The sequence below is a fragment of the Crinia signifera genome, chromosome 11 (assembly GCF_055691185.1).
Source record: "Crinia signifera chromosome 11, ASM5569118v1, whole genome shotgun sequence".
NCBI classification, from domain to species: domain Eukaryota; kingdom Metazoa; phylum Chordata; class Amphibia; order Anura; family Myobatrachidae; genus Crinia; species Crinia signifera.
In genome coordinates this window covers 16,445,371-16,517,459 of record NC_139227.1, presented here as the reverse complement: position 1 = coordinate 16,517,459, position 72,089 = coordinate 16,445,371, and the positions used below count along the sequence as shown (strand labels likewise).

At 46.7% G+C, this 72,089-nt stretch overlaps 2 protein-coding genes across 5 annotated transcripts; one reads left to right on the top strand and one right to left on the bottom strand.

Moving 5' to 3' along the window:
* Positions 1-6,165: 6,165 nt before the first annotated feature.
* LOC146045024 (inactive hydroxysteroid dehydrogenase-like protein 1) lies at positions 6,166-12,324 on the bottom strand. The gene is made up of 4 exons (XM_083163724.1): positions 12,168-12,324; positions 9,366-9,811; positions 6,279-6,506; positions 6,166-6,171 (listed from the first exon to the last, which is right to left on the bottom strand). The coding sequence occupies exons 1-4, from the start codon at positions 12,322-12,324 to the stop codon at positions 6,166-6,168; spliced, it is 837 nt and encodes a 278-aa protein (XP_083019850.1).
* A 30,266-nt stretch (positions 12,325-42,590) lies between these two features.
* Positions 42,591-68,873, top strand: LOC146045198 (carboxymethylenebutenolidase homolog). Of its 4 annotated transcripts, XM_083163904.1 has the most exons (7): positions 42,594-42,614; positions 44,115-44,175; positions 51,863-52,084; positions 57,532-57,639; positions 60,600-60,742; positions 61,667-61,758; positions 68,590-68,873. In XM_083163904.1, the coding sequence occupies exons 3-7, from the start codon at positions 51,870-51,872 to the stop codon at positions 68,770-68,772; spliced, it is 741 nt and encodes a 246-aa protein (XP_083020030.1). In that variant the 5' UTR covers positions 42,594-42,614; positions 44,115-44,175; positions 51,863-51,869; the 3' UTR covers positions 68,773-68,873. The 4 variants fall into 4 exon arrangements, with proteins under 4 accessions (XP_083020031.1, XP_083020030.1, XP_083020029.1 ...); XM_083163905.1 differs by lacking the exon at positions 44,115-44,175 and having other exon boundaries at positions 42,591-42,614; XM_083163903.1 differs by lacking the exons at positions 42,594-42,614; positions 44,115-44,175 and adding an exon at positions 46,658-46,679.
* Positions 68,874-72,089: the final 3,216 nt, after the last annotated feature.

Genomic DNA, 72,089 nt, shown 5'->3' with positions numbered 1-72,089 from the left:
TGGGAGCTTGTAAGGGGGCTGAAAGCTGACATCCGGCGACGTCAGCTTTCCGCCCCCATGTCATGGTAATGAGGGCGTCATGCCCTCATTACCATGCATACGCCCCGCGTTTTCATGGGAACGCCCATGAAACGCGGGGCGTACACATAGGGAAATGAGGGGCTGAAGCCCCTCACGCCCCTATACGCCCCCTTTGCGGCGGACGAAATCCGTCTGCGGCGAAGGGGGCTGCACATGCGCAGAATGACCTCTGCGCATGTGCAGACCACAAACATCGGCGGTACGGCCGCACGCGGGCCGTACCGTGCCGATCTGAATAAGGGCCAATGTTATCAATAAATTGATGACAAATTTTAACAATATATATAGTTTTATTGTATTTATTAGCTTTTCGCTAGTTGTAATGATGGTTACTAAAGATGCTGTCAATAAGAGGCACAAGCCAGCTTCTGCCATAATTGGTAAGTCATACCTCCCAACTTACCAAAAAGGGGGTGAAGCCATTTGGCAGGATGGGTGTGGCCCCTCTGAGCAGCTGGGCAGCCCATAGCTTCTCATCCTGATCACCAGCTCCCTCAACCAGGGCTGGATTTGCAATAGAAGCCTTAGGCCGGTTTCACACACTCCGGCTCCTGCCGGACGGTGAAATCCCGCACGGCCAGGGAGCCGTGCCGCACACATTAGTTGTGAATGGACACTATTGTGTCCATTCACACGGGACGGCCACGGCCCGGTCGCACGGCTGCAGCCGGATCCCGCCACTGGAAGGGACGGCTGCCGGGCTGTGGCCATCCCCTCCATGATAAAGTACTGTGTGCGGCACGGCTCCCTGGCCGTGCGGGATTTCACCGTCCGGCAGGAGCCGGAGTGTGTGAAACCGGCCTAAGGGAAGATTCCCATTGGGCCAGCACATGTGACAAGAAGATAAAGGGTGACAGACTGGTGGTGTAGGTTTGTTAGGGGGTACAGGGTGGTATGTTGGTGTGGGTGTATTAGGGGGTAGAGGGTGGTAGGCTGGTGATATATGGTGTGTAAGGGAGCAACTTTTTGGAAAATTTTCAAGGGCAACTTTAAATTCCCAACCCGCCCATGACACCAGGAATGGCTCAACAGACCCCGCCTTCACGATGGTTGCTTACAGATATTTCCCAGGCTAGTTTTCCATCCCAATCCACCCCTGCCCCCTACTGCCCCCAGGTGGGACAGCAGGCAGGGTTTAATTAGCGGGACTGTCTCATTGTAATCAGGGCAGTTGGGAGGTATGGTTTAGCTGCCATCCGATATATATATATATATATATATATATATATTGTAAGACAGTGGCAGGGAAAGTCATAGACGGCAGGTACTTTTCCCCTAGAATCCTGTCTTATGGCATATAGACTGCAGGCTATTTCAATCTGTGTGGTAAGCTCCGGCTTACAAAGGGTGTTCTGTCCTGGGCTGGTAATCAGGAGAACACCTGATTCTTTAAAAAGGAGTCAGCCCTCTCCTTAGAGCTCTCTCTCTCTCTCCCTGGGTGTTGGAGGCAGTAAGCTGCTGCTAGAGAGAGACAAGGCTGTAAGTACTGCATTACTTGATCTATATCTGCTGTATGCGTCCAGTGTCACATAGTGTGGCCCTGGTATAGAGAGGGACGTTTATTCTGTTTAGTTAGAGCTCAGACGAGCAGGTTTTTGTTTTCTGTTTTGCCTGAAGTGTAAAGGCTGTTGTTAGTTTCTTGCTCTGAGTGCTGCAATAAAACTCAGGCAAGCCCTGTTTTGGACCCAAGCCGTGATGTCACTGTCTAAGTCTGTGCCAAATCCTCACCTGTGCCTACCCGTTTGATGCTAAAACCCCACATATGGTGGAGAATGCGAGCAAGCATCTCACTTAAAGAGACATACATCGAACTATAGGACTTTTGCTACAGCAAGCTGGAAGTTGTTGCTAAAGGCAACCAGCCACAAGTGAATGTCTGGAGTGTGCTGATACTTGCATGTCCTGGCTAAAGGCTGCTGTAACACTGCAACAGGAGACTGTTAAAATGGAGGACCTTTTAAAACACTTGGTGCAGGCAAACGCATGTCAGCAAAAGGTACATGAGGAGGCCATGCGTGCCCAGGCTGAAACCAATGTTTTGCTGCTTGAATCCAACAGACTAGCCTTAAAGGAACAGCAGCAAATTAATCTGCAATTACAAGAGCAAATACAGAATGTGGCTAAGAGTGTGGCGCAGAGTGTGCAAACACCCCAACCCTTGCTTCCAACCACACGGGCTGCAGTACAGAAATCTCTGCAAAAGATGACTCTCACGGATGATGTAGAGGCCTTTCTTGCGGTGTTTGAACGTGTAGCAGAGCGTGAACAGTTACCCGTGGATCAATGGGCAGGTGTGGTAGCACCTTTTCTAACTGGAGAACCACAAAAGGCGTATTTTGATCTGAGTGAGCAGGATGCTAACGACTACGCGAAACTCAAGGGAGAGATCCTTGCTCGCTTAGGCGTAAACATGAGTGTGCGTGCCCGGAAGGTGCATAACTGGACTTTTTCTGAACAGTTACCTGCGCGGTCCCAAATGTATGACCTGGTCCACCTGGTAAGGAAATGGCTACAGCCAGAGGAGTCTACACCAGCGCAGATCGTGGAGAGAGTCGTGCTGGACAAGTATCGTTGTTCCTTACCTCCAAAGGTTCAGCGCTGGGTCGGTCAGGGCGACCCTAATGATGCCGAGGGGCTTGTCAACTTGGTTGAGAGGTACAGAGCTACTGAAAATCTACTCCAAGAAGTGCCTCCTGGACATTCCACCCTCAAGAACAGCAAAGCGGCCGGATCATCTGGTAAGACTGTTCCGTTTACTAGAGGGGTGAATAATGTTGTAAAGGGAGGTGGCCTAGATGGGGAACAAACAGTGGAGAGGCGTTCCCAAGGGAAAGTAGGGTCCAAACCTGGCTCGCAAAAAGACTGGGGCCGCATACAGTGTTGGCGTTGTCATGGACCTGGGCATATTGCTGCCAATTGCCCCCTTACTTCTGAGCCAATGGAGTGTGATACAGCCAGGCGAAGCTCTTTATATGCACGTTCTGTTTTCTCTGCTGAGACTGTGTCAGAAACTGGACAGCAAATATGTCATGTAAAGGTGGATGGTTATCCTGGGAGGGCTCTTCTGGACTCTGGGAGTTTAGTTACTCTCATCCATGCCAGCTTGGTAGACCCTGGGACACTCACAGGACGTTACATAGGGGTCTTGTGCATACATGGGGACACCAAGGAGTATCCCACAGCTTTAGTCCAGCTAAAGAGTACTTGTGGAACTGTGTCCCATGAAGTGGGCGTGGTAAAGACCCTGATGCATAGTGTGATCCTGGGAAGAGACTTCCCATTGTTCTGGGACTTGTGGAAACAGAGTGTACACTGCACTAGAAATGCTGTTAATAATGAGAATGTGTGCCCTGTGATTAGTCCTGAGCCTTTTGATCAGGATACTGAGGTTCAAACGGTAGGGGTGACCACTATTGAATCTGACCGTTTTCCCCTAGCTGTTCTTGCAGGTGAAGCTGAGGAGCAGGAAGAAGCATGTGATATGCCTGAGCTAGAGATGTCACGTGATAATTTTGGGCCTGCTCAACTTAGAGATCCCACCTTATTAAGAGCTAGGGAAAATCCTAAAGTCATAAATGGTGAGCCCCAATACCCCAATGCTGACAAAGAGTTCCCATATATGGCCATTAACCAGGATCTACTGTATCGGGTAGATAAAAAAGTGGGAAGTGTAAATTATAAAGTGTATCAACCAGGTAAACGGAAGCCAGAACAGTTGTACCATGTGAACTTAATTAAACCCTGGAAAGACAGAGAGACTCTGACAGCTGTAAGTGCCCCCTCTAGTGATAGCCCAGAGGTGCGGGTGTCAGAGACCCTGTCCAAATCCCAGAAGCAGGAAACTAAAGAGTTAGTACAAAGGAATTATGTGTTCTCAGAACTTCCAGGGCGCACCACAGCCATAAAACATGACATTGTCACCGAACCTGGAGTTCGGGTACGCTTAAAACCCTATAGAGTACCAGAAGCGCGTAGACAGGCCATATCTGGGGAGGTCCAAAAACGTTACCTGGGGTATGTTATCGGGAGAGGTATAATAAAGCCACAAATAAATAAAGTGGAGGCTATCCAAGACTGGCCTCGTCCTTCGACAAAAAAACAAGTCAGGGCTTTTTTGGGAATTCTGGGGTATTACCGTAGGTTCATTCCCCAGTTTGCAACCATGGCAGCGCCCCTAACCGATCTTACCAAAGGAGGTAGGGCAGTTATGGTCAGCTGGAACCCAGAGGCTGAAAGGGCATTCCAAGAATTAAAAGTGGCCCTTTGTAATCAACCAGTCCTGATCACTCCAGATTTTAAAAAAGAGTTTGTCGTACAGACTGATGCTTCTGATGTGGGACTAGGTGCTGTCCTCTCCCAAGAAGTTGGTGGAGAGGAACACCCGGTAACATATTTGAGCAGGAAGCTCACACCTACGGAGAGAAACTACAGTATAGTCGAGCGGGAGTGCTTAGCAATCAAGTGGGCCCTTGAATCCCTAAAGTACTATCTCTTAGGACGCTCCTTTAGATTAATCACTGACCACTCCCCACTTACATGGATGTACCAAACCAAAGAGAGAAATGCAAGGGTCATGAGATGGTTTCTCAATTTGCAAAATTTCAAATTTACAGTGGAACACAGAGCAGGAAGGCTTCAGGGTAATGCCGATGCCCTATCCCGAACATACTGCCAGTTGGCAGACAGTGTCCGACCCCACAGGTTCGAACAGAGGGGGAGGGTATGTAAGACAGTGGCAGGGAAAGTCATAGACGGCAGGTACTTTTCCCCTAGAATCCTGTCTTATGGCATATAGACTGCAGGCTATTTCAATCTGTGTGGTAAGCTCCGGCTTACAAAGGGTGTTCTGTCCTGGGCTGGTAATCAGGAGAGCACCTGATTCTTTAAAAAGGAGTCAGCCCTCTCCATAGTGCTCTCTCTCTCTCCCTGGGTGTTGGAGGCAGTAAGCTGCTGCTAGAGAGAGACAAGGCTGTAAGTACTGCATTACTTGATCTATATCTGCTGTATGCGTCCAGTGTCACATAGTGTGGCCCTGGTATAGAGAGGGACGTTTATTCTGTTTAGTTAGAGCTCAGACGAGCAGGTTTTTGTTTTCTGTTTTGCCTGAAGTGTAAAGGCTGTTGTTAGTTTCTTGCTCTGAGTGCTGTAATAAAACTCAGGCAAGCCCTGTTTTGGACCCAAGCCGTGATGTCACTGTCTAAGTCTGTGCCAAATCCTCACCTGTGCCTACCCGTTTGATGCTAAAACCCCACAATATATATATATATATATATATATATATATATATATACAGCGAGGACCGCGGCACTGGGGTCTGAAATAATGAAAAGACTAACGCTTGCCTTTGCAGGTTAACGTTTCAGCCTTTATTCAGGCTTTTGTCAAAACAGCATACATGTATGCTGTTTTGACAAAAGCCTGAATAAAGGCTGAAACGTTAACCTGCAAAGGCAAGCGTTAGTCTTCATTATTTCAGACCCCAGTGCCGCGGTCCTCGCTGTGTTTGTTCATTGACCCAGCTGCTGCAGGGTTTCTACTGAAGGCACGGGGCACAAAGATCTTGCTGGAGCTGAGTGCCGGCTATCCCGTCTACCTGAATATATATATATATATATATATATATATATATATATATATATATATTTTTTTTCATATAAACCTTTGCAGATAAGAAGATTCTTATTTGATTTTTAAAAGGTGAAAACAAGATGTTTGTATTTCAAGCAATAGAACTGGATGTCGTATGTTTTTTTTTTTTAACTTATATGTAATTTATTGTATAAATAATGTGCGGCCTTTGCTTTAAGCCAGGCATGTCCAACGTTGGCCCTCCAGATGTTGTGAAACTACACATCCCAGCATGCTTTGCAATAGTTTTAGCATTTTCTAATAGCAAAACTGTGGCAAAGCATGCTGGGATGTGTAGTTTCACAACATCTGTAGGGCCAACGTTGGATATGCCTGCTTTAAGCAGTCAGTACAACAGTCTCTCATGTATATAATATGTCATTATTATATTGTTTTAATGTAATGCATCCTTAGTGATTTATACTACTATATTATGCTAATGTGTTGTGTAATTATTCAAACCTATGCAAATGTCACTGTTTATGATGATATCATCTTGGAATATGACCGACTTAATAATTGCATGTACATTTGCATGTTCTTGTCCCTTTCCCATGTGCGGGGCTTACCTGGATGGCGTGAGACCAGTGTCCGGTTGTCCTCAGCGACCTCCCTATGGTTCGCACGGCACTGTGTGCGTACTCTTTAGCAAGTGGAGCCAACAAGGACTTTTTTGTAAAGAAATCAGCACAATCTACCATTTTTGTAACCACAAAAAATGGTGTCAGGCTCTGTATAAATATCCCTTTGGGCAAATATTCATACTGTAAAGCTCTAGTGAAATGATCCAGAAAAGACTGTGAAAAAAGAAAGGGGTATAATTACATTACTGAGTCCAGCGGCGTAACTATAGCACCGCAGCCCCCGCCACCGCGCGGGGGGGGGGGGGGGGCAGTGCATGTGGGGGCGCCGGTGGCTGCGGTGCTATAGTTACACCCCCCATTCCCCGCAGACTTACCTATCTCGCTGGTCCCGACGGCTCCGTTCTTCTGCTGAGGACCACCACAAAATGGCCGCCCCCATATAGCACACTGTTCTCTGAAACTGTCTGCTGTATGGGGGCGGCCATTTTGTGGTGGTCCTCAGCAGAAGAAGAACGGATCCGCCGGGACCAGCGCAATAGGTAAGGCTGCAGGCAGGGGCGTAGCTAAGGGTTCATGGGCCCTGGTGCGAAAGGTCAGCTTGGGGCCCCCCTACATACAACAAAATTAAAATCTCTGTTTATATTTTAATACTCTATTTGTAATCTCCCATATGTATTTCGCTTCAAAATATGGCTGATTCCTCATACCTGTAAATCAATTCTATTGATTTTATTTATTTTTCCCTTTTTTCCCCCAGATAGCTAAACACCCAGCAGAAATACAGGAAAAAAGTATTTATGAATTTAATAGTCTCAAGTGTTTTCTGGATGGAGCAAAAAGGAAGTTTAATGGACACAGAGGATGCTCATAAGCTGCAGGATAGATTTTCTTTCTTCCTTTACTCTGGCACACACCATTCATAAAGTAAAAGTATTCAAATTTATGGAAAAAATCAAATATTAAAGATGTGGCTAGGAAGCAGTAACTACTGTGTCGCCAAGCTGCGGACATCGCAACTTACCGAGGCAGCTCCTGAGATGCCGTCCTTAGCCCCACCGAACGTCCTACGCCCCCCCCCCCCCCCGGGAGGGTACGTGCCAGAGCCGCGTGACGTCAGCGCTACGCACGCTGGCCGGGCCCGCAAAGCACCACTGGGAACGGGTGCTGTTCACTACCCTCATCCAGGACGGCCGGACAGTGGCGGGGGTTGGGCCCCCCTGGCTCAGGGGCCCGGTCGCAGGTGCGACCGCTGCGACCCCTGTAGCTATGCCACTGGCTGCAGGGGATTGGGGGGGGGGGGGTTTGCATGGGCGGCGGGGGATTGGGTGTGCGCCACTGACTGAGTCTGTTGGATGCTCTCATTGTAGGTTTTTTTTGTTCTGTTTTGTTGGTTAATTTTATTATATTCAGACGGAAACACAGTTTGGGGAGATTCTGTAAGGCTCGGTAAGCAGCGGTTGTTCGGAAAAGCCGCCCGCTACCAGGCTGAATGTCCGCCCCCGCCGCCAAATCCCCGTATATGCGAGGGGATGTACACGAACACATCGCCTCGCATGCAGCCAAACGGGAGCGAAATCATTTGACGGCCACCAACAAGCAAATGATTTTACTCTCCCCTTCGAAAATAAATGTCAGCCTAGAAACCAAATAAGTGCAGCCCGTCCGACCTCTAACTTTGATCCGATGTGCACGGACCGCGCATAAGATCGGATGTGAGACACATCCGATTTTTGCCCTATCTCAGCCCGATCCATCAGAATCGAATTAAATTGGTCCGAATCGGACAAGTGTATGGGCACCTTAAATTTTTTTAAAGTTTTAGCCCTTACATGACTAGTACTGATTCTAAGAAAAAGAGATTCTGCACAGACCTGATTCAATAAGATCTATGTCTTGGAATAGTTTAGTTCAACATTAATTCTATATATATCAGACATTAAGTCAATCGAATAACTCAGTTGGTGGTGCACCTAAGAGTCCTATGTTATGACATTATTCAGGGTCGCCGACAGGGGGGGTGCCAGGGATACAGCTGTCCCGGGCCCCCCCCCCCCCCCCTGCACAATGCATCCCCCACCCGGCACCGGTGGCCAGGCACGCACAATACACAGTGCAGCCTGCAGAGCACCAAGCCTAGGATACAAAGGGGCTCGGCGCTCTGCAGGCTGCACTGTGCAGTGAGTGCTCCGAGCCCCAACTCCCGATATGAAGGACGGAGAAGATGCTGCGCTGCCGCTGCTTGAGCCTGGGAGATGTTGCACCGCCGCCACCGCTGGTAAGTAATCGGGGGCGTAGGGGTACGCGGTGCCGGCGAGCGAGGGGGGGGTGCCGCTGGGGGCCCGGGCTGAAGGTCAGTCCCAGGCCCCAACATTACTAGTGGCAGCCCTGACATTATTAGGCATAGTTGCCGACTTTTTGGCTGCCCTCTCCAGGAGAGGGCAGCCAGCTCAGTAAAGCAGGGGGGCAGGGCCATCTGCGGGAAGGGAAAGGGGGGCGGTTCAGGGGCGGAGCCACAGGGCTGGCTGTCCTATTAGGGGCATGTTTATAGTGATCTCATCATTTTAGCCCCGCCCCCACCGTGCTATGCCTGTATTTCAGGCATTGCACGGCAGGGGGCGGGGCGAAAAAGCCACGATCGCGTCATTTAACCCGGGGACCCGGCGGACACCCCACACCCGGGTGGGGGTGTCCGCCGGTGATGAAGGGCAATGTGGGAGGGTTTCCGGGACCCTCCCGGCCATTCAGGGAGGGTAGGCAACCCTGTTATTAGGTGAAGAAAAACCGGTAGCCTTTTTAGCCAAAATTGTACTGAGTTTTTAGGGGGAAAGTGGCAGAGAAAGGAGTCACCCCAAGAGTGACTAGGTGAGTCCTCCCTGATACCCTGTACTAGCTGAGGAAGGGATTCCCTTATGTAGGGTGACAGGGGAGTGCGAGGAAGGATGAAGAACTCTGCCAGAGACTGCTGCTAGACCGATCTTATCATAGGACAATCTCATTATGGAAGAAAAGATGAATAACAAAAATATATGGGAAAGACTTTGAGATTAAGGTTTGCTTTAGAAGTGTTTTTACCTTGGAAGCAGCATACACAGTCCCTAGAGGAACGGGCTTGCAACAGGTTGCAGAAGCCACATTGATAATGGCACCTCTCTTGCGCTGTACCATGCCCGGAAGCACTACATATACCATCAGAACTGCTGCAGAAATGTTGACATTGATGATCTCCAGACTTTTATCCTCCGGTACCTCAGTAAGGTATGTAGGGTAGTCATAAAATACTCCGGCATTGTTAACCAAAATGCCGACATCCACGTCTCTAAGAGCCTCCTTAATGGCAGGAAACACTTCACGGCCCTTGCTGAAATCAGCCACTATGAAACGAGTTTTCACGCCATAGGTCGCTGTTATTGCCTCAGACACATTTTGGAGCTTCTCAGTGTTACGGCCTAGAAGGACGATGTTCACACCGTAACTCGCCAGCTCCTCCGCGTATGCTTTACCGATACCATCTGTGGCTCCTGGGGTAGAAATATAATATACTATTAAAACTTGTAATGAAGGCAGTGGCGTCACTAGGGTTGGTGTCACCCGGTGTAGTAATTCCAACTCTCTGGAAGACGGAGAAGGGATGCTTGTGCACGCTGGAGGCGCCTATCAGGGGTGTGGCCTATAAGAAGGAGGTGTGGCCTGTACCATGATTGCACCTATCAGGGGTGTGGCCTATCAGAAGGCGGGATGGCCTGTACCATGATTGCATATTTTAGCGAACTTTGTAATAACCATTACACATAAAGCCACATGCTGTAATGCCAATTACACATTACGCCCCATACCAAGATGCCCATTATACCGCACAATGTGATGTCCATTAGACATATGCCCCCACAGTGCCAGATATGCCCCCACAGTGCCAGATACACATATGCCCCCCTGTGCCAGATACACATGTGCCCCCACAGTGCCAGAATTTCCCACCAGCAGAGTGCAACTCACCATTGTTGCTGTCTCCATCTGCTGCTGCTGTTGGGGGGGAAGGGGGGCAGGAAGAGTGCAGGACATGCCCCTCCTGCCCACACCCAAGTCCGGTGTCCTCCTGGCCTGCTGTCCTGTGTCTCCTCTGCCGCTGTCGCTTCAGAGGGGAGGGGAGCGCTCAGCGCAGGGCACATATCTCCTTCCCCCTCACTGTGTCTATGAATCTGTCCCTGTCAGCCAATCATATCTCGCGGGCTGGCTCTTGATTGACTGCTGGCCCGTGAGCTCCGATTGGCTCGCAGTCCCGCAACCAATCAGGAGCCAGCCTGCAAGCTCTGATTGGCTGACAGCCCAGACAGGGACAGACTCATAGACATAGTGAAGGGGAAGGAGATATGGAGAGAGTGTGTGCGGTGATGGCCCCCCTGGACCATGGGGCCCCGTGCACTGCATACCTTGCACCCATTATACCTATATGTGGTGGGTCTGTCCTGCTCCCCACCACTATGGAAAAAGGACAGAGCCAATCAGGAGGAGGACCTAATGGGAAAGTGGGAAGTAAGAGAGGGCACAGCAGGGGGTCCAAGGCGGACAGAATGGGTATGGGTCATTGGGTTGACCCAATCAAGGTCGGCATGCATCTGATCGACCACTGAAGGCCAACAGGCCTTAGGTCGACACCAGAAATAGGTCAAGATGTCTAAGGGTTCACAGGGTTGGAAGGTCGACACAAGAATTAGGTAAACGATGGGAAGGTTGACAATTAAAGGGTCAACATGGTTTTTTTTCACTTTTTTGTCCTGAATGTAGACATAGTTGACATGGACACGTCTTTGTGTACCGCGTCGCCTGCCGTAGGGGATGGTAGGGCATGAAATACTGCCTGTTGGCACATCAGCTCATAAGAACGTTAAAAATTCATGTCGACCTTCCCATTGTCAACCTAATGCTTGTGTCGACCTTTACGACCCAGTCGACCTTAGCCAGGTCAACCTATTTCAAGTGTCAACCTAAAGCCTGTTGACATTCAGTGGTTGACCCAATGGATGCCATCCTAAATAGGGTGTACATAGTGACCGTATCTGGACAGAACACCAATCAGAGCAGCGGCTAGAGAGGGGGTGAGACAGAGCAGCCCAGACTGAGGTGACCCAGGGGGGTCGTATTGTCGACACCACTTAGGTCGACAGTCATTAGGTAAACACCGTTGGGTCGACAGGTGGCTAGGTCGACATGGGAAAATGTCGACATGTGTTTAGGTTGACATCGCGTTAGGTCGACACTGGTTAGGTCAGAAGGTCGACATTTTTTTTTTGTAACTTTTTTTTTTTGAGCCGACACGTGCCGACAGGTGGTATTTCATGCCCTACCATCTACAGGAGTGTGGTGGGAGAATAAAATAGTGTGCCCGAAGTATCACGAGCGTAGCGAGCGATGCGAGGGGCTGCGGTTGACTTCCAACTGTGTCCCTGTCGACTGTGTCGACATCCGGGTAATAAAACAGTAAAAAAAAAACTGTCGACCTTCCGACCTGTCGACCTAACCCGTGTTAACCTAACGCCGTGTCCACCTAAACCCATGTCGACCTTGTCCCATGTCGACATTGCCACCTGTCGACCTTCACCCATGTCGACCTAGACACCTGTCGACCTTGCCTCCTGTTGACCCAACTGTGTCGACCTAATGACTGTCGACCTAAGTGGTGTCTACAATACGATCCACACCCGACCCAGAGTATGCCAGTTCCCTATATTGGTTATCTTATAAAGTTGCTGGTGTTGCTCAGATTGTCTCCTGCCCCAGACTATAACACCCACATAGGATGAAATATCTATTGTTCTCTGGTACAAGATCCTCAGGAGAAAACAGAATGTAATTCTATATCACATCATTACCACCCACCGGTGACAACAGCCCACTCTCCATATTGCCTTATAGTGCTGGCGTTGCTGAACAGGTGATGGCGTAGCTGCTGCTGCACCAGGCTATAGAACCAAGACAGGAGCTTCAGACTTTTCCATACCACATATCCGGCCCCAACCATCGCCAGGTTCTCCATGTTATTGTCATAGCACTGCAAAACCTCCTGCATTACTGATGCAGAGACGCTTCTTACAGCACTCACCAGCTCATGTCCACTGAATACAGACATCTGAAATGGCAACAAATGGGAGAGTATTATTGGACACTATCAAAGTTTCCATAAAATATTGTTAACGATTGTAATCAAGTGTAGCACTATCAGGTTCTATTAAATGTGGACCAACTGTTCTGAAATTCGCCGGACCGTCCCATGTTTTTTCCCGGGACATGGGAGAGCAGTTGGGAGTCCCCCTTGCCCGGTGCTGCTCTGATGGTTTTACCATCTGGGTTCTGAGCAAAGACAGGTCTGCTCTCTGGGCTAGTGCCTCCGGGTGCCGGATGGCCTCCCGTCAGTCTGGATTCTGACCGTCATATTGGAGTCCCGACTGTTAAAATCCCTCTGGATCCCAACTGACAGGGGCTTTTCTCCATTGTGGTCAAAAAATTTGCACCCTATTACATCTCGCCCTATATACAGATGGGGCCACATTCATCTAAGTGGCTATCCGCATGCCGGGCGCTTGCGTGCCCCATTTGTGGCGAGCAGCACGCCGAGGCGGGTCGTTTTCGGTGCCCCAGCGCTACAGATGGCTGCGGCTCCATCTGTATTTTGTTCGGTCTTTAGAAAGATTATGTATGCCCGATTTGGCAAGTTCTGGGCGCAAGGGAAATCATCAGTAAAGTTGGAACGATTGGTGGTTACTTCTAGATTTACTCATGATTTATTTAACCCTTTGAGTGCCGAGTGAATTTGGCAACATTGGTGAGACACTTGGCAAGCAGACATTTTTATTCATCATAATACCTGTAATGTTCACCTTTTACGGGAAATATAATCTTTTTTTACACAATTTTTTTTTATTTGAATCCATATAACAAAAGTGAGGGACGCTGGCATTTTTAGCTGATATTTTGCGCATCTCTCACAAAACTCTTGGCACTCATATCTTGTGCATCTCTCAGAGAGATGTTGGTACTCAAAGGGTATAATTACATTTGTATCAAGGTTTAGGCTCTAAGCCCCAGTTTCAGTATTCAATATCGTAATGCAGGGGTGGCCAAACCTGTCCTCAACATCTACACATGGTGCATGTTTTCCAGGCAACCTGTGGATCTAGAATAGGAATGAATGCAGCATATTTTAAAAGGTACTCTTTACCTAGCACGGCACCCACGATGTCCATCGCGGTCATCGGGTGTAAAAAATCGCGGGCATCGCATGCACTACAGTAACGGGTGCGACGCGACCGACGCGATGCCCGCGATTTCCCATAGGGATCAATGTTAAATTTTTCAATGGACGCGATTTTTCAGTTCAATGCCTCAATGCCCGCGATTTTGCCATAGGAAATAATGTTAAATGGGCCACAGAGCCCAAATAGGCACCCTTAGCAGTGAAATGTCCCCCACAATTGTTAACGACACCCCACGTTCCACGCGAACCCGAAGCGTGGCGAGCGCAGCGAGCCCGCGAGGGGCGGCGGTACGCGTCCTCCGACCTTTTCATACCCCCACTATCCACGTCGGCGTGGAGTTGAGAATAGAATAGTGTGGCGAGCGCAGCGAGCCACCGAGCCCGAAGCGTGGCGAGCGCAGCGAGCCCCGCGAGGGGACGCGGATACCTTCACAGGTAAACGCGGCCCTACACGGGCTTCACAGGTATCCGCGTTCCCTCACGGGGCTCGCTGCGCTCGCCACACTATTCTATTCTCAGCTCCAAGCCGACGTGGATAGTGGGGGTATGAAAAGGTCGGAGGACGCGTACCGCCGCCCCTCGCGCTCGCCACGCTTCGGGTTTGCGTGGATCGTGGGGTGTCGTTAACTATTGTGGGGGACATTTCACTGCTAAGGGTGCCTATTTGGGCTCTGTGGCCCATTTAACATTATTTCCTATGGCAAAATCGCGGGCATTGAGGCATTGAACTGAAAAATCGCGTCCATTGAAAAATTTAACATTGATCCCTATGGGAAATCGCGGGCATCGCGTCGGTCGCGTCGCACCCGTTACTGTAGTGCATGCGATGCCCGCGATTTTTTACACCCGATGACCGCGATGGACATCGTGGGTGCCGTGCTAGGTAAAGAGTACCTTTTAAAATATGCTGCATTCATTCCTATTGTAGATCCACAGGTGGCCTGGAAAACATGCACCATGTGTAGATGTTGAGGACAGGTTTGGCCACCCCTGCATTACGGTATTGAATACTGAAACTGGGGCTTCGAGCCTAAACCGTGACCGTCGGTCGCGTCGCACCCGTTACTTTAGTGCATGCGATGGACGCGATGCCCGCGATGGACGCCGTCCTAGGTAAAGAGTACCTTTTAAAATGTGGCAGTTAGTATTGACTGCAGCTGTGCAGCAGCTAGGTGATCTGGGCCATGTGACAGTTAGTATTGACTGCAGCTGTGCAGCAGCTAGGTGATCTGGGCCATGTGACAGTTAGTATTGACTGCAGCTGTGCAGCAGCTAGGTGATATGGAAAACGTGGATCGTTGGTAGATCTCGAGGACCGGTTTGGCTTCCCCTGCCATAATGTATTTCCAATTGCTCTTTCTGCTATTTGACTATCAGGTGGATATCACCATTTGCTTCCCAGACCTAACTGGGATGCTTCCTTGGAGATACATCCCATCAACAGGGGACCAGGAGCGGGATGCTCTAACATCGGCGGCCCCTCTTCACCAGCATTGGCGGGCTACCGCATCCATTTTATCGCATATGCTCTAACATATGCAATTATTGATGCAAAGGACAGCTCTTGCGATAAGAGCTGTCCTTTGCGATGCGGCGCCATCCCTAGACTTCCGGGTCTGAGACCTGGGAGTCCCTCTCCAGCCGCAGGGCATGCTGGGAGGGATACGTAATGGATCCCTCACACAGTGCTGCGGAGAGAAGCCCATAGGCTTCTACAGGGTATCACCCTCTTTGTCTGGTGTTACCCTGTAGTGGTACTCCAGCACGCAGGCTTTAGTACATAAGAAAATGCAGGAACAACCCAGATAACAAAGGTTTTATGGCATTATTGCGGTATTGCATCCCGCCCTAGATCTGCAGATGTAGAGTACCGTACTTTCCTGATTAGCTCCACTATACAGATGGAGCCGCTGCCATCCTTGGCCGGTGCTCGCCAGATCCCTTTTTACTGGAGAGCGCCGGCGATAAAGACTGGGACGCGCATGAGTCTCACGCTCACGGGCGTCCCAGTATCACGGCGGCTGGGCAGCATCTCCCTGCCGGTCTCCGCTTCAGGGAGACGCTGCCCAGTTTGGTGGGGGGGGGGGGGGGCAGGGGCAAATGCAGGATTTTCAGAAGGAGGTTTCCAGAGAGGGGCGGAGCAAAGCACGGAGATGGACACTTAGGTGACCCAGTATATGCCGGGTCAGTTAAAGTATTATAGATAGACCAAATGTATATAAATAATAATAATAATAATAATATATATATATATATATATATATATATATATACCTACATACATAACAGCAGTGTAGACCCCTGGGCATAGCAATGTATTGGGGCACCTACCGATCCTCCAGCAGTAGGGGTGGGGGAAGCTTTGATGTACCCCGGGTGGTAGGGGGTATTATATCAACCGCTCAGCATGTAGGGCCTGGATCAGTAATTTCCACTAATTACCCCTTTACTGCACAGATGGTGGGAGATGGGGTGGGAGAAGGGGGCAATGGGCTGAATGAAGGGGCCCTGATACATAACTTCCAGGGTGGCAGATGATGTTTTATATGCCGAGGAGGGATGTATAGTGGAGTGGGCTTATTATTCATAATTTTCAGGTGGGAGGACAGCTTGCTTGACTGCAGATATCTCCAGTTCCAGGAAATATATTTCTTAGCTTTTAATGGAATTGGTATTGGGCACTAGGGGATCAGAGTTCAGGATGTAGAGCAATCTGCCAATGAGCATATAAAACTACATACCAGGTGTGTGGAGCTGGAGCAGTAACCAGCTGCTGGAAGGCTGATATCTCTGGTTCTGGGCACAGTAGAGACAAGCTAGTGTCCATCAAAGGGGGAGAGTCCCAGCTTTTGGAATATACCATCAGAAAAACTCTAAGTCAGACAGAACCTGAAATATCTGACTGGGAAGAGCAATTAACAGGCTTGGATGGGGACCACTGCTTTGAAGTCAGATACAGTATCTCCGGTTTCCCAGGGCCGATTTCTAAAATTCTTGTACCCATGGAAAGAGGGGACCCTCAGCTTTTAGGGCACTTATATTCCCTGGGGGGTTTCTGGGTACTCAGAACCCCCCCCTGCGTGCGCTTCTGGGGGGGGAGTCGGGACAGTGAGGGGGACTGGTGGCGATGGAGGGGGAGGCAGCGGGGACCCCCACCAAGCTCCGTTGCCACAGACGCATGAGAGTCTCGTGCACGCGCGCCCCTGGCATTAGCCGGCCGCTGCCGGTGGATGGCAATAGAATTGCCATCACCTGCAAAGATGTGGCCGGCTACATCTGTATACTTTGTAAGGTCATGCGAATTGAAAGTTTATACACTACAGTAGTTCACTGATATTGCTACTAGATGTATGAGATTCACTTGGAAATATTCAGAATATCTGGAATAAATAATACTGTGTACACACGGTGCAATTTGCACTGGTGATTTTGACTATATTGTCAAAGTCGCATAGAACATAGTGCAAATCGCACCGTGCTCTGCAGCACCCGATACCTATTTGATCCAAATGCACGGCCCTGCGGCATCGGAATCAAATGTAGGAATATACTCTGCAGCACAGTCTATTGCTACTATCTCGGAATGGGCTCAATGTAGCATGCCCCCCAGCGCCATCCCTCCCTCCCTGCCAGGAGATGCCAGAACCACACAGAGTCCCGGATTGGCCTCGTGTGTACACACCATAACAGAATTATATATCATTGAGATTATACAGTATAATTGCCTACTATTTGTTTCTCTTTCTTTCAGTGTGCTTCTGGGGGCGGAGCCAGAGCCTGATATCATCAAGCTCCACCCTCATCCATAGAACTGTTGAGATTTGCAGGTGTATGTGGAGGGGGCGGGACTAAAATTACATGATTTGCATATTTTAGCCCCGCCCCCTCTGGGTTCACCCAGGAATGCCGGTATTTAACCGGCAGGGTAGGAGGAGTCCAAGGGGGGAATGTAGAGGTCCAGGGGCTTGCGGGATAATTGCCCACCCTTCTGGGGGCACGGGAAAGGGTACACGATTTTCAAGAGCTTCCGGCGTTTCCTATAAATGTGCACACTAGTCACATGGGATGGATGAGCAGGACTACATCTGTATGTTAAATTATTGGAGTGTTTGTTGACCATATTCTAATAAATAAGATTTTATATATAATAAATGAATACCTTGTGATAATAATTCAGCCTTAATCGACTATAGAAACGTTTGCAATGTATAGGGGTTGTGCTGCTAATTCATATTTGTTTTCTGTACAAGCCTAAACTTACCGTTTCCAATGCCAGACCTCCTGCAGACCCTACACCTACTGTAGTTCTATCTGGAAGTATTGCATTATAAACTGAACACTTCTAACACTAAAATACTCATTTACACTATTTCTTTAATACAACTAAAATACTAGTAAGCTGCAAGACAGTCCCTTAAATTTTACTTATTGATGCAGAACATTTATGTATTATGTAACTCCCTTCAGTCTCCGTCTGGAGCAAGCGAAGCTCAATACATGGTACTTGCGTGCCCTCTGCTGACAGCTCTGTTCCACTGGCAATAATGAATGATGGGAGAGTTTGTCTGGTCCTGAACTGGGCTCACCTGGTTGAAAGGTGAAATGCCCAAACAGGACACATCGACCAGCCTGTCCCCTGCCAGAGAAGTTAATCATTCTGCCACTAGTGCAGTGCTTCCCACACTTTCTTGACCAGGATGCCCTAGAATATCAGCATATGTCAGAGTTGCCAAATTTTAAAAGCTCCTCTTCGGGAGAAGCTCGGAGAGGAGACTTTCGGCAGGAGTTCGGGGGCGGGGCTTAAACATGACATCATTAAGCCCCGCCCTGTGAAGGAAAGTTACTCAATTTGGCTATCTCCGTGGAGGGGCGGGCTAAATGACGCGATTATGACACTTTAGCACTGCCCCCTCCCCGGAGATCTGCAGATAAGGTAATTTAAACGCCGCGGTCAGGGGGGGGGGTGAAGCCACAATAAGGGGGGGTGAATCCAGGAGGGTTGCCCACCTTTCCGGGGGGCCGGGAGGGTCCCATTCCGCGAGGGTTGGCATATGTGCAAGGCACAAATTAAATAAATTGTGCGTAACTGTCACTCTCAGGGTCAGCTATGTGGTGGGGAACATAGCTGTGGTTCTAATTGCCTATACAGTTTATGATTGGCAGCCACCAGCACTGGATTTGCCAATTACTTTGAGCGGGATATGGTCACTACACTAGGTCTACAACAGGGGCGTAACTATAGCACCGCAGCCCCCGCCACCGCGGGGGGGCGCTGTGCATGTGGGGGCGCCGGGGGCTGCGGTGCTATAGTTAAACCCCCCTCAATCCCCCGCAGACTTACCTATCGCGCTGGTCCCGGCGGCTCCGTTCTTCTGCTGAGGACCACCACAAAATGGCTGCCCCCATATAGCACAGAGTTCTCTGAAACTGTCTGCTGTATGGGGGCGGCCATTTTCTGGTGGTCCTCAGCAGAAGAACGGAGCCGCCGGGACCAGCGCGATAGGTAAGGCTGTGGGGGATTGAGGGGGGGTTTGCATGGGCGGCGGGGTAGGGGTGCTCGGCGGGGCGGCGACGGGGGGGGGGGGCGCCGCCCCCCCTAACGGCGGGGGGGCGCCCAAAACGTAGCTACGCCACTGGTCTACAACAACTCGTCGAAAAGCATTAGGATGACACCACTAGGTCGGCATGCATAAAGGTCGACATGACTGAAGGTCAAAATGGGGTTAGGTCAATAGGGTCATTAGGTGGACTTGGGGTAGGTGGACAGTCAAAAGGTCAACATGGGGTTTTTCACCTTTTTTATGAGCCGACATGTGACAAGTGGTATTTCATGCCCAGCCATCCACTAGGGCATGGTGGGAGAATAAAATAGTGTGCCAAACGACACGGTGCACTGTCCATGTCGACTGTGCCGACATTCAGGACAAAAAAAGTGAAAAACTCTGTGTCGACCTTTTGACTGTTGAACCTTCCCATTGACCCTGTCGATCTAATGACCCTGTTGACATTCGGTCATGTCGACCTTCATTCATGTCGACCCAGTGGTGTCGATCTAATACTTTTCGACCTAGTTGCTTTCTCTCTAATGATCCATGCCCCTTTGAGCATAAATAATTTGTTTTAGTCGTGGACCCCCAACCAGAGGCACCCCTGCAAACGTCCCAAGGCACCCCAGGGTGAGTAATATTATTAATTACCTGGAAAGTATAAACATCCTAGTACCTTATGTGTGTGTACCTCTAGCATCTTTAACATTTCACCTTACCTGAAATAAAGACTCGGAGACATAGGTTTGGCAGAAATTGTTAGCTGATTTATTATTAAATTTTAAGCTACATTGATTTGATTAAACTAATTAAATAAATGGTGACCAAGAAAGAACGGCTACTTAACTAAAACTACACCCCCATGCATTGCAGACATAATCAAAACTACCTTACCAAGCGGTATCCACTCAACCTACTACATTGACTACCCACCCATCCAGGTGGGGTCGCTCTATCCGAGTGGGTGATCGAGCGAAAGGCCTAAGTCAATGAACACCAAAAAACAATCTATATGCGTTGCATAAACAGAAAATGAAGGCTAAAAATGCTTAACCTGACGTTCTTTACCGCCTATCAGCCAACGCGATGAAACCACCCCCCACCAATAATCAAAACAAGGGAAGGGAGGACGGGAAAACTCCACATGAAAGAGAGGAAGACTCCTCCCTTTCCTGACCTACCTCTGCCATTCCCTTAAGCCTTATTGGATCCCCGAGTCACATGCTTACCAAGGGTCTCACACACACAGCCTTGGATGTTTAACCCACTCCACACCTATTGCTGGCATTACGTTAATCTAATGTTAGTGTATAATGATTCAGCGTCTTCAGTCAGGTTTGCATGTAATTTCCCTTCTCAGTAACCCTCTGATAATTAGATGCATACAATCAGGAATATAGGATCTCACGGAGAACATCAGTGACTGTGAAGTGAGTGCCAATCCTGTTAAAGATTATCCCTGAGTAAGAGAACAAAACAAGGATCATGATCAACAGGTTTCTCCCAACATGTCTGAGATAAATGTAAATGTCGGTGTAAGCTTCGGGGCATTAATAAAGTACATGAATTAAACTTGTGTAATGAAATGGATATGTGTAAGTTTGCCAAAATGAAAATATAGAACAATATATTTTATTGCAGTGTGTTACTAAATACATATCTAATAAAAAATAAACAAATAAAAGGATCACTCTATTAAATCTGGTATGGGCATGATTATGACAAACAGCAGGTCAGTGGTTCCCAAACTTTTTTGAATCAAGGCATCAAGTATCAAGAGAAATTTAGAAAAAAATGATAAATGTAGTAAATTGTGTTTATTTGTCATCCTTAGGGTCAGTTATGTGGTGAGGGATGGGAATCGCTTCTGTTTGTCCACATATGTTATGATCGGAACCCACAAGCACTGGTTTTGTCTATTCATTGGCTATAAATAATTTGAATTGGTCCTGGACCACCAACCCAGGGCACCGCTGAAAGTGTCCCCAGGCACCCCAGGGTGCCATGGCACACAATTTGGGAACCACTGGCATAGGTCATAAGAATCTCTAAAGGAGAATGGGAAAACTGGCAGCCCAAAATAAAGAGGTGTAGAATCTCTCATTCTTGAGTGTAAAGCATAACCGTAGGAAAATTCCTTTGAACTAGAGCAGAATGTGAACAATGAGATGCAATATCATTCTTATTGGTTCTTCATTACGTGATGCACTCTTGAAAATAGTGTTCGTCTTTGTGTTTGTCTACCAGATATTCATATATAAAGAAATAAAATTGCTGTGAAGAGAATGTATGACTATAGGAGATGTGTTTCTTTTGGCAACAACTTTCTGGATGTAATACACTGTATTCTGAAGAAGTATTACTTCTGCTACATACTGTACAATACTATAGATAATGGAGAACCGATATTACACTACATTGCTGTCAGACATGTCAGAATGTTTATGAGATATGACTACTGCGGAACCGCTTCATAACAACCTCACTCATTTCCACTGAATAAAATGGCGATTGCTGAGCATTGGAAACTAGTTAGACTACTTGGTTACTGCTTATACTTTCATACTAGACAGACTTAATTGTAGAAAAAATGGAACCACCTTGTACAATTAAATCTAATTCAAGCAGATAACTTGATCATATGATGATCTGAGGAATATTTTGCTTTACTTTAAGACCGAACACCCTGTGAATATGCAAAAGGGTATTTAATGCATATCTTACTACAGACAATAAGGTTTTTTATTGCCAGCGTTTTTCCCTGTACCGTACATTTAGAGTCGTTGCTTGCTGGCAGCGTAAGTATAATTGCTGATAGGGCCATATAGTAATGTAAGATTGCACTTTGGGCCTGATTCGGTTCCGCGAATGACTGCTGCTTAGCGAACGGCTTAACACCACCCCCCACCGGGCCGAATGCCCGCCCTGCCTCCGAATATGGTTGGAACTATTTTTTATTTCCGTTGGAGTCGGCAGGCTACAATTACTATAGTATGCTTTGCTTGTTGCCAGCGCCTCTAAAGGCCCCCATATACTAACTCGATTCACACCTTGAAAAAGCTCTACCATAGAGCGAAACGCGTTGGTGGAAACCTGAAGTGACTGACCCCTCTCAATATCACCTAATACAGCTGCTATAAGCCCTGAGAGACCGAACCAGCCTCCAGACCGAGTTTTGACCTTAACACCGGGAGACCACTTTAATCCAGCCTACAACATACCTTTCTGGTAATAAGAACTAGCAGGAGGTGAATATACTCCCTGAAGCTAAGCTGGAATACATCCCGTGCCATCCAGGTCCTTGTAAAACTGAGGCGAAATCGGAAAGGATCCAAGTGGGATCATCACCCTTTATAAACCCAGCTGGATATTTCAATACGGTACCGTATGGACATTAAGGGCGGGATTCTCTAAAATCCGCAGCCCTCTTTGCCCGGCATCGCATTTCTAATGACCGCATATTCTCTAAAATATGCGGTCATTAACGCAAGGGACAGCTCTTGCGATAAGAGCTGTCCCTTGCGATGCGGCGCCGTTGCTGGACTTCCGGGTCTATGACCCGGGAGTCCGTCTGCGTATGTGCAGACTGACGCGCCGGCCGCAGGGCATGCTGGGAGGGATCCGTGACGGATCCCTCACACACCGCTGCGGTAAGAAGCCCATAGGCTTCTGCAGGGAACCGCCAGCTTTAGCTGGCAATTCCCTCCGCAGCGGTGACACTGCGGTGGGAGGTTAGAGAATACAGAAATGCGGTAAAAACCCCGATAACGGGGTTTTTACCGCATTTCTGTGATAGAGAATCTCGCCCTAAATACTTTTTTTCAGTCACTCTACCCATTTTTTTTTTATGAGCTAAAAGCTCTCCCCAAATTTGCTTTTCCAATCCGCTATCATGTTATGTGCTGATTTTCATGCTACTTATTGTTTCTAATATGTGCTGCTAAATTTCATTTTACTATATTATATTAAATAATAAACATTGTACTTTTTATGAAGGGTACTTGCATCATTTAGTATCAGATTCCACCTTTAAAATTAGCGCAGTCCACCCTTCTTCCATTTTGTATTTCATTGTTGGGGAGTGACACCCCCTTTTTTTGTACTGCAGCTTTTTTTGCAACCCAGCTCTAGAATCCGCGCCCCTTCCTGATTCTTTTTGCTATCAGTTCTTTACTAACTCGATTTAGGCTGATTTCACCCATTCCCAATGGAACGGGCCGAGAAATCAGCCCAAATCGGGTCAGTGCAATGTCCCCTCAGGTCCCATGCAGTGCATCTGTCCTGAGTCACAGGCCGGATTGGCATGCAGGTCCAACCTCCTCCTACCGCCGGCGGGCCGGTGGGGAACAGGGGTCACATGCGATCCATCACAAGCAAAGGGACCGCATGTGAAGGTCCCGGGCATCTCGCGGGTGATCGGCTGGACATAGTCTGCTGTGAGAAATTGCAGTAGTGTATGCCCAGCTTTAGATTGTAAACAGATTGGGCCGGAGCCATCATGAGCTCTAAGCAGGGCCGGCTTTACCATTAGGCAGCTTTAGGCAACTGCCTAGGGTGCCGGGATCTGGGGGGCACCATCAAGTCTTCCTATCAAAAAATCAAGGAGGTCTATGAGGATCCTTGTTGTACTTAATGCAGGTGGTTGCTTTGGAACTCCACCTTCATACTTTCCCTTGAGGCATACTTCCCTACTTTGCTGCCCCCTTCCTCCTTGTACTCTGTTGTGGGTGGCAAAGGAAGGCCTCCAGAGAAAGCAGGAGACTTGCCCACCTTCCCAGGGGGGCTGGGAGGAACACCTGTTTTTTTTGGGAGCCTCCCTGCCATTCCGGAATGTTAGGGAGGTATGCCTTAAAAGGTTGGAAAGTGGGTATTAGTGGCCACAGGGGGATGGGGGTGCAGTAGGTTGAAGTTTTGCCTAGGGTGCTGAGAAGCCTTAAACCGGCCCTGGCTCTAAGCAAACAATATTAATCCTTTGAACTGCGCATTTGTATATTTATTTTAAATTGATCCAAGTTATATAGAAACCATATATAATACATTGTATCTTTCCCTTGACCTGGTTCACTCTGCTCGAAGAGATTCTCCTAAAGGATACAGCTTTGAGTAAATGCAATAAAACCTTTATAATTACAACTACGTTACGTGTTAATGGTAGAATTGCTAGTCTCCCGTTTCCATATGGCTTCTTCTAGTGGCATCCCTAGTATTTACTCAAATCAGCAACAAACTCCTGCTATGACTTAATATAAAAAAGCAAGCGCACATATAACTCACCTTTTAGATGGTGCAGAATAATATAAATCGCTTGACCTTTAGAGTTGGCCAAAAAAATGTCCCAGTAGCGTTCCACAGGTCTTCTTCTGCTTTCCTGCAGTAACAGAGGTAACCGCTAAATACCACATTTACTGGTGGGTGGGAGAACAGTTTGATTGGCGGTTGACTCCACTCAGTTAAGCTTTACAGAAGCCTTGAGCAATAGGTGTTATCTTGTCCTACCATCTCTTTGAAATAGAATTGATTCCAATAAGCTTGAATAATAACATCAGACTAGTATTGGCAATACAGCTTATTTATGCAGCTGGCATTTGTGCCAATAGTTTGCACCTTAACAAACCCAAATGCTGAGGTGTCAGTTCTGGAGAGACAAAGATTAGTTTCTGTTTCTGCTTGTACATTTGTATTGTAAATGTTTACTTGAGATGAGTACTGACTCCTGTGTTTTAGATCTGTATTAGCTTGGTGTTATGCCAAAATACGATCGGGCAAGACGGCAAATTTACTAAGCTGTCGTTTTCTCAGGATTCGTATTTTTAGATGTCAATGTCATTCGTATTTGGCTGCCAAGATTGTTGGCAGCTAAAAAACAGATGAGGCTTGCAGCATTGAATGGATCAGCCAGACCCTCTGTTTAAAAATAAGAAAATAAAAAGATTACTTAAAAAAAATGGCGTGGGGTCCCCTCCTCCCGAGAATAACCAGCCCTAGGCTCATTGAGACAGTCCTGGTTGCAGGAATATAGGGGGAGAATCAAATGGGGTCCCTCTGTATTTCGACACGGGGCCAGGCTTGTTGGAAAGCCCTGGCCCTCAGCTAGCCCTGGGCCTATTTGGAGAGTGGGCCTGGAGCTTTAGCTCCATCAGGCCCATTGTTAATCCAGCCCTGGTGAAATGGGGGGGGTGGCTTCGCAGGTGCAGACATTCCCATGAAGCCAGTGCCACACCCCATTTTGCTGAGACCACACCTCTTTTTGGAAGACCGAACGGCTGAGCTGTCCAGAAGTCTGGCCTCCAGCCAGTACAATGTTGAGAGATATGGATTTGTTTGATTATATTCTGCATTGTTTAATTTTGCTAGGTTTTTCTTGTATAAAAGCAAAATTAAATAATGCAGCATATAATCAAACAAAACCATACCTCCCAACATTGTAAACACTGCAGCACAGATAAGTATGTACCGCCTTTCTCTCCCTCAATGGGCCACCACGCCAGGATTCAAGCCCCAACCTAGTATGTTTCCTTAGCAAGCTAAGAGCACCATGTACGTAAGACAGTCGTACATGGCCCCTCCCACCTTCTCATCCCAGTGTGTCTCCAGCGAAACACAAATGTGCTGGTCGTTGGACACGCATAAGGACACGCATACTGCTCTCTTCCACTTATGAGTAAGTACTGTGGATATTTCAAATTGAGAGGAGGAGATACGCCTAATTGAAAAGGGGTACAGGAGAGAAAAAGGGTTGGGAACTAGAAGATAAAGGGAAAGATATCATCCAGAAAGGGCTTTTTAAATGATATCCTTCACAATTTAGGCCCTTATTCAGATGTGATCGCAGTACAAGTTTGTTCTCAAAATGGGCAAAACCATGTGCACTGCAGGTGGGGCAGATCTTGCGAGATCCAGACCCTTTACAGGGGTGGGCGAGTGAAGATGCTGTCCAGTCCAGTGATAGTGCTGTATAGTCCAGCCCAGTGATAGCGCTTTATATAGTCCAGCCCAGTGATAGTTCTGTCCAGTCCAGTGATAGTGCTGTATATAGTCCAGTCCACTGATAGTGCTGTATATAGTCCAGTCCAGTGATAGTGATTTACAAAGTCCAGCCCAGTGATAGCGCTTTATATAGTCCAGCCCAGTGATAGTGCTATATATATAGTCCAGCCCAGTGATAGTGCTATATATATAGTCCAGTCCACTGATAGTGCTGTATATAGTCCAGTCCAGTGATAGTGATGTATATAGTCCAGCCCAGTGATAGTGCTTTATATAGTCCAGCCCAGTTATAGTGCTGTATAGTCCAGCCCAGTGATAGTGTTTTATATAGTCCAGCCCAGTGATAGTGTTTTATATAGTCCAGCCCAGTGATAGTGCTGTATATAGTCCAGCCCAGTGATAGTGCTGTATAGTCCAGCCCAGCGATAGCGCTTTATATAGTCCAGCCCAGTGATAGTGCTGTATAGTCCAGCCCAGCGATAGCGCTTTATATAGTCCAGCCCAGCGATAGCGCTTTATATAGTCCAGCCCAGTGATAGTGCTGTATAGTCCAGCCCAGCGATAGCGCTTTATATAGTCCAGCCCAGTGATAGTGCTGTATAGTCCAGCCCAGTGATAGCGCTTTATATAGTCCAGCCCAGTGATAGTGCTGTATATAGTCCAGTCCAGTGATAGTGCTATATATAGTCCAGCCCAGTGATAGCGTTTTATATAGTCCAGCCCAGTGATATTGCTTTATATAGTCCAGCACAGGGATAGTGCTGTATAGTCCAGCTCAGTGATAGTGCTGTATATAGTCCAGCCCAGTGATAGTGCTGTATAGTCCAGGCCAGTGATAGTGCTGTATAGTCCAGCCCAGTGATAGTGCTGTATAGTCCAGCCCAGTGATAGTGCTGTATATATAGTCCAGCCCAGTGATAGCGCTTTATATAGTCCAGCCCAGTGATAGCACTTTATATAGTCCAGTCCAGTGGCACTGACGTTGAAGTCCATTGGTAATGCTACATAAGTCCTGTAATACTGCTGTTAAAGTCCAGTGATACTGCTGTGGAGAAGATGATGTTCATCAAAATTAATTATCAATTCTGCAACAAAGACCAGCAATTGCCTCCAGAGACTACAGAGGGACCTGTAATGGTGGATTCCAGATGGGATGAATTGATAATCTGTGAGGATGAGGAAGTACACACTGAAAGGGGTGAGGAATCGGAGGATGAGGATGACATCTTGCCTCTGTAGAGCCAGATTGTACAGAGAGAGATGATTTGTTTATTTTTTATTTCCTTGAAAAAGCTCTACCATAGAGCAAAACGCGTTGGTGATTGTTACAAGTGACTGGAAACCTATGCTAACATCACTAAAGCTACTTTAAGCCCTGAGAGACCGAACCAGCCTCCTAACCCACTATTGGCAACCTCAGTGGGAGATTACCTGGACCCAGCCTATGGTATATATCTTTGGCACTAAGAAATAACAGGAGGACGCATACTCCTTAAAGCCAAGCTGGAAGATTTTCCCTGCTATCCAGGTCCCTTTCAAGCCGAGGCAGAATAGGAACAGATCACAACGGGCCTCTACTATCTTAAATCCAGCTGGTCATTCTTAATACGGTACCGTAAGGACATGATATTAAAACTTTTTTTCCAGTCATTTTTTTACTAGGCTTCATTGCCTCCCCCCCCCCCCCCCATTTACATTATTCTTGTTTTTACCAATGAATTGTTCGAGAATGTGCTGCTAATATAATTTTAGTCTACCTATTATTAAAGATCCAATATTTTATGAAGGTTACTTGCATTCATTCAAATATTTACCATTCATGTTAGCGCAGTCTATTTGTTTTCTTTTGTGTATTCTGCTATTGGGGATTGACACACCCCTTTTCCTTGCAGCTATTTGCAACCCAGCTCTAGAATCTGCGCCCCTACCTGATTCTATTTGTTATCAGTTCCTTTCCACCTCACCTCAATGCAACCTTTTGGCCTAAAAACAACATTGGCCCTTATTCTGATCGGTGCGGCCGGAGCCGCATATGCGGCTCCGACCGCACAGACGAATCCCCGCCTTGCGTACGGATCGCCACCTCCGTCCGTACGCGGATATGTGGCGATCCGTATGAAAGTGGACGGGGATACGCCTCCTCCACCTTGGGAGCAGCCCCTGCATTCGATGGTCGCAGACCATCGAATGCAGGGCCGCACGCTCCACCAGGTCCCGCAACACAAGACCACACGGACACTTGTCCGTGTGAAATCTTGTATTGGGGCGGGCAGCTGACATCCGGCGATGTCAGCTGCCCGCCCCCTACACGCGCGTCATGGCCTCATTACCATGCATACGCCCCGCGTTTGCATGGGAACGCCCATGAAACGCGGGGCGTATGCATAGGGAAATGAGGCTAAGTAGCCCCTCACGCCCCTATCCGCCCCCTTTGCGGCGGTCAAAAAAAGTGTGCGGCGATTTCGCCTGCACATGCGCAGAGTGCCCTCTGCACATGCGCAGAGCGAAAACATCGGCGGAACGGCCGCATGCGGCCGTTACCGAACCGATCAGAATAAGGGCCATTGTGAGGTGTTAGGTATTCAGGATAGACTGGAAATAAGTGGAAATGAATGTTATTAAGGTTAAGGTTAATGTAGGAGCAAAATAAAAAAAAATAAAAAAATTCTGCATTTTTAGCGATTTTATGTTTTGTTTTTTAAATACAGATCCGAAACACGGCCAGAGATACAGACCCGAAACACGAAAAGTGAACTTAATAAACTAATTTACATTGATCATTAGTTGTGTTTATCCATCAGAAAATAATAAAAATAATCAGACATACATTGTGTATGTGGGAAATTATTACTAACTGGAAGAGCTTAACTACGCTACAAAGAAAAAATGACTACATGATGGTGCTTGTGTATAAAACCGACAATTACACAACTGTTGGGTGAATATGATCCTATAATTAAGGGATAAGCAAAATACCAAATTAATATAATAACAAAACTATTTGAAATAATGGTACTTATGTAGTATCTGGGCTGCCGATTTAGAAATCGGATCGGATCGCATCGCATCGTATCGCATCGCATGCGACCAAATCGTATGCGATGCGATGGTCAAGATTTTTCCATAGGATTCAATGTTAAAATGGTCTGAGTCCATTTTAACATAGAATTCAATGGGAAAAAGGGGTCCTTTTCCTTTCCCCACTATCCAAGTGGGCATGGAGTTGGATATAAACCTGTGGCGAGCGTAGCGAGCCACCGAGCCCGAAGCGTGGCGAGCGTAGCGAGCCCCGCGAGGGGACACAGAATACTTTTTAAGAAATATGCGTCCCCTCGCGGGGCTCGCTTCGCTCGCCACGCTTCGGGCTCGGTGGCTCGCTGCGCTCGCCACGCTTCGGGCTCGGTGGCTCGCTGCGCTCGCCACGCTATATAAAATCAACTCTATGCCCACTTGGATAGTGGGGAAATGAACAGGACCTTCTTAACATTGAATCCTATGCAAAATCGCATCGAATCGCATCGCATCGCATCGCATCTGATTGTATGCCTTAAGGTAAGGCATACAATCACAAAATCGGCAGCCCAGATACTACATAAGTACCGAAATAATTACTGGATATATTATAAGATAGAAATCATAATTTGTGTGCCCATATGGGGCGGTGATTGAGACTAATTATATTTCACATTAATGATAGCTACACCTACTAAAGTGATTATCCCCTTAAATGAATGAAATATCTCTGTAATAAAATGTAAATAAATCAGACTCGGAACAATACTGGATGGAATCTGTTGTCTATTACTTATTGCAACACTGCCAGATGTTACTAAAGCTAAGCATAATTGAACAAGAAAGGGGTATGCAGCGCTCTTTTAATGATCACACTAGTATGCTGTACAATACATATTTATTTTGAACTAGGTGATTCATCGCGCCCTACGGGCGCTCTTCACACCGTCGTAAGGGGCTGCGCCCCCTTAATTTGTGAACGTTTGTATATGAGAAATATGGTTAGAATTGTATGAAAGATGCCTGTATTGCAACTTAGGTGTCCGCGAATCGCGGGAGGGGGGGTCGCGGAGGGTGCCGCGAATTGCAGGAGGGGGGGTCGCGGGGGGTGCCGCGAATTGCAGGAGGGGGGGGTTGTGGGGGGGTGGATGCTGCGAATCGCGGGAGGGGAGGGATTGCAGAGAATCGCGGGAGGGGGGTCGCGGGGTGGGTTGCCGCAAATCGCGGGAGGGGGGTAACGGGACGGGGGTTGCGGCGAATCATGGTAGGGGGGGTCGCGGAGGGTGTGCCGTGAATCACGGGAGGGGGGGTCACGGGGTGGGGTGCCGAGAATCGCGGGGGTGTTTGTGTGTGCCGTGAATCGCGGGAGTGGGGGTTGCGGGGGGGGGGTGGGGGGGGGTGTGACGCGAATCGCCACAAGAAAAAATCAACACAGAAAGGTCAACACATGTAAATGTTGACATAAGTGTGGCACTTCATTGGTGTCCATGTCGACACATGAGAATGAATATGAAAACATTCAAAAAATTAAAAAAAAACTTCAAAAACTCATGTCAACCTTTTTCATTGTCGACCATAGCCATGTCAGTGTTTTCCATGTGCAATTTAATTCTGGAGCTGCCGCGAATCGCGGGGGGGGTGCCGCGAATTGCGGGAGGGGGGGTCGCGGGGGTGGGTGCCGCGAATCGCGGGAGGGGGGGGTTACGGGGCGGGGGTTGCGGCGAATCATGGTAGGGGGGGTCGCGGGGGGTGTGCCGTGAATCACGGGGGGGGGGGGGTCACGGGGTGGGGTGCCGAGAATCGCGGGGGAGGTGTGTGTGTGTGCCGTGAATCGCGGGAGTGGGGGTTGTGGGGGGGGGGGGTGTGACGCAAATCGCCACAAGAAAAAATCAACACAGAAAGGTCAACACATGTAAATGTTGACATAAGTGTGGCACTTCATTGGTGTCCATGTCGACACATGAGAATGAATATGAAAATATTCAAAAAATGAAAAAAAAAAAACTTCAAAAACTCATGTCAACCTTTTTCATTGTCGACCATAGCCATGTCAGTGTTTTCCATGTGCAATTTAATGCTGGAGCTGCCGCGAATCACGGGGGGTGCCGCGAATTGCGGGAGGGGGGGGTCACGGGGTTGGGTGCCGCGAATCGCGGGAGGGCGGGGTTCACAGGGGTTCCGGTGGGGGGTTGCCGCGAATTGCGGGAGGTGGGGGGTCACGGGGTGTGAAGCGAATCGCCACAAGAAAAAATCAACACAGAAAGGTCAACACATGTAAATGTTGACATAAGTGTGCCACTTCATTGGTGTCCATGTTGACACATGACAATGAATATGAAAACATTTAAAAAATGAAATAAATCTTCAAAAACTCATGTCAACCTTTTTCATTGTCGACCATAGCCGTGCCAGTGTTTTGCATGTGCCATTTAATCCTGGGGCTGCCGCGAATCGCGGGGGGTGCCGCGAATTGCGGGAGGGGGGGGTTGCGTGGGGTGGGTGCCGCGAATCGCGGGAGAGCGGGGTTCATGGGGGTTCCGGTGGGGGGTTGCCGCGAATTGCGGGAGGGGGGGGGGTCGCGGGGGGGTGCCGCGAATCGCCGGAGGGGGGGTTGCGGGGGGTGTGACGCGAATCGCCACAAGAAAAAAATCAACACAGAAAGGTCAACACATGTAAATGTTGACATAAGTGTGGCACTTCATTGGTGTCCATGTCGACACATGAGAATGAATATGAAAATATTCAAAAAATGACAAAAAAACTTCAAAAACTCATGTCAACCTTTTTCATTGTCAACCATAGCCATGTCAGTGTTTTGCATGTGCCATTTAATCCTGGGGCTGCTGCGAATTGCGGGAGGGGGGTCGCAGGGGGGGTGCCGCCAATCGTGCAAGGGGGGGTCGCGGGGGGGTTCTTTTTGCCGTGAATCGCGGGAGGGAGGTCGCGGGGGGGGTGTTTTTTCCGCGAATCGGGGGGGGGGGGTCACGGGGGAGGGTTTGCCGCGATTCGCGGGAGGGGGGGGTCGCGGGGTGGTGGTTATGCCGCGAATTGCGGGAGGCGTCGTGGGGGGGTTCTTTTTGCAGCGAATCGCGGGAGGGGGGGTCGCGGGGGTGTTTTTGCTGCGAATCGCGGTAGGGGGGGTCGCGGGGGAGCGGGTGTTTTTGCCGCGAATCGCGGGAGGGGGGGGGGGCGCGCGGGGGGGAGGTTTTGCTGCAAATCGCGGGAGGGGGGCGCTCACCTGGTGGCTGTGGAGTAGCAGTGCTGGGCAACATGGGAAGGCAGTGGGTGTCTGGCACTGTCTGTGGGCTCACTGGGCTGGTTCTCTGTCACATACCTCCCAACATGACCCTCTCCAGGAGGGACACAATGCTCTGTTTCTAAACTTCCCCTTAATGTATGATTGCCATCACCTGTTTTAAACAGGTTAATTTCTCAGAAAGGTGTTCAGCACAGATGAAGGCAATCACACATTAAGAGGAAAGTCCAGGAACAGAGCGTTATAGACACAGACACCCACTTTGAGTGACAGATGTAGCCAAATATATAGGAGATAAAAGATAAAGATAAAAATGACAATGAAAAACTTAATGACAATAGAGTGTCAATAAAAACAATGATATAATAATATAAGACCTGCCAATATAATTTGTGGTATATAACCTGCTCTGGTAACTTGAAAGTGAACCAATCTTAACCAAGAGGGGTATATATACCTGGGCCTGAATGTATGGCAGTCACCTTGAAAAAGCTGTCCTAGTACAGTGAAATGCGTTGGTGTTTCCCCAGGAGCTTACCCACACCTGCCAATATTATCCTGCTGATTCATCTGGACTTGCACCTTACCTTTCCCAATTGGGACTCAACTTTTTTTTTTTCCCAAAAAAGCACAGACGCACTTTAGAGAGGAACCCCTTAACTAACAAATCCTTAATGGACTGGGACACCTCCAAAACCACATGGAGATTGTAGATTGGAGCAACTATTCCAAGACAAGCACAGCCGCACTTTAGAGAGGATCCCTACAAGCCCTTCCTATCCCTTTAAAGGACCGGGACACCTCCAGCAGCACAAAAAGCACCTTGGACTCCTACCTTACATCTCTCTCCATTTGTGCCGGGACTTTCAAGTTACCAGAGCAGGTTATATACCACAAATTATATTGGCAGGTCTTATATTATTATAGCATTGTTTTTATTGACACTCTATTGTCTTTAAGTTTTTTATTGTCATTTTTATCTTTATCTTTTATTCCAAATAAATATGTATTGTACAGCATACTAGTGTGATCATTAAAAGAGCGCTGCATACCCCTTTCTTCTTCAATTTTCCAAAGGGATCTGACTAATCCCTACTGCAGCAGCTCACATTGAGTGAACAGCCTTGACAAGCGCTCTATACAGTCTTACTGTATTTGGTTTTCTTAAAGCTAAGCATACACTATACAATTATCTGCCACATCTGGCTGGTTGTAATGAAAATACGGCACTGGGTGACAATCGATAATTTTCTCCCAATCAATGGAAAATTTAGAAAACCTTATTCAGACTAACTGGTTAAATCACTAATTTAACCAATTTCTATGAACAACAGCCACAGATGGACCACTAATGGTGGACATGGCTTAGGTTTACACTTGAAATAGGTCAACATGCCTAAGGTCGGAACGGTTGGGAGGTCGACACAAGCATTAGGATGACAAAGGCAAGGTCGACAGTCAAAAGGTCGATATACAGATGGAGCACATTATCATTTTTTTATAATTAATAAAATATTGTTCTCTAATACTATTCTCTCAACTTTGATGTGGACAGCCCTCAGGGGGTATTTGATGATTTGTTAAAAACGTAAAAGAGGTTGGTTGAGTTGAACCTCCACGGACTGACGCTATCCCAATATCACAGAGAGAGACTAATTCCGAGGGGTTTTAGGATTAAAAACCAACCAACCCTTGGAAGGAACAATAAGGATTTTTGGAAACAATGGTGCCACCACATATTGAATCAATGCAGCCTGGATCTAATGGTGGTCGTGATCCAACAGGTCAATATTGATATAGTGGGTTTGGAGAAGGAGATCAATGAAGGTGAGAGTCGGGGACTAGACACATTTAAAACGGACACCTCTGTTGACTGGCTATACAAATTGGAGGGCAGTATGAATTAATTTAAGGAGGAGCTATTATCCTTTCAAAAGAATAAATATAAAAAAGTTTTTGAGGACTGTAAAGAAGTTAGGGTTTATCCCTGGATTTTTTCCCAGGCTAATACACGCACCTGGAGACCTTGGACAGGGGGTAGAAAGAGGTATTATAGACCTTACACAGATATAGAGTCACAGACATCAGACTCCGACCAATCCTCCTCTAATATGAGTACCCATTTTTACCCCGGGTAAAAAAAATTGAGGAAGAAATGAAGTCAGGGAAGGCGCAAGAGGGGGCCAAAGAGAACGGCTCCCCCGGACACAGAGAACATAACAGTTTTCAATATCTCAGACTATAAACTCACCCCAATTGAAAGCAAGGTGCTAGCAAAGGGCCTATCATTTGTACAGATCCATAAACAGAAGACTTTTGACTGTGAGGTCGAGTTTCATAAATTTCATAGGCAACTTAAACTTAAAGATTTTTTTTTCTAAACAAAATAAAAACAACAATGAAAGGCAAGTCGTTAAAAAAAGAAGCACCTTTGATCCGCCATGCTCTAACGCAGGGGTGTCAAACTCAAATTCATCGGGGGCCGCATCAGCAGTTTGGTCACCCTCAAAGGGCCGGTTGTATCTGTAGGTCCCCCTGTATAATTATAATGCCATGACACCACAGGCTGCTCCCCCTGTATAATATAAAATGAATGCCATGATACCACAGGCTGCTCCCCCTGTATAATAATAATAATGCCATGACACCACAGACTGCTCCCCCTGTATAATAATAATGCCATGACACCACAGACTGCTCCCCCTGTATAATTATAATGCCATGACACCACAGGCTGCTCCCCCTGTATAATAATAATACCATGACACCACAGACTGCTCCCCCTGTATAATATAATAAAAGTAATGCCATGACACATAAATGATTATACAGGAGGAGCAGCCTGTGGTGTCATGGCATTATTATTATTATTATACACGGGGACACCTCAGGAAACAGCAGATATATATTATTTTTTTTATTGTGAGTGTGATCCTCATCCTCACTTACTGTTTCTCCGTCTGTCCTGCAGCTGCTGCGGCTTCCAGCTTTTCTTCACTGCTTGCTGCGGCCACACTGTCCCCAACTCCTGGTCCAGCTTCCCTGCCTGCTCCTACTTCTCTACAGACGCATGGGCGGGCGGCGTCATCGTCATGACGTCCCCACCCAGTGCCGGGCATCAGAGGGAACAGGCGGCCAGGCCCTCCTCCACGTAGCCGTGGAGGCCGGCGGCCATGTTTCTGTAGCCGCATACATATGTGCCTACAGGAAAATGGCCGCCGACAGTGGAGGAACAGGTAAGGCGGATGTGGACGCAGCACTCCTGTTTTAGACACACTGCCCCTGCGTGCTATCTCCTCGCGCGGGCCACATGACGAGGTCTGGCGGGCCGGATTTGGCCCGCGGGCCTTGTGTTTGACACCCGTGCTCTAACGCCTCCATAGCTACATTTATGAGACTAGTCAGACGTGATTTAATCCCGTTTATGGCCAAACAAAAATTTTCCTTCTCTAATGTGACTGCAGAGGAGAGGAGTGCCATTAAAGCATTAAGATCCAATAAACAGATTATAATTCGTGCAGCCGATAAAGGCAGTGGCGTTGCGGTACTCAATTTGTGTGACTATGTAGCTGAAGTTAAGCGCCAATTGTCAGATACTACCTGCTACAAACCCCTTCGTTATGATCCTATGTCAAGATATAGCAAAGAACTTAATGGTATACTAGCAATGGGGTTGGCTAATGACTGGTTGGATGACACTACATGTCAATTCTTAAAACAGGCCCATCCAGTCACCCCATTGCTGTATATATTGCCTAAAGTCCCTCCATAGACCACTAGGGAGGCCATTAATTTCTTCAAGAAATTCCCTATGTCAGAATTTATCACATGTTGACTACTTTTTACAGGCGGTTGTCCAGAGTGTTGACAGTATATTAAAGGACACTACAATTTTTTTGACACTTATCAAGATGATAGATACTGTTCCCTCCAATTGTTTACTGGTAACCTGTGATGTTAACAGTTTATATACTAACATTAACCATAATGCAGGAGCGGAAGCCATCAGAAAAATTATTACCAAGAATCCAATATACAATCCCCCTGTTGAATTTTTGTTTGTTGTTGATTAATTTCATATTGCACAATAATTTTTGTTTTTGATAATCATTTTTTCTTGCAGTTACAGGGTACGTCCATGGGGTCAAACATGGCACCGAATTATGCTAATTTATAGATGTATGATTATGAAACCTCTGTTATTTTGAACAACAGAACATATTCCCCTGTTATTTCATCATGTGTAAGATTTATTGATGATTTTTTTTTTCTTTTGATGGGGGTCCTCAGTATTTGGATTCATTTGTAGATCATCTTAATGGGTTTCCAGGCACCATTAGAGTCACTCATGTAAGCAGTCCCACAAACATCTGTTTTTTAGATGTCAATGTACAAATCGAATGTAATAAATTCCAAACATCTATTTACAAAAAATCAACAGACATTAATTATGTAATAAGAGCAGAGAGTTTCCATCCTTTACCACTTAAGCATGGACTTCCATACTCGCAGTTGTTGCGAGTAGTGAGAATCAACTAGCTTCAGCCAGGGCCGTCTTAACATTAGGAAGGGCCCCTGGGCAACCTAGTTCACTGGACCCCCCCCCAATTAGTTTGCCCAGGAGCCCACAGTCACCTCCCCAACCCTCACCTCTCTGGCTCCGTGCGGCAGCCAGTCAGCTTCCGGCGGCCGAGGATCCGATCATCTTCGCTGGGGGATCCGGGCAGCGGATCAGGGCAGCGGCGGTAGCTAGGAGCCTGCCCTGAAGTGGCAAAGCGCTATTAACTGGCGGGGCGGGAAGCGCTGTTGCATTTGAAAAGACTGGCCAGACGCTGATTGGCTGAATTCAGCCAATCAGCGTTCGGCCAGTCTTTTCAAATGCAGCAGCGCTTCCCGCCCCACCGGCAAATAGCGCTAATGGGAAAGATGGTGGCCGGGTGGCGGGGATCCGACCATCCTCGCTGGGGAAGGGGATCAGGGCAGCGGTGGCGGTAGCTAGGAGCCCGAAGCGGCGAAGCACTATTTGTCGGCGGGGGCGGGAAGCGCTGTTGAATTTGAAAAGACTGGCCGGATGCTGATTGGCTGAATTCAGCCAATCAGCATTCAGCCAGTCATTTTAAATGCAGCAGCGCTTCTCACCCCCCCTGCCGGCAAATAGCGCTTCGCCGCTTCGGGCTCCTAGCTACCGCCACCGATGCCCTGATCCCCCTGCCGGATCACCCAGTGAGGGTGATCAGAACCCCGGCACACGGACCCCCGAAATTAAATTCACTGCTAGCTAGGAGGTGAAGCGCTATTTGCCGGCGGGGTGGGAAGCGCTGTTGCCTTTTCAAAGACTGGCCGGATGCTGATTTTCTGAATTCAGCCAATCAGCGTCCGGCCAGTCTATTCAAATGCAACAGCGCTTCCCGCCCCGCCGGCAAATAGAGCATCGCCGAATCAGGCTTCTAGCTACCGCCACCGCCCTGATCCCCCTGCCCGGATCCCCCAGCGAGGGTGAGCGGATTCCCGGACCCCGGCCACCATCTTTCCCATTGGGCTGGGCCGGGGGCCCCTAGGTCCTAGGGCCCCCGGGCAACTGCCCATCGTGCCCAATGGGAAAGACGGCACTGGCTTCAGCCTTAAAGGACATGGGCAGTAAATTTAATTAGTAAGGACGAAGTGGAACAATTGATACAAAAATGCCTGATTTTGGACAGAGATCACCTTCTTGTGAAATCCAAAGAAGATAAAACTTTAGATCAGATGATTTTGCCCTCTACATTCTCAATTTCTTCACCTATATTAAGAGATTCGGTTTTAAAACACTGGCACATATTGCAATCAGACCCGGTTATGGGTAAATTTTGCCTAGAAAGATCACTTTTTGCCTACAAACGCAGCAGCAACTTTAAAGATCAGCTAACGTTTTCAGACATTAGCCCGTCTCCGAGCAGAATGAATTGGTTAAGTGTGAAGGACGGAGCATTTAAATGTAACGGTTGCATAAATTGCCAACATTTAATCGCGGGCGATATATATATACATCCAGCAACAGGCTACAAGCACAAACACCTATCTCGTATGGCGTGACAGCAAATATATTGTTTACGTAATAGTGTGCCCATGTCCATTACTATATATAGGCAAAACAATAAGGATGCTAAAAGAACGCATCAGAATGCACCGCTCGATTAAAAACGCAATGACATCTCGAGACCATACTACACCCCCTGTTGTGAGGCATTTTTTTGATGCTGGACATACTATGAAGGACTTCAAATTCATACCCTTACCTCATGTCAAAGCCCCAAAAAGAGAGGGAGATCATCATCTAGTCTTATTACAGAAGGAGAGTGAATTTATTTACAACCCTTGCTCTTTAAATCCATCTGGACTCAACGAAGAGATTAATTTTAATGTATTTTTATAGTGGGACTGCTTACAAGTGTTACATGATGTTTGAACAGTGATTGTGATGATACAGTATATTATAAATTGGACTCGTGATGAGTCAACCATTATGATAGTTGTCAAAGTTCATAATTCGCTTTTTCCACCCCGATTATTAGTTTTTGACCAGCTATAATGTTAGCATGTAGATTAGGATAGCATTCTCTTTATTAGTTTAATCTTATGTTTAAACAATTTTTACTATGTTGGTTATAGATTTATGGTTATGGTGTAGTACTGCACATTACTTTCCATATTTGAGGAATGTTAGCACCCAACGGATCCTTGTTTTAAGAGTTATGCACACTGTTGCAAGTAATTATGCCCTTTATTAGTTGTGCATCATTTTCCATTACTTTCTATTTTTTTCTGGGCATCTCTCCAGCCGGGACTGGAAGTGGAAGTGCGTTCCACAACCGCGATCCATGAGTTCTACTGCCCGGAAGTACCAGTGTGCATGACGGCAGCGGCTAGCCGGAGAGGAACTGCACAGGTGAGACTCTCTTAATGTGATTTTGGTGGGTGCTTATTCCCTATTTAAATGGTATTTGTTTAGTATTATTTGGGCTCTTGAAAAAGGTTGAAATACCTCTCAAGCCGCTGAGCCATGGAGCTGGCTGTGGGCATTTACAGACACTATGCTGACTGTCTGTACTAGATAAGTAACCTGCAACCTCTACATTCCTTAAGGTGAGTACACACGGGTGCAATTTCATGTAAAATCGCTGGGAATATGGTCGCTGAGCGACCATATTGCCAGTGATTTGGAGCACAGCTGGTGCTCCAAATCGCCAGCTGCGCGCTCCCGTGTGCACTGCCTAATGGTCGCTGGTCGCAGGAGCATGCTCCTGCGACCAGCGGCTTTCCCCGGCGATCGCTGTGCCGGGAGGTCAGCGCCGGGGAGATCAGCGTTGATCTCCCCAGCCACGTGCCACTGCTCCCTCCCTCCTCCAATCAAAGTGACAGCAGCAGCGTCTGCTGCTGCTGCTGCGCTCCCCCTCCGCCCCGTAGCAGTGTCTCCTTTTCATCGCTGATGAAAAGGAGACACTGAGCAATATGATTGCTGGCGATATATTGCTAGCAATATATCGCCAGCAATCATATTGCACCATGTGTACACAGCATTAGAAGGAAAAAGAGAAAAAAAGTACTCTCCTTTGTTCCCCAAACAAAGGAGAGTACTTTTTTCTCCTTTTCCCTTGAAGCTATATGTTTTCTACTCTCAGGGGCGCACCTCCACACTAATTATTTGTACTTATTTGATTATAATTTTTTCTTTCATTGTGGATTCTCTATCAATTAACCATTATTGTACTTGAATTAACTATACAAACAGCAGGTTCAACTTGTGCGTGGGTTTTCCATTTCCCCCTTTCCCCCATCTTTATAACCTCTACATTCCTGTTTGCAATATGTTGCCATTTGTTTTAATAATTTTTTCACTGTTGGATAAAAAAAAATTAAATCAAAGTTTTTGGTGTGCAGATCTCTATTTTCCATTCATTTGGGAAACACGTGTATCTATTTCTGTATGGGATCCCCTAATGATCAAATTGAGTGGCGAGCGTTTTTTCTCTATATAGTTCACAGTTCAAAACATTTGACAAAAACAGAAACAGAAATGATCTTCTATGTGGAGCGAAAAAGGGAACAAAAACCTTTGAAAATAAAACCAGTCCTTTTATAACACAGTTCAATAGAGAGAAACACTGGAATATATCGCAGAAAGATCCAGTGTTGGGACCTACCCTGCCAGACAATCCTGTTATTGTGTTCCGTAGAGCTAATAACATAAAGGGCCTACTAGCGCCTAGTAAACTCCGAACCATGGATTTAAGTCTAACAAGTGATAGAGTCTTTCTAAGTACAGCAAATCGTTGTATCCCGTGTAATAAGTGCGTTTGTTGCAAATTCATGGATAAGAATTCATTCAGTCACGAGATCACAACTCACCGTAATTAAAAATTAAACACGGGTTGACAAATTTTAACCCCCAGAGGATCTGATGTATATGTATACTCTCTCTGATCATTATGTTTTTGTAAATGTACACTTATTTAAACTGGAGAAAAAGAAGACTCATGAGTCTTCTTTTTCTCCAGTTTAAATATACTTACCTCTGACTCCGGGGAGCACCTCCAGCCTATGAACTATTAAATTGTGTTGGTTAAGAATTAATACAGGATCTGGATTTAAGCTAATAATTACTCAAATTGCTAACTCCACTATACAATCGATGCATCTATATCATTATAGTGGAGAATCCTGTGTGGGACCCAAACAAAAAAACGTAAATGTAGACTTGGCAGGTATCCACTTATCATGAATTATATATTGCCTTTATTTATTTATTTACAGTTTATTATATAGCGCAGCAGATTCCGTTGCGCTTTACAATAGTAAACAGTATTAAAACAAACTGGGTAAAAACAGACGGACTTAGAGGTCAGAGGGTCCTGCTGCAAGCTTACAATATTTAGGGACATAGGAGGTAAACACAAGGACAGGCACCAGTAATAGCATATCAGTCCCGTCAAGTTGCAAGTCCAGAAGAAAAGCTATATAATACATAAGTGCCTCAGAGGGTTATGCTTGTGGTACTTAAACATGATAGGCTTGCCTGAAGAGGAGAGTTTTCAGGGAACGCTTGAAAGTTTGGAGGCTAGTGGAGAGTCTTATTGTACGTGGAAGGGCATTCCATAGGATGGGAGCAGCCCGATGAAAGTCCTGTAATAATGAATGGGAGATAGTGATCCGTGCGGAGATCTTGTGCAGAGCGCAGCGAGCGAGATGGGAGATATTTTGTGATAAGTAAAGAGATATATGCTGAATATTGTCACATCACTACCCTTCATAATAAGATTCATTTATTAGTATTACACAGTCATGTCACCACATTTATTTTATTTCACAACCCACTAGATTATTATACTTATTAATCTTACCTTTTTTTCCTATTTAAGTATTTCATTCAATTACATTCCACACATATATTTTATAGACATTACTATGTAGATTCACTTAGACACTTAAATCGCCAAATGTTTATATCACAGATTATTTATAGGGTACTCCTAGTCTTTAATCACCCACTCTTCACTTAGGACCAGTTGGGCCCCAATTCTAATACCCCAGGGCATTAGTTAACTGCTAGAGTAGTCAGCAGCCTATGCGCATACATAGGGTTAATTTCACCCGGGCTGGCACACATATCTAACGAAGATGCGTTCCACAGGGCGGACGCCCACACACCCGGAGACTCCCTGCCCAAGCACAGTGTATCATAAACCTCAGGGTGGAACGCATGTTTTATGGAGATGCGTTCCACAAGATATTGATCCACACACCATGGGACGCTGAACTTCACAGTACCCACGGTTAGGAATTGAAAACTGAGCACCGATTAAAAACTGAGCACCAGTTACTTTATTATACGCCTTTTGATTCCCCCCCTCCCTGTTCAGGATAATCGTATACATTAGTTCTTAGGTCGGAACCTTCTTGAGCGTATTTCAAGGGGGACACATCTCATGAGTCTTACAGGAAGTTTGTGGGTGGAACGCACAGCAGCGGGCGTGTGTTGCACAGCCTATTTGGACACTCGCCTATAACTACAGTATATACATTATTTTTTAAACTATTATAATCTAGCTTTTTGGGCATATAGTAGCAGTAAGCACCATGCTTTTTATGGTGCTCTCATACCCCACTAAGATCTAGTTTTTACTTATTTAGAAACCGGAAATATGTTCTGTCCAATTTCCCTATTTAAGAGACAGCCGGCCCCTAGGTCAGTCACTTGCAGACAGTGGAGAAGCTGGTGATTGTACTACATTGTGGTAAGTGTTTACTTGTAAAGTGTACATATTGTTATTTTGTAACCTGCCCCAGTGATACTTTGTATATGATTGCCTAAAGACTTTGTATATTGAATTTAACACTTTGAGTGTACTGCTTAAACTTTATTAGTAAGGCTATTTATATTCTCTATGTCAGAATTACAAACCATTGGGACTGTTCTATATATTGTTACAACTACGGACTTCTCTAAATGCAATTTTTGTCATTATTCTGATTAATGCTGTAAAATAGGCATCTCTTATCAATGTATACAAGATGTAGCTTCTATTTCTTGAATGTTTTTTAAGCTTCATTGGGCCATATAAAACAGGATAATTGGTCCTCCACCTTTCATGGAATGTAATCACCCCTCTCTTTTAGGTGATTGTTTCCTGAAATAAAGAGGAATCCCGGTGAATTGCGCATATGATAGGTGCTTATTATTTGTCATCACCCCCAAATATTTTTAGGGACCCTAGGTTTCTAACCCTGGGATTTGTTATCCCCATTGTAGGTCCATATAGTCCAGGAGTTTTAAGGGCCACATGTACTCTGAAGATCTTGGTAAACAGGTCTAATCTGAGTTTTTTGATGATCACCATATATTGGTAGGTGATTAATAGAGACAAGATTATATGCAACATAAAAACCTTGAAATATGCATGCAAATATGCATGAAAAATACTTAAAATATGCATAAAATGTGTTAAAATATGCTACATTAAATAATTTAAAAAAGTAATTTTTAACTTATTTATTTAAAAATCAGCATACAATTAGTTGCAAATAAACCTCAAAGGCCCACAGCATCTGCAGATGTCTAGTGCTGTACACAGGATTTTCTTTCTTCCTGGCTGCTACAGCAGACTGCAGCGTCCAAAGCTCTTCTTGAATCAACTACACAGACCCTCATCTGTAGTGCCGATGGATCAAATGTCAGCATAGCGTGTGATGGCGGCGCAGTGGAAGGCTTCCTCCCTGCGCCGCATACTCACTGTGACACTGCATTTCCTCCATGCCTCGTGATGTCACAACCCTTCTGCCCGCCTCCTCTGCTGCAGAAGTCTGTCTCTTGGTCTCAGGGGCAGGCAAAGGTTCAGGAGCTTCGTAATGGCATCCGCCCCGACTGACTTTTATCAACATGGATTGGCAGCCTAGAGCAGTGTCAGACATAGCGTACATCCAAGGTTCCCCACACTCTGGACATATTGCCCCAGCCTGCACACTCTACCACTACCTGGCCAGCAGCAGCAGGGCAAAGCAGTGCTGTAACTTGCGGGTGGGAAGAGGACGGGCCTAAAATATACACCATCACTAGATTTTAGGTAAAATATGCAATAACCAGTGAGAATGGGCCAAATATGTAAATGCATATGCAAATATGCAAATTCATATAATCCTGTCTCTAGTGATTAATCTTCCCATTCCGAATTGTATGTTTTGCTTGCTTATTCCTCCCACTCTCCTTGCTAAATACATTTATCTATTATATTTTTTAGATATTTTATCATTGTTCACATTTCTTCGTTGTACAGACCCCATTATAAGGTCTAAATTCTGGTATGTACACTGCTTTTATGTATTTATTTATTGTATACTTTTTGTACATATTATTATCGCACTATAAATGCTCAAGTGCGCCCTTTGTTCTTTCTGTACCACTTTTTAGCCATACCCCTGATGAAGTCGTTCTGACGAAACGCATTGGGTTGGTTTTAATAAATAATTTCTTATCTGAATGGAGTCTACGATTTATTCTGGAAAACAACAGAAGACAACTTTATGAAGTGTGTTCAGTGCATCAAGTGGTTTATAATTTTATTGTTGGCTAGGTGGTACCAAGTTTAGTTCTCTCCGATAATCCCCTTTTTTCCCCACATTTTTGTATCAGGACTCTCACTAACAGGAGAGCCTTATCGGAGTAGCAGCTTTTTTAGGTTAAATGTAGCGCATATATACTTCTTAAGAAATGAGCGTCACTCCGGGACTCAGGTTTAACAGATAAAGTGACTGTGCTTTTTAATAATCGTTTCAGGCATGTGCCGTCTTCAGGATACACACATAGTTTAACACTTGTCTTGAACTATGTCATAGTCTTTTTTGACTGTTTATGCCTTTTGGCTCTGAGTGCCATACCTCCTGCTATATATAGTATTGTCTCCTCGTGCAGGCACCGGACAAAGCTTTGCGGCATTATGGGGGGTAGTCAATGTTGTCCGGAAATTTTAGGACTGTTTTCCTACTGGTGCAGGTTCGTCTTTGTTTACAGTCAAATCTGCATTGGTGCAAAATAGTCAAAAATGCCCGCATTTTCATCTAAAACACGTGAATCAGAAGTTTTTCCGACTGCAATGAATTTTCCGACAGTCCAAAAATCGGCACTTGGTTTGAATATATTGAATGTAAAATTGCCAAAAAGTGCTGATTTTCCGACTCTCTAACTATTCCCAATACACTGCACATCCACACTTAACCTTCATCTATATTGTAGTTTACACTCCTTATTTTTGGTTGTGACAAACCCCCAAACCTTTTTTTACTCATCTCTTAACAATTCCATTAAGTCTGTGCCACAATGCACATATCAGAGATCACAGTCTCAGCTTTGTTTACACCTTGCTGGCTAATTAGTGACTGTGAGGTGATCACATGACCATTTTTTTCCTCAATACACTAATTACTGAGCCTTTGCTTCAAACCTACAGAGTCCATGCTTTGTTACAGTCATACACAGGGCACAGTGATCGGTTCTCTACCTTTTTGGCTAAGATCAAGTGTAGTATTTGTTTTTATCAGTGGGTGTGCACTGACCCTGGCAGAAGAATAGAGAAAGGCTTGACCTAGTAACTGCTCTAATGGGCGGAGGGTATGGGACCCCTTTCACACCAGCCAAAATTCCCGGGTTTGCCCGGGTTAGCACTGGTATGAAAGGTTCCCAGGCCAAATTCACAGAAAAATTTGCCAGGATTTCAACCCTGCTAGCCAGCAGGGTTGCTCCCGTAACCAGCCCAGGTTACTGGCTTGTGTGAAAGGTACTGATACAGGTGGCTGGCAGCGGGGTCCGGCCAGCGGGTGGCGGGGTCCAGGCGGATGCTGTTTCAAAGAAAAAAATTACTAAAAAGCATTTGATAAAGGTCACAATTGAATACTTCATTGTATTGTATTGTATTGTTTTTTTCTTCTTACTACCCACCCTTATTCTTCTCATTGAGCATATCAATGAATTATTGTTTAAGCTTTGTTTCATTCTATTTCTAATTTCTTAAACCACGAGTAACATAAGATTCAAATATGTCTCCAATATTAAAAGTATTACATGATTTAATTGAACATTTGACTTAGAATAACTAGCACAAAGATTAAACATTTGAATTAGTCTTTCGTAGTTTTATTCGTTTTTTATTACGTAGTTCTATATTCCATAGACCTATCATCATGCTTGGCGTCAAAATAAACATTTCATATTCATGAAAGTTAATTATTATAGAGTTTTACAATACATATGGCTTTCTGTTGACACTAGAAACAGATATTTTTACTATGTGGTTGAAAGTCGAAGACATGTAGAGCAAGTTTTTCCATTCCATGTGAGTGGATATAACAGCCAAGTCATTCTGACGGGGATAGTGACTTTTTTTGCTTGTATTATGTAATGACGACTTTCAGGCATTTTCTGAGGGATTTTACCAAATCCCTCAGAAAATGCCTGAAAACGCATGTAAATCGCTGTGTGCGTAGTCCACATAGCAAATTAACATGCGCACCCCAAGATTCAGAAGGGCCCCGTCGTTAATTTCAGTGACAGTCGCTGAGATGCTCCTGCACATATCCCGCATGTGTGGCGTGGGGATGAGCAGGGCCATCTGAGCGACTGTCACTGTAGGCGCCGGAGCACGCCGCCAAGAAGAAGGCCTGCTGACGCTGCCTGGAAGTCCCGCTGAAGCTGCTGACGCCGCCCGCAAGCCCCGCTGAAGCCAGACGCCGCCTGGTTCTGCCGCGCCTGCTCGCTGCAGTCAGATGGAAGCTGCAGTGACAGGATGCAAAGCTGGAAGACTCCGGATTTGGTAAGTATTTTTTTTATTTACACTGTGCCACCAACGGTTGGCGGGAGAGGAGGATGCCACGCTATACCACCAACGATTAAACGTTTATTGGGGGACATAATGATTAAATGTTTAGGGCAGGTCATTGAGCCACTAATGATTAAATGTTTAGGGGGGGGGGTGGCGGAGACACTAATGATTAAATGTTTAGGGGGGGTGGCGGAGACACTAATGATTAAATGTTTAGGGGTGGGCTCACTGAGCCACTAATGATTAAATATGCCGTGGGTACAGCCCCCCGACTGCCTCCGCTGCGCTGCACAAAGCAGGTCTCGGATCGCAGGCTTATTTAACCCGGTGGCCAATTAAAATGCTGCACTGGCTTTTGAGCCAATCATAGCTCATGTACCGGCAGCCCATGAGAGCAGATTGGCTCACCAGCTGGCGCTGCATTTTAATTGGCCGCCGCCATCAAGAGTTGAAGAAGCATGCGCTCTGGGGCCTCCGGGCTGCAGCTCAGCAGAAGTGGAGAGGGGAGCAGGAGCCGGGTTACAGTAAGTCAAGTAAAGAGTGGGAGAAGCCCAGAACCTGGACTGGAAATGAGTCCCGAGCCCCAAAATTCCTGATGGCAGCCCTGACAGGAGGACACCCATCTAACTTCTAAAATCCTCAAACATACTGCTATCAACATTCCACACTGAGCTAAGGACTTCCCCACCTCCAACCAGGGCCGGAGCTACCACAGGGCGCTGACCACTAGAGGGCGCCCCAGTACTGTCATCATGTAAATTAAGTATTTTACTATGGATGGCCATTGGCACATCCCCCATCGATGGTTGCCATCGATGGCTTCTAGAGCAGGAATCACCGATGGCTATAAACCATTCTACCTCACACCATCTATGGTTCCTGCCATTGCTTAGCCGCGCATGCGCAGAGCAACGGGAAGGGTCGCCGCGGGCAGCCTGATCGGCCGGGATCCGCTGGCATTCGCAGAAGAAACTTTAGCCATCAATCCAGTTTAAGTTTCTTTTGCGCCTGCGCGCACCTTCCGGCGGGGCGGGCCGCTGGACGCAATGACGCTACGCACACAGTACGCATGCGCCCACAAATTTTACCATCGGAAGCCATCCATCGATGGCATAAAACTATTCGACTATCCGCTATCGATGCCCAAAACATCGAGCACTAGGTCCCAACTATGGACCATCCCTATATAGCCATCCCTATATTTTACTGGACTTCGTGAGTTGTAGGAGAGTCTGACACTTCCCCCCAGCACATTTTGCACATTGGAATGCTGTTACCCGGGTTTGGGATCAGGTACTGCGGGTGATTGCTGGGCTCAGCTTCCAGCAGCAGCCGGCAGTTGTGAGGCTTCTGTCCCTACTCTTCTGCTTCCTGCTGCTGCTCTTTACACGGAGATTGTCTGGTAGCTCGGCCCCCTCCAGCACAAGATCCTAAAGAGACCCTGCCAGCAGGGGTGCTAGATCATCCAGACATACAGAAAAGGTGACTGGGACATACTTTATGTATTTGAGGGATGGGAACATGTATTTGTGTGTTGGGGAAGTGCAGGGCTGGGGGGACGTGTGTTGGTTAAAGTGCAGGGCTGGGGGTCATGTGTGTTGCAGGGCTTTGGAACATGCATGTGTTGGTTAAAGTGCAGGGCTGGGGCACGTGTGTTAGTTAAAGTGCAGGGCTGGGGGACATGTGTGTTGGAGAAGTGCAGTGCTGGGGGACATGCGTGTTGGTTAAAGTGCAGGGCTGGGGGACATGTGTGTTGGGGAAAGTGCAGGGCTGGGGGACATGTGTGTTGGTTAAAGTGCAAGGCTGGGGAACATGTGTGTTGGGTAAAGTGCAGGGCTGGGGAACATGTGTGTTGGAGAAGTGCAGGGCTGGGGAACATGTGTGTTGGGTAAAGTGCAAGGCTGGGGAACGTGTGTTGGAGAAGTTCAGGGCTGGGGGACGTGTGTTGGGTAAAGTGCAGGGCTGGGGAACATGTGTGTTGGAGAAGAGCAGGGCTGGAGGACATGTGTGTTGGAGAAGTGCAGGGCTGGGGGACATGTGTATTGGAGAAGTGCAGGGCTGGGGGACATGTGTGTTGGGTAAAGTGCAGGGCTGGGGAACATGTGTGTTGGAGAAGTGCAGGGCTGGGGGACATGTGTGTTGGAAAAGTGCAGGGCTGTGGAATATGTGTTAGGGATGAGGCAGGGTGCGGGGCCTGGTTACATGCATAGGTGTGCGCAGCCCATTTTATTAGGGGGTGCACCATTGGAGGGGCATGTCCATCACCGCCTACTGGGCGTGTCTATCACCGCCTACTGGGCATCAATACAAACTAAACAGATGGTGACTTATTTATGTATATGGGCTTCAGAATGAGTCCCCCCCCCCCCCATATACACACAGTAGAAACAGGGACAAAAATTTACATCATAATGCCCATTACACATTATGCCACACTCTGTAATGCCCATTACACATTAGGTCACAATCCATAATGCCTATGAAACTTTATGCCACACTCCGTAATGCCTATTCCACATTATACCGTAACACCGTAATGCCCATTACATAGTATGCCAAATGCTGTAATGCCCATTAAATCATATGCCACACACCATAAATCCAGTTGCACATTATACCACACACTGAAATGCCAATTCCACATTAGAACACTTGCCTTATTATGCCACAACAGTGCCGGGCGGAGACAGTGGACGGGCAGAGATTGGTGGGCTCAAACGCCCCTTAAAGGAGCAAAAGAGAGAACGAGGGGAGTGAGAGAGAGGAATAGAGTGGGTGTCATGGAAAGAGAGATGGGGTGGTAGAAAAATGAGAGGGACAGTGTCAGGGAGAGAGAGAGAGTCAGACAGACAGAGTGAGGGGAGAGACAGTGTCAGTAAAAGAGGTAGAGACAGTGGGAGGGGAAGAGAGAGACAATATCAGGTAAGGAGAGAATGTGTCAGAGAGAAGGATAAAAGCATAAGGAACAGAGGCCCTTATTCTGGTTGGTGCGGATATTCCCGCATTCTTACGGAGCGGTCCGCACGCTACGGTGTTTTGCCGCATGCGGCCATCGTCCGTAGAAACGCCCGCGTGTCCTCCGCATTCGGACGGACTCACTCTTTAAGAACAGGGCGTGTTTACGGACGACATACAAACCATGCGTGTGCGGGAGAAACACTCCGATTCTGCACGGTATTACAGAGTATTACAGAGTATGCTCGGAAATACCGCATCCGACCGGAGCCAAGCGGTGCTACCGCCCGTAAGCGGAGTATTTACGCCAAACAACCCACTATTAAGTATCTTCTGCAAGACATCACATGACCCACTTATTCAATTACCTATCCTCATAAAAAAATGCTTATTTGGAATTGGAATCAATTAGATGCCAATATATCCTTACAAGCATGCCTAACACATGCATTGCACACATTAACCCTTACAGCAATTTAAGTGCAATGGTTTCAATTAAGGCACTGACAAGCGGCCTATTAGTGAGTAATGAGTAAAGGAGTAGATTCTATTGGGTTCAGGTGTTAATGCTTGTAGTCATTAGGCGTACGTTCGCCTACCGCATGAACGAGTGGTGTCCGCAAAGCAATAGTACACTTGTGGACACCGCACATTTCTTCCCTTTTTGATCGCGTGCATTCGGAGTGCTATCCGAATGTACGCCCCCCAACATAAGTGTACTCCCCCGTGTCCGCCCATGTTTCCGCCCCGTTTTGCCCACTTTGAAACTACGCCCATGTGACATTCCGCATGACGCCCATAATACGCCCATATTTCCCGAATGATTGCGGGGAACAGTTTTGTACGGGATTTGGCCGAATTGGTACGGAGTCAAGGCGTGGCACATGCGCGTTGCGTTCGCCACGCATGCGCAGACGCCGTAAAGACGCGATCCGAAAGTATGCGGTAAAGTCCGCGTCAATCAGAATAAGGGCCAGAGAGAGGGAGAGAGGAAGAGAAAGTGTCAAAGGGAGAGGAGGGCAGACAGTGTCACACAGCACTAAGCAAAAATATGTGTACATAAAATGTTTGATTAAAGGTGAAATAGTAACAAAATGCCCTATGTTCCTACGTTCAGAAGGAGTTGGCGGAGAAGAAGTTTAAGGCGCAGATTAAAGATACCTTTATATACACATAGGGACCAATGTCAGTCCAGCTCCACCAATATATCTAGGAGCGAACACCTATTAGAAATTTTGCCTAGGGTGCCAAACCGCCCTTGCACCGGCCCCGATCCCCTAATTGCATAATACAACTATGTAGCTGCAGGTATATGCCTGCCCGCAATTTAATTCCCCACATAGGGTCAGACTCATGTTTGTAAGTAAGGGGCGCATTTATCATGATCGCATTTACAATGCGATCTGGGTGGAATATTACCGCCCAGGATCGCATTGTAAAATGCGATCATATCGGGGGGATGTATAATTTTTAAGGGCGCAGGGACAGGGCTCCGATAGGAGCCCGTCCCTGCAAAGCCCTAACCCAGAAGCCGGGAGGTCAGCACATGCGCGGTTATGCACTGACCCCCGCCGACCCCTCTTACCGCACTGCCCTGCTCGGGCGAAGTGTAGCCATAGGCAACAATGGGCTATCGCCACAATAGCCCAGGGGTGCGATGCCGGGCTGCCCAATGTTGATACATCGGGCAGCTTCGCATCCCCCATAGAAACCTATGGGGGATGCAGCCGGCGACGCTGCAGGGAGGATCGCAGCAGGGATCGGAGATCCCTTCTGCGGTCCCCCTTTAATAAATTTGGGGGATACTAAATATTTGCGGTGAACCCCCGAAAACAGATGTTTTCGGGGATTTAACCGCAAATATTGCTTGATAAATGCGGCCCTAAATCAAAAAAAGTATTCGGCTTGAAAAGTGTCTGGAACAATCCATATTGCCAGAAATACATATATATATTTTTTTCTGTGCAGGGCAAATACGGACTGCTTTGCATGCAGCCCACAAATGTTAGACAGCTTTATTTTAACACTGCAATCTATATTTCAGTTTGAACACCCCGACCCAAACTGATGTGTGTGTCTGCACATATTACATCTGCCCCACCTGCAATGCAGAAAGGCTTTGCCCAGCTTGTTGCTTTTCTTTGTATTTCTCATTGCCTTGTTACATTGCAAGAAACATTTTCATTCCAGACTCAATCTAGCAATTTCCTTTCTTTCAGTTTCCCAATGGCAAACGAAGCCCAGCCGTGTCCCTGTGAGCTGGGAGACCAGTTTGAGTACGAAGCGATTGGACAGGAGGTACAGATCGATCATATAAAGGCATACGTAGCCAGACCGAAAACCCCCAGCGACAAAGCCATCATTGTTATACAAGACGTCTATGGATGGGAGCTGCCAAATACCAGATATTTTGTTGATTTGCTCGCTTCCCGTGGATACACGTAAGATACATACAAATTGTAACGGACTTGATTAGAGATTTATAGTTTAAGATTGCTAATACTATAATCAGGGCCGCAGAGAGGTATGCCGGGACCTGTCAAATTTTGGGGTGTGGCCTAATCACAGGAGGTGTGGCCACCTACAGTGATTAGGCCACGCCCCCAACATGTTTAGGGACGTGAAAAAAACAGTCTAAAGTCGAGGGGGATTGTTGGTATTGTGTTGTGCTGGCAGCAGGCTCAGCATGAGCTCTCATGCTGCCCGGGAGGGACCAGGGCCCCCACAGGGCCCCTCCAGCAAGCCCGGTCCCGGGTAATTAGATCTCACACACCTAGGAATCTGTGCGCAGCAGCAGCTGTGTGAATATATGCAAATGTCTCAGCCACCTAGACTTGTATTGAGATGCTCAGCAGCCTGTAATCGCACAGCATGGCCACAAAATGGCAGAGCCATTGCATCTGTGTACTGTATCACAGTTAAAGGCTCAAGTATGCATGATGAATATGCACATACAAAAAAATATCCTCTTATAATTACCTTTACATTCTCTACATATGAGGCTTATGCTATGTGTGTCTTCAAATCTGTACACCTGTCAAACCCCCCCCCCCCCCCCCCCTGTATCTGGGGATGAAATCATGGCCCTCATGGTCTCTCCCCCCCCCCCCCTCTTCCCCTTCCACCTCACCCCCCTATGCCAGTCTGGCTCCTCCACTATCTCCCTCCTTCAGCTTATTCCCATCTTGCCCACAACCTCAACATCAACAGATACACACACACACACACATAATTTCAGTAACAATTGATGACCCCCCCCCCCCCGCACCCCACCACACCACCACCAGGTTCTTGGATCTCTCGTATTCTCCCTCTATGCATCCTATTTAGGTTATCTCATCAAAATCATTTGACCTCCAATATCATGTCTATGCCTATGACTCCTCCCTCTCCCTCAAGCCACGCATTCAGTACCTGTTGCACTCCTGCCATTTCCCTCACAAATATATTTCTCTCTTCACACTGGAGATTCCAATCCCGGGATTTGGAGATTAAACTGCACATGCTTCTTCCGTCCCCGGCAGTGCGGGTCTGCACAATGTGACGAGGTCAAAGGTCACGCTGCGCAGGCCGCACAGCCCGCCTGGTCCAGGGCGTGCTGCCCTCCCGTCTCATCAGCCCGCCCTCACACCCTGACTGCATCACCCGCCCCCCGGCTTATCCACCCTCCCGGCTTCATCACTCACCCCTCCGGCTTCCAGCTTCACCGCCCACCCTCCAGGTTGCACCACACCATACATGTAAGTAAATATGGGGGGCAGCTCCGGGTTTCAAAAAATGCATCCCTTATTCTACCCCATCTATTTATCTGCGCCCCACCTTTGAAATGTAAACTCTCACAAGCAGGGCCATCTTCCCTTATGTGCTTTGCGTCACTGCCGAATTTCCATGGGAGCGCCCAGCGTTTTAATGCGAACACATGGGGGAGCAATCAGGTGCTGTGGAACCCCTGTGGGGTTCTAGCTTGGAATCCCAGCTAGATACTAGATAGTAGTTTGTGTTTGTTGATTTAATATAGAAAATCCTCTTGTTCAGCTAAATAGCAGCAAATATTGATAAGTCTAAATCTTTTCCCAGTATAATTAAACACTAATGGGTTCCAGTCGGTTTATTTTTTGTTCTTCCAACCAGAATGTGAAGCAAGTAGGTCTGATTGATCCAAAGATTGCCTGTAGACACAGAAGATGGCCTGATTATTATGAGTCACATGCAGATTGGCTGTACTTGCAAGCAGCCATGGAAGACTAATACCTTATACAAGAATCTGTTGGGCATGTGGAGGCTCGTGCATCTGCAAGCTGCTTCGCTGTGGCGCCCGATGAATTTCTGCCAGCTGCCGCAGCCCTTGTCGTTTCTATCTGCACTTACACCAGTCCCATGTCTGTTGAAAGAGATCCATCAGAAACCTGCTTTACGGTACACTGTGGACATGCACGAGGTCCCCCCTGAAAATAAAGCCAGCGAGGTCATTAGCAAGATGATTGACAGCTGGCCAGTGTTTGTAGTTGGCATCCAAGTGTTTTCTGGGAGTGCCGCTAAAAAGCGCAGGTGGGCCTGGCCCCAATCTCCTCACGGCCATCGCAGCACCGATTTTGAGTATTTTTGAATGGATTTCCCCATGTTCACACAGCTGCAAATGCATTCGCACCCATGCACGGGGTGGAAACCACTCTGGTGGGGTGGCCTTTACTGTCATCGGCTCCGAATATTCACAGTCCAACCATCAGGTCTAAATCGGTATAAATGTCCATGACACTCCTACAAGTAAGGACTTTTTTCGTGATTCCATTGTCCTCTCCAGTTCCAGCTCCAAAATGCCCTATTTTGTGCCGTATGCAAAAATATAAATAAATCCTTATTTGTATCTGTGCACAATGATCCTTCTGTCTCAGAATCCGCGAAACAAACCATCGCAGAACAGATATCTGAGTCAGCCGCCAGTAAAATGATGATGTAACTTTATTCGGAGTTGTGAGAAAAGTTTTAAAAATTGTTTATAAACGTAAATTCCTACATTATTTCTGTGATCTGCTGTGACTCAAAATTGTTAGTAACAGGAAAATTGCCATCATTCATAAGTCAGCCTCTCGGCAGTCTTAAATGGATTGTGCCAACAACTAGTAGCAGCCGTGTGTTTAATACTAAGGTACTGAAAATATACTTGTGGGTCTAAGATATTGTTCTGATCCAAAGGTCATACACAGAGAGTCATCGGTAAATGGAGTATCCAACTCTACGATCCTTGGCAGTGCAAATGCAGGAGGAGGTGCATACCACTCCCTGCCTGTATTTGTGATTGCTAAAACTGCAATGGGATAGCAGTTCTAGATGAACATAATGACCATCAGTTGTGATGCTTATCTGCGACTGCAGCCTGAGGAAGTTTGACCCTTACTCAGACTTGCAGTCGCAGGGGCTTTGCGGAGCCAAGAAAACTGTGTTTGTAATGCAATATTTGGCCTTGCCATGCCCAATTGCCCTGTTTTGCTGAATACCACCCATACCCACCCCATCTCTCCCCATGAACGCCTCTGCCTGTCAATCAGACCCATTCTGCACAGGAATTAGCACCCAAAAGCTCATCGACACCTCCAGACTGACCGCTGTGCGTTCCACTGCACTGGAACACATTTGCAGGTATTCAGAGCCAGAAGCTGCATCATCACACTCGCGGTGCAACGCATGCTTAACCAATAGTCTGCAAATACTATTGTGCCTACATGCACCACCCTTCTTCAAAGCCGGAAATCGGGAGTACACATTATCTTGCGTCCCACACATAAAATGCGTGGAACGCACGGCCATTACAAACACGGACATTGTCAAACACTATGTGAGGCTTGCGTAGCACTAGAGGAGCAAGCGGAACGCACCTCCATCTTTAATATTAAATAACTATGGCAACCTATATACTAAAGCACCATTGCTTAAGCTGGCATAGTGTATCTAGTCACTTTGGCCCCATTGTTAAACGCTCAATAATTATAGATATATGCTGAGCCCATATCCATAGACTCACATTAGAGGGATTTTTTACCTTAATACTATCAACTCAAAACTTTGCATAGAACCCGTAAGTATATGGCGGTGGTACTCATAATGTTATCATATGCACCATGACTACAGACATATATTCATAATAAAATATGCCATAAAAATTTGCAGCTTCGGGGCTCTAGAGTATCCAGGACACTCAATCATGACTACACTACAGAAAAAAAAAAAAAAAAACATAAATCACACAGTTAAAAACAAGGTTATGTGTACTCGGCGTCTTTCCACCCAGCGGGACCGCTGGTCTGAAGGATACCGTGTGCCACAATTATACAGAGTCCTGGGTAATTCTTCAGATCATAAAGTGCAAATTCTGTCATAGCAGCATTTAAATAAACAAAAATAGAAAAAAGTTTTTTAAAGAAAAATATTTCGATGTGTCTTCTCATTAAGCCCTCTTGGGAAAACAGTGTCCAGACGATGGATCCAGAGGGCCTTTTTTTTTGAGTAACATGAGTCCTCGATCACCACCTCACGGTGGGGGAGGGATCCAATCTATCGCCATGTATCTTAGAGTAGCCAACTGATGTTCTCTCTAAGATAATGCACAGCAACTGGCTTATCAGTTGTACCTGTTGAGTATGCCAATCTAGTGGACAAACAATGTTGGTTGATCCTCTCCCTTAAAGTCCTAATAGTTTTCCCCATGTACATTAGTCCGCAGGGGCATATCAGGTAATAGATAACAAAATCCAATTGGCAGTAAAGCCGATGTTTCAAAAATATTTTGGACCCACTATGGGGGTGACAAAAGTAGAAACCAGTAATGAGTGCCCGGCACGTGGCACACCCCCAGGCAATTGTAACAGCCATTTTTCTTTGAAAGCCACCCATCTTTGTTCTCTTTGTTGGGCTTCATATTATGTCGAAGTAAATGGTCTTGTAGATTACGCCCTCTAAAGACACTTAATAGAGGTGGCCCAGCCCCCATTTTTTTTAAAGCTGGGTCAGAAGTAACAAGAGGCCAGTGCTGTTTGATGATCCATTGTGTGTTCTTTATTTTCCTATCACACTTTCTTTTTTGGTGTGTATGTTTTTTGCGGGCTTTGGTGAGGCATCTTTTGGTAATTTCAGGACTATACCCCCCCTCCCGGAAACGTTCAGTGCATTCTATTAGCTGTAACTCCATCATCTCAGGATCAGAGTTATTTCTCATTACCCGAAGGTACTGTGAGATGGGTAAATTAGACTTCCGGATGATGGCTCGTAGCCCCTAATAGGGTGTTTCTGTCCGTATGTTTTTTATACATTGTATACTCAAGGAAAACACCTCTTCGGAGCACCGTAATGTTTCCAGAAAGCTCATCGTCATTGGATCGAATGCTGACGTGAATCGAACAGGCGTAGGGAGGGTGTTAAGTGTCATAACCATTTCCTGGAAAGAAGACTCATCACCTAGCCAAATTACAAATACATCGTCAATATATCTTTTGAAGTAGCACAATTTATCTGAGTAATATGGAAAGATATATTGCTGTTCATATTGATCCATGTATAAATTGGCGAATGCAGGGGCCATATTGGATGTGGTCGCTGTTGACACTTGGTCCTCTGCTACTAGGAACCAATCTACTTAAAACCCTACAATAATATCATCAGCGCCCATATGACATTGTATCCCCTTAATGGCAAATCACATAAAATAGGAATAAAAGATAACACTTTGGACTTCTTGCTGTTAGAGTAATTCTAGATAGATAAGATAGATATATATGATTATTGTTTGTCAATTGTTTCTTTATATTTTTTTGTTGCAATTTTCTCCATTACATGCTAGAAAATCATGTTTTTAAAAATGTTTTAATGTAAATATGTTTTTGTTTTTCATGATTAGTGCTGTCCTTCCTGATTTTTTCGCGGGGAAGGAACCTTGGAAACCAACCAATGATCGATCTCAATTTTTTGCGTGGCTTGAAACTCGGCCAGCACATAACACGTACAAGTAAGACTAATCTTTTCTAAAATGATGACTTCTAATTTGCTTTTAATTTGTGTCTCTAAGTATTCAATTGTTGCCTTTGTTGGGGATGCATACCGCGCCTAAAGAATAGGTTATGTCGCTCAAAAGGGAGTTTACACCCAGATACCCACATATAAGCTTGCACCCCAAAAGGCTACAAGCTGAAAAAAAAGCAACGTGCAGCCAAATAAAGCAACAATTGAATTGCTCTATTGGGCGCCATCTAGTGCAAGCCAGGGAGACCAACAATTAAATTGGGCCCAATGTGCTAAGGTGGGTGATGCTAGACAATCAGGTTCTCCGTTTGGGTATAACATCCCTGTATGTAAGGTATAAATATGCACACAGTGGTCCTCATTCAGAGTTGATCGCTGATGAGTGAATACGCAATCTGAGTGATTATGGAATGACTGGTCATGTTTACCGTAAGCATTTCACAGGCGCGAGACCAATAGTGACAGAAGAAGTTTATGGATCATAAACACAAAGCGTCCCGAGCATGACTGACGGGAAGTCGGCATGTGGGGTGGTAATTGTCTGTTGTCAGGCGTGCCCCGATGTTTTAAGGGGGAGTCTGTGGTATCAGCGCAGGCCTCTATTGGATACGGTCATTAGGTTTACAGAAACTAGGTTGACAAGCTTTGGGTTGACACCACTAGGTCGACATGGGTCAAGGTTGACATGGGTCAAGGTCAACATGGGTCTAGGTCGACATGGGTCTAGGTTGACATGGGTTTAGGTCGACCGGTCATTAGGTCGACACAAGCATTGGGTCGACATGGGCAAGGTCGACAGTCAAAAGGTCGACATGGGGTTTTTCACTGTTTTTTTGAGCCGACATGTGCCGACAGGCAGTATTTCATGCCCTACCATTCACTAGGGCGTGGTGGGAGAGTGTGCCGAGCGTATCGAGGCACCGTGCCAGAAACATCACGAGCGATGCGAGGGGATGTGGTACACTTCAAACAGTGTCTCTGTCGACAGTGTTGACATTCGGGTAAAAAAACTGTGAAAAACTCCAATGTCGACCTTTTGACTGTCAACCTTGCCCATGTCAACCTAATGCTTGTGTCGACCTAATGTCCTGTTGACCTAACCCCATGTTGACCTAGACTCATGTCGGCCTTGACCCTTGTCGACCTAGACCCAGGTTGACCTTGCTGCCTGTCGACCTAGTGGGGTCGACCCAATGCTTGTCGACCTAATTTCTGTAGACCAAACGATCCCAACCCCCTCTATCAGCCTGTCTCAGCAGCAGATGAACGGTAGGGCCAGACGTACTCACATTCGGACATTCTGTAATTGCGAATGGATTTGCGGGTACATAGAGAACCATTCACAATTGTATCGCCATATTACATGAGTTTCCTTTCTGTCTGGGTGGCAGATATCAACTTACAGTCACCTGAAACTTTGCAGAACAGCGATCAGGTCTGAATCAGGCCCCGTGTTACTTGCAATATTAGGGAAGCAGACTGGAAATACATAGTTTCCAGTGTCATCTATTTTACACATAGATGGTCCCAGTGGAACCTGTGATAACTTGGGCTGAATTCCTTTATGTGAAAGTGTTATTTGCTTGTTTTTTTTCCCGGAGGGGATGTTAACAAATTATTATTTAATCATATATTCTTATAACGAGCTGACTGTAGTGAATGATACGCAGACACTAGCACTGCGTATTAAGCGGGTTATTCAATCAGGAATTCCAACTTTCGGAACCCCACGAAAGACGGAGTCCCGGCTTAGAACACTAAGTTCAACACTCGGCAACGGCAGCATTGAATAGGTGAGTGCCGCCATTTCCCCGGTTGGGAAATATTAACACATATTGAATGCCCCCCTAAATGTGTCATTATGAAGAAACACTGTGTGACCTTTAATGAGATGTGAAAATTTGATTTTTTTCCAGAAAAAACGGCCGAAACCGCACTTTTACCCAAATTCGCATATTTAATGAGATGCGAAAAACGGCAAAAAAAATGCGGTTTTGCCACGAAATCCCATTTTCTGACTCACATCCAGATGTTTTCCCATTGAAAAGTATACAATTCGCATATTTAATGATATGTAAATTCGGGAAAATGTGTCTAAAAATCACCAAAAAATCAGACCAGGTTCTGATATGCGAATTGGCCAGAACCCGGCACAGATCATTGAGATCTGTGCATGGTCCAGTGTACAAAAATGTGTCATTTTTTTTTTTTTTACAAAAACGGCGTGGGGTCCCCCCGGCTGAACATAACCAGCCCCGAGCTCATTGAGCCGGACCTGGTTCCAAAAATACGGGGGACAAAAAGCATAGGGGTCCCCCGTATTTCTGAAACCAGCCCCGGACTCTTGGACCGGTCCTGGTTCCAAAAATACGGGGGACAAAAAATCTGGGGGTCCCCCGTATTTTGAAACCAGCACCGGGCTCCAACAGCCCGCGGTGTCATGCCACAGCCGGTGGACACTTTGTATAATAGGTCCCCCGGCTGAAACATGAGCACCGTGGCTGGTAAGCCTTGGACAGGGTACCTGGAGGAGTGGGGACCTACCCAATAAAGGGGTCTCCCCCCCCCCAGGCTTCACCCGTCCAGGGCTAAAGCCCGGGGCTGTCTCTGGCGTCCATGGCCAGTGGACGCCGGCCTGATAGGGATAAATCTGACATACCTAACATTGCTTTATACAGGAGAACTACAAGTGCCAGCATACCTCCCCCGCAGGCTGGGACTTGTAGAACCACAAGTCCCAGCATGCGGGGCATTAATGGGCCCGCTGGGACTTGCAGTCCACCTGTAAAAAGAATGTGAAAAGAAAACACACACACAGAGAAGTATAACTTTATTACACACACACACACACACACACACACACACGCACACCTCACTTTTACACCAACATACTCACCAATCCAGGAACTTACCTTGTGTACTTCACCATGATTTCTTTGTTTCCAGGGAAGTTGATGCTGTGCTGAAATATTTGAAGGAACAATGCAATGCAAAGAAGATCGGAGTCATTGGATTTTGCTGGGGAGGCATTGTAACCCATTATCTGATGCTGAAGTATCCTGAGCTGAAGGCTGGTGTAGCTTTCTATGGTAAGGTGGAACTCTCCTATGAATGAAATTACTAACGCAGGGTTGCCAACCCTCCCGGAATTACCGGGAGTCTCCCGAAAATCGGGTCATTTTAGCCCCGCCCCCTCCATGGAGATCAGTGATTTAGACTTCCTGTAATGGGGGCGGGGATTAATGATGTCACAGTCAAGCCCCGCCCCCCGAACGGGTAATGAAAGTCTCCTCTCCGGGCTTCTCCCGGAGAGGAGAATTTGAAAGTCGGCAACCCTGTACTAATGTACTAGACAGTATATAAAATCTATATGACTATGATTTCGAAGGAGCACGCAATATTAAGACACGCTCAGCTCCCTGTACAGGAACAGTGCGGGCAGCTGATATCCGGTGATGTCAGCTGACCGCCCCCGGCTGCCGCGTTGCTGCTGAATCACCACGGGATCGCCCAGCGTTTTCATGGGAACACACATGAAATGCTGGGCGTTCCCATGGGGGCATCCCCTCGCCCCCACTGGTGGGTGCAAAGGGGACGGCGACCTAGCAGCTCGCACTCAGCGTACGGACATGCGCAAAACAACCCTCCCCCGTGCTAATGAGTTAACCAGAATCAGGCCCTTGTTCTCCACATTTTTTAACATTGTCAAAGTTATAACTTTACTTCATTTTACTGCCACACATGCGCACGCACGCACACGTACGCGCACACGCACATGCATGCGCACACTGTTATCATAGAGCTGAAAAATAAAGGAAACAAGATATTATTCTTCTAAGAATAATAAATAAAGACCAGAAATGATTAGTGCAGAAATAACTGTAGTGCTTCGGTCGCCTCACACAGTAGACGCATGTTCTAGAAATATTGGAGATAAAATAAATCTGCCAATTAACTAAGAAATACATAAAAGTAATTATCACATTTTTATTATTATCATCGTTTTTTATTAGGTGCAGTCCGGGAAGACATTGACAAGTATGGGTTACTAAATCCAACACTGTTCGTTTTTGCTGAGAATGACGTATTCATACCACTTGATCAGGTAAGTGCATATGATACCTATGCAGAGGGAGTACTGTACATCCTTCTGGCTGACCTCACAGACTTCAATGGGAACATATGAAGGTCCTCAATCTATACCACATCAGTGGATTTTAGTATCAGCTGTATGCGGCTGATACTCAAATCTTTTTTTTTTTTTTTTTATAATCTGTTTTTATTGAAATTGTAGCAAACAGTAAAATGACAGCAAGTTTGTTAACATAATGCAGAAACAATATCAATAAACACCATTCTGAGTGTACATTATTATTATTTTTTTGATTAAGCGTTTTGTGCTGTCATTTGAAACAAGGGGAGGGTAGAAGAGGAGAGCGGGGAGGAGAAGGGGGGTGGGGGGATGGGTGGTGGGGCCACAGAATAATTTGTGTAGGGTAAAATAGAGAGAGAGTTCTGGGCTTTATATTGTTTTTTGGGCCGAGGTCGGGGTACCTTTGGATATGTAGAGCTTATATTGGTCTGATTCTTTGTAGGTGAGCCAGGGAAGCCAGGAATTCAGACGTCCTATCTTTTGCCGCTAGCAGGATATCTTTCATAGATAAATAGTGATCAATTCTAGAAAACCATGTTTTGATCGAGGGAGGGAGCGGGGATTTCCAAAGCTTAGGTATGGAAGCTCGAGCTGCGTTAGCCAGGTGGCCAATCAGGGATTTTTTAAATTGGGAGATTGGGATGGTAAAATGGTTCAATAGCCAGAATGCTGGGTCTGAGGGGACGTAGCAGGACAGTATGGTCTGTGAGATTGAGATGACCTCTTTCCAGAATGGACAAATAACTGGACATTCCCACCATATGTGTAATGGCGTGCCTTTGGAGTTAAGGCATCGCCAGCATCTATCTGAAAGGGAAGGGAACATAGCATGGAGCGTGTTGGGGCATCTGTACCAGAGCATTCAAATTTTGTATTGGGTTTCTCTTATGGGCACACAGACAGAGCTCTTCCCGGTCTTTAAAAATATGTTTTCCCAATCTTTCTTTGTTAGTGTCAGGTCTAATTCCCTTTCCTATTCTTGTGTGTAAGAGGGGAGGGATTGGAAGCTGTTATTTAAAAGCAGTTTATAAAGAGTGGATATTATATGAGTGGGATTCCCTGTTGTAATGCATAGTTTTTCAAATGATGTGAGTTCTCGGGAGGCCAGTGAAAGCATGGTCCCTGAGCCTATGAAATGACGCACCTGAAGATATTTCCAGAAGTCAGACGATGGAATGTTCCATTTATCCCTAAGTTTGGAAAATTGTTTGGTTTTAGAAGAGTTTACCATTTGGCCTGCTCTGAAGAGACCTTCTGAGGCCCAATTGCAAAAATGTCTTAAGTGGAGGCCTGGTGTGAAGTCAGGGTTTGCCAAGAAAGAGGTTAAGGGACCAGTTTCAGAAGAGATATGGGGGAGTTTTCTCAGGTTTTTCCAAGCTGAGAGAGTGGGGGAAATCGTTGGATGTGGAAGGTTGGGTTTGGGTAGCCTGGGCAACCAAGTGAATATCTCGGGGAATTGCTGTAGACAAACACCCTCCAGTTCCACCCATTGTTTAGAAGTCCTATTTCTAGTCCAGTCTAAAATCCTGTTAAGGATGATCGCCTGGTAGTATAGTTTTATATCTGGCAGCTGAAAACCACCTTGATTTGATGGTCTGATCAGTGTGGAATGTTTGATTCTTGGTCGCCTCCGGGACCAGACAAATTGTTGGATTAGGAGTTTAAAAGTGCGGAACCAAGATTCTGGAATGTCGATCGGGAGAGCCTGGAGGGTGTACAGCAGTTTGGGGAGCGTATTCATTTTTACTACATTTATCCTGCCTATCCATGAAAGTTGTTTATGGTGCCATTTGCTATAGTCTTAGCGAAGTGTTCGAATTAACGGTTGGAAGTTCAGAGAGAAGAGTTGAGATAGATCTCTGGGGATTTTTATACCTAGATAAGTTATGGATGTATCGCTCCAGGAAAAAGGGAAAGAGCTTTTGAGGCCTGTTGCAATGTGGGGGGGAGTAGAGATGTTAAGAGCGTACGATTTGGTCATATTAATTTTAAAATTAGAGAGACGGCCAAACGTCTCCAGCTCGTGCATTAAATGTGGGAGGGAAGTGGTTGGATTTGTCAGTATTGCCAGGAGGTCATCCGCGAACATTGCCAATTTATAATTCTCTTCCCCCACCCTGATACCCGAGATGTTGGGATTGGCACGAATCGCCCTAGCTAGGGCTTCAATACATAGCATGAAGATCAGGGGCGACAATGGGCATCCCTGTCTCGTACCTTTGTTTATGGAAAAAGAGGCTGATAGGGAGCCGTTGACTCGGACTCTGGCAGTGGGGGAGTTGTATAGGGCCAGTACCCTGTGCAAGGCTATGGGTCCCAGGCCGACATGCTCCAGCACAGAGCGCATAAACCTCCAGTCAACCCTATCGAAAGCCTTTTCGGCGTCTGTAGATAGGAGGATTGTAGGGATGCTAAGTGGACAAGGCTCAGAATTTTAGTGGTGTTGTCCTTGGCCTCTCGGCTGGAGACAAAGCCGACCTGGTCATTATGTATTAATGTGGGCAGTAGTTTGTTGAGCCTATTCGCCATTAGTTTAGCGAAAAGCTTAAGGTCAACATTTAATAGGGAGATCGGCCTATAGCTGGAGCATTCAGCCGGATCCTTTCCTGGCTTGGGTAGGACAGTAATGTGGGCCTCAAGTGCTTGGGAAGGGAGAGGGGAACTTTTAGAAATAGAATTGAAGGCTGAAAGGAGAATAGGTGCGAGTTTCTCTTTGAACATCTTATAGTAAGCGATAGTAAACCCATCCGGGCCCGGACTTTTACCCGTGGGGCTAGAGGAAATAGCGTTATCTAATTCAAGTTGGGTGAAGGGTGTTTCAAGATCTTCTCTATCGCTTTCGGGGATGGTCGGGAAGGAAACTGCATTTAAGTATGATTTTATCTGTTGCGTAGTGGGGGATTTATCAGGGTCTATGCTAGGTTGTCTCAAGTTATATAAGGCGGAGTAGTAGCTATGAAAACAAGAAGCTATCTCCGGGGTTTGGAAACACATGGTTCCAGAGGGGCTCTTCATAGAGCCTACAAAGGATACTGACCTTTGGGCTCGGAGAGCATTAGCCAGGATTCGGCCTGGTTTTGTTAGGATCCGCCTCCAGCGGATCTGTGTTATGCGCAGATTCACATATTCTGTGTGTAGTTTCATGTTTTCCCTGGATTCTGCTCCCAGGGTTTATCCCAGCCTGTGTGTGTGTGTTTACTAGCTGGTGGCATCCAGTGGTCAGCCTGGGCCATTGCAGCTCACTTTCAGTGGTGTGTCATCAGGACTCAGGTGTGTCTTAATTAGGCTTCTAGCCTGCAGTGCGCACCTGTAGGCAATGTGTAATCAGCATCACATTGTGCTCAGTATAAAAACCCTCTGCTCACACACTCCTGTGCCGGTTATAGTATTCAGTTGCATTGTTCAGTTCTCGTTGTGGTCCACTCTGTCCAGCTTCAGTCAGCGTTTGGTCAGCCTATGTCAGAGTGTGTTCCTGGTTCCTGTCGGGAGCCTTCCTGTTGCTCCACACCTGTCCTGCTCTGCCTGGTTTGGTCCTGCTGTGTCTGGGATTCAGCTTGTCTGCCCAAGAGATCTGCAAGTGGTGGTCTGGGACTCCGTCATCTTCTCAGATAAGTCAGGGGTTACCCTGTCTTTCTCCTTACGCAGTTTTGACACACAGTGTCACTGGGCATTATAGTCATTTCATTATATAACATCTCATTAGCATTGTTGCCATTTCATTATATAACATCTCATTAGCATTGTTGCCATCTCATTGTATATCATCTCACTTGCATTGTTACCAGTCAGTGTCACCTGCTCAGCCTTATTACTTCTTTGGGCTTCTGGGAGTTCCCCGGTATAGGGATTTAGTTAGCTTTTTCCCCTTGCTCTCTCCTGGCCTCGGCGGACGTGTTGTCATTTCCTAAGACCTGCCTGTAGCGGAGTGGGGCGGACCTAATTCGCCCTTCAGCCGAGACGGGCCCAGGTGAAGCCTAGCACCGCACACGTCCGTCGATTCCAGTCAGAGGCAACGGAGTTAGGGTACCGGGGATACTCCCAGAATCCTTACAGGTTTATTGCCCCATTGATAGTATTTGCCTCTACATTTACGTAAAGAGAATTTAACGCGGTCTGACACAAGTCCATTCAGTCGGTCTCGGGCCTCTGTAAGCTCCACCAGGTATGGACCTGTTAACGAGGCCTTGTGCTGGGACTCAAGAGAATGTATAGTTTCTAAAAGCTTAGAAATTTGATCTGATTTCTGTTTCTTGATGTAAGATCCCAGCTGAATAAACTTGCCCCGGAGAACGCATTTATGTGCTTCCCATATCGCCAACCTAGAGACATCGTCAGTTATGTTAGTGTCGATATAGTCCTGAATGGTCTTTTCTATTTCGCTTCTGCAATATGGGTCTTGAAGGAGAGATTCATTTAGTCTCCACGACCATTGGCCTTTAGCTCTGGGGGAAATTTTTAGTGTTAAGGAGATCGGAGCGTGATCTGACCATGTGATCGAACCAATGGATGTTTGAATTATCGAGGGAAGGTGGTGATGGCTAATGAACAGATAATCTAATCGAGTGTAGACCTGATGCGGGTGCGAATAGAAGGAGTAGTCTCGGTCGGAGGGGTGGAAGGCCCTCCAAGAGTCTGCTAACTTGAGGTCAAGGTAAACCTTTCTAACCTGGCGATGTTTCAAATTGGAGTACCGAGGTGATGAGTTTGATGAGTCTATCTGTGGGTTCAAAGCCCAGTTAAGGTCCCCTCCACAGATAACTATCCACTTCAGCAGAGGTGCAAGAGGTGGTAGGTGTCACATAAAAAAGGAGGGTTGGTCTTGATTAGGGGCGTAGATTGCTGATACTCAAATCTACCTACCCTACTTAGCTTTGTCACCATCTGTATTGGTCCATGTGTGAATCATTAGGTCGACAAAATGCATTGGGTCGACCACTAAAGGTCAACAGGCCTTAGGGCAACACATGAAAAAGTTCAACATGGGTTAGGTTGACACGGTCAAATGGTTTGACACATGCATTAGGTCAACATTGAGAAGGTCGACAGTCAAAAGGTCTTGGGGTTTCCACTTTTTTTACCCAGATGTCAAAACAGTCGGCATGGACACTGAAAAAGTGCACCTCGTCCCCTCGCATGGCTTGCTACGCTCGCCATGCTTAGGGTGGGTGCCTCACTCGCTATGCTCAGCACAGTATTGTATTCTCCCTTCAATGGTAGTGTGAGAGAGGTGTAGGGACGGTGCAGTGTGGTGCCTGCTGCCATGCAGGTGTCTCCGGACCACTTACCTGGCGCCGCACCCTCTCACCTTCAGGCCATGTCAAACCACGGTCCTGGAAACTCCGGCAACCGGACACTATGGATCTCGTTCCCGATGGATTCCTCTCCCGGTATTCCTCGCCGTACTGTCAGGAATAAAAGGGTGGTTAAGAAGGCTCCAACGTTTAACTCACAGATGGTTGAATGTGGAGGGGGTTACGGGTGGCTGCGACCTTCACCGGCTGGGTGAATGGTCATCATTGGTCAGAGCCTTAGCCACCCAGTTTCACCTATAGGCGCTTGCGCACCCAGGTGTTTAGATAGGGGACTCACACGTCCGTGTACAGTCCCTAAGCCGGTACTCAAGGGAAGGGGAGACAGACAAACGTGGAGTATACTCACTTCAGGGCACTTGTCACCTTGACAGACGTTCCTCCGCACCTATGGGGGAAACACAGCCTCCCTAATCTATAGCTTTCCTACAGGAGGCTAATAAACATGTGCACACACTTCTCAATTCTACATCAACTCTTATCTAACCAACTAACTCTCACATCAATGGCTATGATATGTAAACAGTAGTGAACCAATATGTATAAAAAACACTAAACAGGTTTGACAAATAACTTAAACAGATTGACAGAAACAACCTAAAAGTATCTCGTGAGTCTATCCAGAATCACCTACCCTCCTCTTACCTAGAGCTGGCTATGCCCTCGGACAGCCATCCGTGGCGATGTATGGGAAACAGCTGTTCCCTCTTTCCTTACTAGGTTTGGGCCCTGGGAAGAGCCACCGCGGAGCCCACTGTTCCCAGGGGCAGGACCTCTCAGGGAAGGATAAAAATCATCCTTGATCCTAACCTGACTGTGGAATCAGGCCTGTTGGAGATTCAGGCCTGAGTGTGGATGCAGGCCTGGAAGGGTCTCGTATGGATGCAGGTCCAGGGACCTGGACAGTAATGCAGGCCTAGGGGCCTGGGATAAGCACAGGCCTAGGGGCCTGATAATAAGCACAGGCCTAGGTGCCTGGTAATAAGCACAGGCCTAGGGGCCTGGGAATCCTTTCTTGATCCCGGTGTCTTCTGGCCTCTTCGGTGGCCACCGGAGCTGTACCTCTCTCCGCCGCCGTCTTCTGCGCCGACCTCCGTCAGCTTCCCTCTTGAGCCGGGGCGCTCCTGTGCTCCTCCGGCGTGGGCTCCTCTTCCTCCTTCGCCTCCCGGCGGCGCCTGACGTCAGACACCGGGGGTGGAGTGGAGTACGGTGAAGTGAGCACTGATTGGCTTGCCGCGGCCGTTTCCTATTGGCTGCCGATTTGGGCACCGTGATTGGCAGCATTTTCTATTGGCTGCCAAAAGGCGCCAATTTCAAACAGCCGACGCTCCGTCGCTCTCCGCCGTACTGGGATCGGACATTTGATCCCAGTGCTGCCTGGAGCTTGGTCCCGCTGGGGACACCGCTCCCTTTCCCCCTGACAGTGCTGCTACGGTGCTATCTTCATGGTAACTTGATGAATTTTCTCTTCTAGGTTTCATCACTTGAACAAAAACTTAAAGAGAATTCGAAGGCCGAATTTAAAGTTAAAGTATTTCCAAAGCAAAATCATGGCTTTGCCCACAGGAAGAACGAGGACATCAACCCTGAGGACAAACCATACATTCTAGAGGCACGGAGAGACATGTTGGAGTGGATCAATAAATATGTGAATTAATCCAATGCATTGTCTGATACACTGATTTATTTATGGAAACATGAAGAAGTACAGTTGTTTTTTTTCCTACTTTAAATCAAGCTATTCATTTTTACATATGTAATTCTTCTAATAAAGCTCGACAAAACAAGTGCTGATTTTTCTGTATCTGGTAAATATGGTTTAGGACGAAGAAAGGGCAGATTATTTTTTAAATGTACTTTATGCAAAGTGTCTTACAGAGCATGACAACCTGAAATGCATCATGCGGGAAATCAACAGCAAACATTAAGCACAGTACAGATTCCCAATGTATCTAAAGGTGTGAAACACAGTGCGATTCAGGTTCAATTCTATTTTGGCTAACGACATTTAAAGCCCTGTACACACACATCGATTCGCTTTTGATTAAATGTTAGATTTGATTTTCTATTAGATCTGGCATTAGATCTTTCCATTCGATTTGGCATTAGATATAATTCGATATACATTCATGGTACATTGTACACATTTGATTTACTAGATCGAATTAGATATTTCCTTGGCTGCACAGTAGATTTTTCTGTTCGATTTTGTGAAAACGGGAGCGCGCATCGAATCGAATGTAGATCGAAAGTGACACAAAAACCATTCGATTTAGTTTAGGATTCAATTCGATTTTGCTTCTATAAGCAAAATCGAATCGAAAATCTGGAAAAATCGATGCATGTGTACAGGGCTTTAGATGTACTTTAGGATTATCTTGCCATTTGGCCCAAAGCAAAATACATTCTACAGGAAAAAGTCAGGATAGACTTGCCTACTCTAACTAAACAGGGCGTGCATCAAATGTGGATTTGAATTGGCATTGAATGTGGCTGAACACTGTGTGATTCAGACTAACTTTCTGGGTGACATTTAATAGGGCGGGATTTAGTTTTTTTTGCGTTTTTTTCTCAATCACAATATTCTATGATAAACCTCACCTCTAACACATGAAGTCTGGTTTAGGGGTTTAGTGTGCATATCTCATAATACCAGAGCGGGTCTGTCACTGGTGTGAATCCTATGGCCATACATTTTCTTTTTATGGACTTTACCTCCTGTAGGAAAAACAGGTAAACTCACAATCAAATATTTTCTTCAGATGCCATGGCCTGGCTTACCACTGCTATGCAGAGGACACACAACTGTACCTGTCTTTTGCTCCAGGTGTTGAGAGCCCAATACAGGTCCATTATCCCTTATCCAAAATGATCGGGACCAGAAGAATTTTGTATAACGGACTGGGGCAGGCTGGGCTGGGGGGGCAGGGTGCCATGTGCCCCCAGGCCGCTCTAGCGGGAGTGTTTCGGGCCACAGCCGCCTTAACCTCCTTCTAGACTGTCGGCGTCCATGTTCCCGTAGCCCGCGGCGACGGCTTTTAAAACATGGCTGCGGCTACAAGAACATGGCCGACGGCCTCCAGGACTACGTGGAGGAGTGCCCGGCCGCCTGTTTCCCGAGACGTTGCGTGTAGACATCAGCCCGTCCATGCGTCTTTGGAGGAAGTGGAAATTGTCCTCCTAGTATTATGCAGGAGGAGCGGCCTGTGGTGTCCTCCTGTTATTATGCAGGGGGAGCAGCCAGTGGTGTCCTGTTCTTTTTATCCAGGGGGAGGAGCCTGTGGTGTCCTGGTATTATTATGCAGGGGGAGCAGCCTGTGGTAGTAAACAAAAAACCTCCATTCAACGATGCGCTGTTACTTATGGCCCAGTGCTCTGGACTTGCCCCCCAGGCTAAAAGTTGCCAGACGGCCCCTGATAACGGATTATTCTGTATTTCAGAATATTTTTATATTTCAACGATGTATCTTGAGGTATCTTGCATTTATGTTGTACAAACATGAAACAAATGAAATACACGCAAATATATTTTATTTGTGCTTAAAAACAAGGTTTCAAAACATGAAACAAACTGGGTGAGATTTAATAGGATGAGAGATTCAGAAAGTGAGAGATTTGGTGAGAAATCTCCAGGTTTTTTTAAAGCGGGAATCATTTACACTGGAGATTTCTTCCCAAATCTCTCACTTTCTGAATCTCTCATCCTATTAAATCTCACCTACTGTACAATCTCAGATACTGAATTTAAATGCCATGCAATTATTTTCTTGCACCAGTGGCGGAACTAGCGAGACATGGGCCCAGGTGCAAAAAATGCTTTGGGCCCCCCCGCACAATCATTTTTCAATATGGGGTGGGGGGGCGGCTGCCGTAAAAATATCAGATGGGGCACAGAAAAATAGTTATATATTTATATTAAGAAATAAAACCATTCCCTGTACATTTCTGTAAAAAAAAAAATATATATATATATAGGCACCAGGCCAGGGCCTATAGACAGGGGGTGACAGGCCACATCTACTATATATATATATACACACACACATACAGTGGATGCGACCTGTCACCCCCTCAGCCAGTGTCTGTAGGCCCTGGCCCGGTGCCTATATATATATATTTTTTTCCACAGAAATGTACAGGGAATGCCCCCGTTTTTATAATGTGTGCCTGCCCCTAGCCCCCCCTTAATTGTACTTACCTCGGGTGCCTGGTACTGGTGCTGTCGCTCCTCCGCTCTGCCTGCATGCTCAGCCTCAGAGCAGATATAACTTCCTATCTGCTCAGGGTCAGAGCAGCAACAGGCAGCCTTGCGATTGGCTGCCTGTTGCTAGGCTACAGCAGTAGACCAGTCCCGGGCTGGAATGGATGCAGACGTGCAGGCAGGGTGCTGCTGCAGCTGCATCCATTCCATGTATGCCCCGGCGTCCACCCGATACCACACGCTGCCTGCCACTCTAGAAGCCGCTGCAGTGCCTAGACCACTACACTGAATGAGGCAGCCGCGCCACCCCCGATCCCCGCGCTGCCCGCTTACCCTCCTTTCCCCACTCACGGCACGGCGCGCACATGTTAAAAAAAAAAGTTCAATATGTTATGCCGGGCAGACGGCGGCATCGGGCCCCTTTAAACTCTTGGGCCCCGGTGCACTGCACCGCCTGCACTGGCGGTAGTTCCGCCTCTGTCTTGCACATATTTAGTGCCATAAATTCCACTTTCTGGAACGTATGGTTTTCGGAATAATTTGGATAACAGATATTTGGATAAGGTATACTCAACCTGTAACACCCTAAATGGCTGCCTAGCTGAGCTCCAGGAGTGGATGAGTGCCAGTTGGCTGCGGTTGGACCCTGATAAAACAGAGGTTTTTATGATTAGAGATGAGCGCTGGGGCCAAAGATTTGGATTTGTTGTCAGGATTTGGATTTGGCTTTTTCAAACAGCGTGAAAGGCTTTGGATTTTTTCAAAAATGGTCA

Bases quoted from the DNA above. Each gene is read 5' to 3' on its own strand.
- LOC146045024 (XM_083163724.1), bottom strand. From the start codon at position 12,324: ATGGAGAACCTGGCGATGGTTGGGGCCGGATATGTGGTATGGAAAAGT. The intron at 9,812-12,167 runs GTGGGTGGTAAT...TTTCTACCCCAG, and splicing joins AGAGTGGGCTGTTGTCACCG to GAGCCACAGATGGTATCGGT. The intron at 6,507-9,365 runs GTAAAAACACTT...CTTTTTTCACAG, and splicing joins CTGTGTATGCTGCTTCCAAG to TCTTTTCTGGATCATTTCAC.
- LOC146045198 (XM_083163905.1), top strand. From the start codon at position 51,870: ATGGCAAACGAAGCCCAGCCGTGTCCCTGTGAGCTGGGAGACCAGTTT. The intron at 52,085-57,531 runs GTAAGATACATA...TTTCATGATTAG, and splicing joins CTCGCTTCCCGTGGATACAC to TGCTGTCCTTCCTGATTTTT. The intron at 57,640-60,599 runs GTAAGACTAATC...CTTTGTTTCCAG, and splicing joins CCAGCACATAACACGTACAA to GGAAGTTGATGCTGTGCTGA.